Below are 72,089 nucleotides of genomic sequence, written 5' to 3'. Positions count from 1 at the left end.
CGAACCTGAATTTCACTGTACAAATATAAACATGTAACTTAACGATTATAGCATGTTTTGTTTTGGTTTGTCCGTCTCGTTTCGTGCGTTTTTCTAACAGTGTAAATTACAGTTGGATAATAAGTAAACTGTACTCAGTTTGTAAATAAGAAGAGCGTCTCTTCGCTTCATCATTACATTATCCTTTCTCTCGATTTACATTTATGTAGCATTTTATTGTATGCATATTCAAACTATGATGAGCTTCTGACATACCGCTAAGTAACGAATCATAAATAACAAATGCCCCTGATTACCTAATTATAGTTTTTTTAGCGAGGCATGCAGATTTCCCTATTAATATAGCTTTTTAGGAAGGCACACGGTAAAAAAATTATCTTATCATGAGAAACGAGATAGCAACACATCTCAATTGGGGAGGCACGCTCCATAGTAGTCTAGTTTGTAGATTAATTTCCCATTGATTGTTTTCCATATTTGGTATCATGAGCCCTGTCAATAAGCATACGATATTGTTCTCGTTTATGAGTGAATTTTAGAACCATGGGAATTTTCATGAGTGCCTTACGGTTTTTAAATGGTAGTTGAAGCTAGTGTAATAAATTTATCTTGGAGATCTCAAGACATGCAAGTTGTCGGTTCTAATTTGTTGTTGCGGACTTCTAACCAAAAAATTGTTTTGCACGTACTATTCACCTAATAAGTTTCATTCCCATAACAAAACAATAATGTGAGGGTCCAACCACTTTCTGCCATTTTGACTCGTGGATTTTCGGTTTTATCCATTGAGAGTCAAAATTTGGTGATTCGCCAGAGTCATGTACGTGTAACAATAGCTAGACATCCCCACGTTGTGCACGTTACTTCCTTATTTCACTTCGTTTCGTATGAAACTTAAAACAGTTATTTGCAGGCTAGACGTCCACTCTTGACACCGTGATTGTGGTTTCACAGGGTAAGTGGGTGTTGTTTCCACAAGCGTTTGTTTTCTAATTATGTGTATATTGTGTGGTGTGACAAAACAGAAAAAATTTAAGCAAATGCCTTCCACGGTTGTCTGGTGCGTTTCTTTCGTTTTCCCGTGCGAGAGTGTGATTTAGCAGAAAAACTAACGCGGAGAGATTTCGACGTTTCGATGACATCCTGTCATCATTATCAAGAAAATGAAGAAAATTGGATTTTGGTCAGAATTGCAAATTGAGATGTTAGTAAACGAGCTCTTCCGTCTTTCTGTAAAACACAGGGAATTTTGTTTTCCTGGGAAAAAAGGAAGCCAACTTCGTTGAACGAGAATCCCAAACCCAACTTGTTTACTCGATAGATTATTTTTCGATACTGTGCCATTTCCTTTCCGGTCAAAAAAATTGTTTAGGCAACGATAACTACAACTTTTACATAACTCACCTTAAGACCGTAGAGTAGCAATAGCTCACAGGAAATGGATTCGAGAGAAAAGCTTTTGGATTAATAACTGGATGCAAGGTACTTGACGAACAATTAAAAATGCGGTGTACCCTGACTTGTTGTTAATTGACAATAAATTGCAAGCATATTATAATGAAGACAAATGTGAGCAGTAACGATAACGGCAAACTGGAAGGTTGTAAAGCGATGAAATGCACCGTTTCCCTGCGGAACTGTGTTGCTCTAAAATCGATAATATTGTATATGAACGCTGGGTTGTATTTTCTTCCAAATACACAGCTGGGCTGGAATGTGATATGATTTGCTCAGGAAAAATCTAATCTAAAAATAAGACATTTAATTTAAAAAGGGTCCATCATAAACAACAACAAAAAAGAAAAATCATTCGGATTTGTAAAATTTTGGTCTTGCCGGATGCTAATTTTTGGTACTTTCAAGAAATTTTTAAATTTCAAGGAAGCTCGCTACAGGTTTTTGACCTTGTAGTGTAATGTTGTACATCATTGTTTTGTGTTTTGCGTTATTGATTTCTAGGCAAATTATCCGATGTAAACTTAGACTTGGGAAAACAAGGGGGCCTTTCATGCGACCAGCGGAATAGAATAGAAAGGAATTTCCGAAGTAATAATTGAAAAATTCTATTTAACTTCATCGCCACGTTGTCCGAATAACTGAGTCGGTCAAATTGAATGGTAAGCGATTTAAATGTAACAAGAAGCTACAGACAGCTTGTACTCGGGGTTCCTTTAACATTGGTATTTGTACGTTGTAATTTTTTAGCTTCTAGTAATAGGCGAAAAGCGGCTACATGATGGCAATGAATGGTATGATTTCTTACTGCGGCAGTATTGTTACGAGTTAAAACGAAGGCTTATTTAATAACTGGATATACATGTGTGAAGTTCTCTATTTTGGCTGGATGCTTTGGGGGGACTTTTATTGAAAGGTGACCAGGGGTGCTAGTCAGACATTTGGAAAGGAACCCCTTAGAGGTACCAGAATCTCGTTTGGTGGGCGTGGATGAAATTCATTTTCACACCTACAAGGTAACGATTAGCAAACAAATATTTTTGTTATATTTTTGTCTTTTTTAATACCCCCAAAAGGTATCAGGTTAGGTTCAAAGGGGTGCCATACCGCTAAATGTAACCTCTTAAACAAACGTTGAATACCAACGTCACTTTTGTAGCCCCGTGGATTTCATGAACTGAGAAATGTAAAAATTTTCCCTGGATAGAAGTATCTTCGCTTCTAAGAAAGAACGATGTTAACTGGTATAGGTGTAAAAATTGAAGGCAGATACATGTCTAGGTTCATGAGGATTCCCTTGATCTCAGGTCAACTCTATGAATAATTCTCCCTGCTGTCCACTAATAAAGACATTTTTTAAAACTATTCTCTTTTTAAACTCAACACTTAAATACAAAATATATAAACCATAAGTGGGAAATTTGAATTGTCAATTACCACACTGACTTTAAATTGTCATTTCAGCATAAATAAAGGGAACGCAACTGTGACTTGCAAAAGCAACATGTGAACCAGATGAGATTCTTTGCATCACAAGGAAATACAATGACTGATCTGGAAATAACAAACTAATCAACAAAATTTTGAATTTCTTCAGTTCTAAAATTGTTACATAATATTTGTTTAAAACGTGCAACCTTTTATCAAATTTCAAGTAGTTTTAATATGCAAAACGTAAATGTTTACTCGTCGCCTTCCCAAACGCAAGCTATGAATTATTAAAAACACACTAATTGATAAAAGCTTCTTCAGCCATTTTATTTAAATAAGCAATACATATGCTTTTAGAAGTAAAAAAATATATATTTCGATTTTATTGATTATATGCAAACACGCATGTCATTTTTGCAGACACTTCGCTTGTTCAAAGCGATCGCTCGGACGGGTTTGCGAGGCAATTAGAGAAGTTAAAAACTTTCGGCCCAAATGATAAAATCACTTACACTGCTGTTAAAGGCATGTCAACATTTGAAACAAAACAAAAATTACGGCACTGTAGCGTTTTCTCAGGTATTGCAAAATCCGTTTGAAGTCGGAGGTTTGGTTTCATGACAGGCTGCATTGGACTTATCTCATTAAGTGTTTGATTGACGGTTGCTAGCCAGCGTGTTTTATCACTCATGACCATCTTGTGTTTGTGTTGAAGAGATTTTGTATTTTCCCCCGTATTTGTTCATAATAAGTTGCGTTATCGCCCACCTTGGACTTTTAAAGCATTAATTTCGTGTTCTTATCCGCCTGTTGTTTCGCCTGAATAGAACCGGCGATCGAGTGTTTCGCCTTCGTTTTCGTGTGGAAGAGCTTATGCAATATTTGTTCAATCTCTCTCCTCTCCAAAACAAAAGACAATCGGCACATCTGGTATATATATTTCGAGAAAGCGAATGCCAATTTTGCCACATTCTTCTTATTTGCAATATAACTAGTACGAAAGTAGTTTTAAAGAAAAATATCCCTTGGCAGCAAAGACAACGGGAACGTCTGCTCTTCAGTTTTTCGTTCGATCATTCTTTTCTCCGCGCTTCCTTATTTATTAATATTCTTCTAGAAGGTAGAATTTGAGAATTTTCACGTCAAGAGACTTACTAAATAACTGAGGCAAATTTAAGCAAATTACAATGCGTGTCTTTGATTGCTTTGTGCCAAAATAAATGGCTTGGTAACATTTAATTTTTTTTTAACAAACAAAGAAACAATACAATGATTGCTTCACTCAGTCGCAGGAGTGCTCGATGCAAAAACATGCAGAGTGAAATATAAATTTAAATTTAAATTTAAATTTATAATTTTTTTTAGATATTTTCATCCAAATGTACTAATCGCGTACCTAACAGCTCATGGTGTTGTTAAAAATTCCTTACAAATTCCCGCCCATGGGCGACTTTACATTAAACGCCAAGTACACTTGAGGAAAGGCAAGTCAAGTAATGTTCTCATTACGTACTTAGCCAATCAGTAGGCAGTAAGGTCCGTTTAAACGGTTTCAACATTTGACCAACATCTGTCCAATTTTGATGTTGCGCAAATGTTGTACAAATGTTGAACGGAGTGTTCAAACCTCTTCAAAACCATTCAATATTTTCGAGAACAAAGAAAATTTTCTATAGATGTTGAACGAAAGTCTAAACGTTTTAAATTTGATTCAATACACTTTTAAAAATGTTGGACGACCTGTTCAAACGCCCCCAACATTTGGACGCATGTTGAACCAATTGCTGAGACCGTTTAAATGGCTCTTTAATTTAACTTCTGGCCTCAAGAATATATTTTTTAGACGCATACCAATGTCGTTATGAGCATACAGCAAAGATTATTGTGGCTGTCACATGACTAACCATGCAATCGGTATATTTCCGCTTTGTCTACTTTAGCCAAGCCAGGTAGATTTTCTTCTCCTACCTTTTTTTGAATAACGGCGTATGGTCATGGTCATGGTCATTTTTGCTGTTAGCCGTTTGCCGCAAACGTGGTGCTTAAGAGCGCGTGCACACAAAAATCGAACATTGTGCGGCAAACTTTCAAATTTTGAAAATAGCTGAAACTTTGGCTATTAGTAGTCCATATTGAGTTATTCATTGCTATGTGGTTCATTTGTGAAATAACTTTTTGATTCGACAGAAAATGACGAAGATTGATTTCATAGCCAGACACGACAAAATTCGGGTTGAAAAATCAGTCATTTTGAAGCAACCCACTTGCCCTACTGATAAAGCTAGAAGACATCTATTTGTTATCAGCTTGTTCTACAACCTTTTCAGGTTTTACCTTTTAATTCCCATCAAGATCGATCGAGCTTGTAATACTGAGACCGACCAGAAAAAAAGGGACCCGTTACTCTATAAAAATCGCTTGCTAAATTGAAAACATAATTTATCCTACTACCTTTATCACAAATCAAATGAAACTGTAAGAGTGAAGTAAGGAGGAAATGTGCTTTCAACTAGAATTAAAAATTTTCTGGGGAAACTTAATCGTGCTCTGTGGAACAGCGCTCAAAATCTGACAAAATCGCAAAATTAAACCGAGATTGGGTGACGCACCGTGACAGATATTGCAAACGTATTTCGGGAAACATTCAGACCTAACCGGATGAAAATACATTAATGGCCTTGTTTTTGTTGCTGATTTTTATTATTCATCATTTTGTTTGATAAATAAAATGTTTAACAGCATATTTGTTTCATTCAAGCTTTCCCTCGCTCCCTCGCCAATTTTCACGTAACCAGCAGTGCACATACTTGTCTCTTTACTTGGATGATTACGAGTTTCTTTACGAGTTAAAAAATTAAAACCGAATGCCGATGACCACAAATTATAGAAAGCTGGCAAAAGTCCCTAGTTTTTGTTTAATATTAGACTTGGAAATAATTATTTTGCTGACTCTTGAAATTAACTATCTGAACTATTTGAGCGTGTTGCTATACTAATAGCCAATTATAAACGAGTTCCACGCAAAAGTTATGAAATTTTCCCACGGAACTTTCTTACTCAGAGTGACGCGCTTTGTAAAGCTAGCTAGTTTTCTTGTATTGTGCGGCAGGTCTATTCCGGGGGTGAGGGGTGAAGGGTGGGGGTGGGGGGGTGAGGGGTGAGGGGTGGGGGGTGAGGGGTGGGGGGTGAGTTTAACAGACGTGGATCTAGACTCTCATATACTCTCATTAAGACTCTCATATATGTTGACATTTGCAACCATGTTACTCTCCAAAGTCTCACGACGTTACGGCCGTACCACGTAACTCAATTTACCTACATCGTGTATGTCAATACTTTGACATTTGCAACCCTGTTACCCTGCCAATCCGAAAACACCAGGCCTTAAATTCCCCGTATCACGAAAGTTCGAGGCGAAAATTATTTTTAGAAAATTGTAGGGGATTAAGGGCCTTCCGAACAGATAATTTACCGAAACGATCCGTTGGGTGCCCCTGACTAGAGACCCATGCCTTAATTTTCTTGAGGGGGATACAAGTCAAGATGTAATCCATGCAGGTTATTTTCACGGTATCATATTGGTGCGAGCGAAAACCGAAAAAAAATTACATAAAAATAGAAATGTCATCGTAATTGCATGCAGCAAAGGACGGAAATTTCCCCCTGCGCATCCTCGTTCAGTATAGTTCCGCTTGTAAGCACCAACATGACTACAGTGAATACCACCACTAACATGAGATTCGTTGGCTTCTGTACATTATTAAATGAATTTTTCGCGACACGTGAATTTCGAGATTTTGAAGTGTACATCGCAGCACTTGACTTTGGCCAATTTTCTAAAGGCTTGCACGGCAAGTCACTTACTTTAATTTTCGTGACTGAATTTTCCCGTTTTCACGAAATATGCAAAATTAGAAAGTGTCGCAAAAAATTTATGTGCTAAGTTTGTTTTTCGAATTGAATTAATAATTTTATCGTCAGCTGTAATTGTTTGTGCCACTGAAGTCCCAGTACACGTTACTTCAGCTTTATTTACGCACGTCCGTTAAAAATTTTAAGGACCAATCTTATCAGCGGCCAACCTCAAGCTTTAGTCAGTTGGACGATTCGACCATTGAAATGCCTTAATCGGCAACGGCAAATACACTAGAGCTTATTGTCGTGAGAGTTATCTCTCGAATATAAGTGATACCAGCATATTTTAGTTATTAAAAACATGTTTGTTGTTTATTTTTAATATTTGTTCCGTATTATATTAATGGAACTCTGATTACAAGGAAGGGAAAAACGGAAATCTGAAATTGAAAGAAATTATAAAATGAAGGCAGTGAACTTTTTTCTTTCTTTTTTCTCTGATCCTAGAGAGGATTAGAAATTAAGATTCGAAATGTAACACGCTCAAATCCCAAATACAAACGAGAAAAGGGAAAAACATTTTTTCCCTGCCCACCAAAAAAAAAAAAGGGGGGGGGGGGGTGAAGGAAGGAAACTGCTAGCTAGTTAAAGTAACGATTCAACAAAACCAGTCTAGATTCCGGTTTTTCACAAGCCACTTTGGCAAATTCATAAAAGTTAATCCAGATTATTTACAGTTACAGTTGTGTTGCAGTTTTAAGATTCCGAATTAATATGAGAGTAGAGGGTTCATATCTCAAGAGCAGAACGTTTGTTTGTGTAATGACAATAACGACATTTGTAATTGTATCATGACAATAGCGACATTTAGTAGTATTGACGCTTGCTCCACTTAGTATCATTGACAAACCAGCCTAACAACCGGTTTTTCGAAGGCCATATGGTAAATGATTAACCAGGGAAAGTTAATCTAGTTTATTTGTATATATAAAGTTACAGTTTTGTTACACTTTGAAGAATTAAAACCAATATGACGTCGGTTGTATCATTTAGTCGATCCAAGATCCAAGACCTTACGTGTCTCAAACAAAAAAGCAATACAATAAACGATAGCCACAGTTTGGATTACTTTTATGTGTTTGTCGACCTCAATAATGTTAAGGTGGATCGCAGATCCCCACAGCTCGCGCCATGAACAAATTAAACGTACCCTCACCCCCGAACTCGTGATTTCGTGTGAGATTGCAGGATGTTCATTTATCACGTATATGAGAGTCTAGATCCACGTCTGTTAAACTCACCCCCATCCCCATTCCTCACCCCTCACCCCTCACCCCCCACCCCCCACCCCTCACCCGTATGATAGTTTAGATAAAAGCAGGAGTCTTGAAATAATAAGTTTACGCAATTGCTCAAAGAATATTACGGATCATTGCTCTTACTGGTCATTTTCTGAAGTTAACACGGAGAGCGAACTGCTACTTGCTAGAGTGGGTGTTTTCAGCGAGAAAGAGACTTTGGACACTATTTGCCCATATCACAGGCGTGAACTCGGGACTGGTTGGCGGCGTAACTCTACTAAGTGCTGTGTAGCCCAAATCCTATCCAAACATGGAATAAATAGAAAAGCAGATCAGGGTATTTCCAAAGTAGTATCCGAACGAATTGTTAAGACAACGGGAAAGTTTGTCCCATTTGGACGCTCGAATAATTGCCCTCTTTTGGTGTGGAAATAAATCGCCCCGGCTATTGTTCGAGGAAATACGGCATTTATACACAACTAGCTGAAATTTTAATTTTGTTGCCAATCAAAGATGTCACAAGTAGGCAATAATAGCATTTATTGTCAGGATCAGATCTCATGCTAGATGAAACGAGTGAGTTCGTAGTTCTCACAACCAAATAGAATAACGACAAATTATCTCACACGCAACAAAGAAATGGATAAACTTCGAACGGAAACTTCAGTTAAAGGATTGAGAGGACACCTCCCGATGTCTCGCAATGTCATAACTTTTTTCCTGGGAGTTATGAATTTGTTAACACAAGGTAAGAACGAAGTTTCGTATAATACGGGAAGACCATTACATTCCCAAAAGAGAATGCTGTTGTTTTTGAACAGCATTAATATCGAGTATCCGTAAAACCGTAGTTACTAAAACAAGGAATGACCTAAAATGATCTAAAATGACCTAAAATGACCTAAAATGACCTAAAATGGTCTAAAATGACCTAAAATCATCTAAAATAAATCTGAAATATTCTTAAATGATCTAAATGAAGTGAAACCAAGATAAAATTACAGAATTACAGAGCTGAGTGCTTACCAAAGTAAAGGCTGATACCAGGAAGCTGCTGTGAACTGCCGGAAAGACAGAAGAAGACTCGAAAAGTGCCGATGGTTGCACGTAAGTCAATTCGATGACAAAGTTGCGTAAACAAACCGCAAAATGAGCGAATCTTTTTTTTTTTGGTCGGTCTGGAAGACCCAAAAATGTCGCACTGACCAATTTTTTTCGGGTTCGTTTTCCGGTCGCACATTAAAAGCCACACGACAAGGCTAAATACTTGTGTAAACACTGATAAAACGCTTTTGTAAACAATTGAAAGGCATATCTGTGCATCAATAGGCCCTATCACGGTTTTCGGTATTTTTTCCCGCGAACTATTTTTAGTAGCAGTTCACGGCTGGTTCGCTTTGTAGACAAATGTATGAAAAATTCAAAACACGGCTGGACGCTTTCTGGCACAGCTACGTTCCTCCAATTATTTTTTCTTAATCCTCTTTCTATTGCCAAAAGTTTCCAATTCATGAATTTTTGAGAAGTGATGTTTTATCAAAATTATTTGACATCGGATTTCCATACAAACACTGTTTTTTCAAGCCTGTTTGCCTACTCGTCAAAATGGCGTCGAACACCGTGATAAGGCCAATTTCCTTAAATAAACACGCAGTTAACAAGGGTAGCGCATGAATGAAAGATAACTCTCTCTGTGCCAGTTCCATATAAAATAGCTGCATCAATCAAGACTGCGTTGCTGGGCGAAACATAGAACTTCGCTTCGTACCAATCAAAACCGCGTTGCTGGGAAAAAACTAGGCACTTCGTACCAATCAAAACCCCGTTGCTGAGCGAAACTTGGAAATTCGCAACAATCAAAACCACGTTGCTGGGGAAAAACTAGACACTTTGCATCAATCAAAGCCGCGGTTGTGATACAGTAATTATCGGGAATTTCCCTGAAGAAGTCTCCGGTAGAGACGAAACGCGTCGGAAATAAACTACAAGAAGTCTTCTGTTGTGCTGCTCACTAGTCTTTGTTATAAAATTAAAAAAATAAAATCATTTTAGATCATTTTAGGTCATTGTAGGTCATTCCTTGTTTTAGTAACTACGCCGTAAAACACAATTGTAACCTCTGTCGCGATCTGTCACGCAATCTCCTATTTGCCTGTTTTTCAGTAGTTTTTAGCGCTCTGTTATAGACAACAATTTAATTTCCCCAAAACAAACGTTACATCAATTAAGAGCCCATTTCTTCCTAACGTTACTCTTAAAATCTCACCTCATTCATGATAAAGGTAGTATGGTAAATAATCTTTTAAATTTAGCTAGTCATTTCCATAGAGTAAAAGTGGGATTTCGTTTAGGTCCCTCTCGATGTCATGGTTTTTTCAAACTTCATAGAAATAATAAAATCAAATCGAGAAGAGTTGTAGAATAAGCTGATAATAAGTGGATGTCTTCTCGCTCTACAGTTAAGGCGAGTGGCTTGCTTAAAAACCGTTAATTTTCAAGTCGACATTTCTCGTGACTAGCACGGAAATTTATTATAGTAATTTTCTGCCAAAACAAAAAGTTATTTGACAAATTAATTACATTGCGATAAATAACTCGATGTGGACTACTGATAGCCAAAGTTTGAGCGATTTTGAGTTTTTACACTTTTGCCGCTATTTTCCGATTTTGTCTGATTCTTGTGGGCATTCGCTCTTAATCTCTCTAATGTTCGCTGCGATTCCCTAAGGAAATGGTAGGAGATGTTTGCGTATAACTCAGTTGACCGCCAAACGTCTTTGAATCTTGCCAAAAGGTCTGCCTACAAATTTCGGTTCAAGATGATTTGGAGATAAGGGAGTCAACTAAAGACAGTTGTGTGGTTCGTTAAAAATTGAAGTTCTTAACATTCCGCAAAGTCGGTGTTGGTGCTAAAGTAATTGTTCCGCTACTAGCTTCAGTTATTTTTTACTAATAATTTATTACTATTTGTGAAACAGGCATAAATATATCATAAATAAGTCAAGTCATAGACTCACTCCTAAAAGGAAAATTTTAAGTCTTCATTGAAGGGTCAAACACATGACCTATCAGGCACCGATTGGAATACTCTACATTACGGACTATGGGAGACCTGTGCGGTGAACGAGGTACTATAATTGGATTTTGTGAGATTGGACCAGGGACAAGACTCCCTAATCCCTCCAAATTATTGACTTGTTAAAATATTAGTTTTATATCATCCACAATAGGTACAGGCTTTTCAGCAAAGCCGGCACGTAACATTTCTTTGATATTTTTGGACTGCATCCTTTTCATATGAAAAGCTCTTAGCCTCACGTTCATAATGAGGTGCACAGCAACTCGGAAATGGCCTTTTTCACACACTGATTTCTATATAATCGTTCAAATCAGCAGTGACTGAGTTCTATGATATTTCAATGTATTACAATATAATGAACAACTCGCTGTAGTCATTGTTATCCAAGGATATGCCCAGTTTTGTTGTTGTTCTCTTGTTGTTGTTGTTGTTGTTGTTGTTGTTGTTGTTGTTGTTGTTGTTGTTGTTGTTGTTGTATATAAATTATATTGTAACTTGTACAATCGACCCGATATGCAAATTTGGTACGTGTCTTTCTTCAGACATGTTACCAGCGACATAATTTCACGATATTTGATCATCAAACAATGGATTGGAGTGACACGATTCTGTTTGCTACCCGTTTCTTAGCTTCTGGCTGTCATGCCTTGTCGTCACTGCAACCTTATCTGATCGTTGAGAATCGGTTCTTCCTGTTTCGAAGGCGGTAGAGAATTTCAAAGGCACGTGACTTTTCACGTAATTCGACAGAGCTTGCAGCATTCAAAAGTTGTTGATTTCTAGCCGCGTTCAACAAGGAAAGGCGCGCACAGAGAGGGCTGGTTGGGTAAGCTCATTTTATAGCTAGGTGATTGCTTTCTCAAAACACGTACCTTTATGGAGAATCTCAGAGAAAATGAATATCTGAAATGGGGAAAGAATAAAACAATCGCGATTACAAAGACTATTTTTCGGCCACAATCCTCTCTTTTCAAACACCAAATTTCCGATTTAAATGAAAATAATAGAAAATTAGCACTTAATGTGTATAAATATCTCGCAAACGCGAATGTCAATTTTGCAACATTCTTCGTATTTGGAACAAAAATAATACGAAAGGAGTGAAAACAGGCAGTCATTGGCAGCAAAAACAATGCGAAAGTCTTATATACTTTCCAGTTTTTCGCTAGATCATTCATTTCTCGCTACCTAAAGCAAGTTGTATTTTGACATCGCTTCATTATTTATTAATGTTCTCCTAGAAGGTAGAATTTGATAACATTTTCACGAAGAGAGACTTTCTAAATTACTGAAGGCAAATTAAAGCCAATAACAATACTAGTCTTCAATTGCCTTCCGCGTATGGCAAATTAAATGTCTTGGTAACACTGAATTTTTTAAGATATTCTCATCCAAATGTACTTACCATTGGCACATACGTGACAACTGTTTTTTTTTTAACAATTTTTATTTGCTTTACATGACACAATGTTTAACCAATAATACATGTACAGATTACTTACAATAATTACTTTTTTCTTCTATTAGAATGCAACACACAGAAACTAGTAACAATACAATTGTTTACAGTTTACACGTCTTACATCGATTACATTGTTTACAGCTACTTAAACTTAAAGAAAAGAAAATTAATTCATTGCAGTACCAGTTCATAAACTATTAGTAATATTAATATTAATATTACAAAGAAGCAAAACACGGAGATAGGCGAATTAAAAGGAGACAAAACTGAACTAGGACAAGACTGCACTATTGCTGATAAATGGTTGTAGATTGCAGAATTTGTAGATCGCAGCTGGTTATAATATGGAATTAAAGTAATCGTACTCTGGTAAAGCAAAGGAAAACAAAATGAAAATTTAAAAAAGTTATTTAAACGAGACATAGCCTACGGTGAAATCCTCCTCAGCAAAAGCGTACCCTTTCCCACCCTCCCTGCCTTCGGTCCTATTGTTTGTACATTTTAAAGGGCATCTAAATCACTTTCTGGATGGATTTTGATAGGATTCCCGTCTGGGGAAGTTTTAACATTGTCCACACACTCCTTATGCATCCGTCTCTTCGTCTTTGGTTTGCTGAGTTGACCAGACTTCTTCTATACTTGGTTTAATTGTCGTTGATGAATAGCCGGTCGTTCGATCCTACAGCCGAAGCAAACTGACTCGGGAACAAATCGGTTGGTTTGATGTTTTTTTGCTTATCCGTGCTTTGTAAAAGCTGGTTTTCACTTTATGGCTACAAAATTTTGCAATTTATGACGCTGCTGTCGCTCTTACTTTTCATTTTCGGGGACTCCATGATATTCTAGGCTGTTTTTACGAGTGTAATGTTCGAGATTATCCAGAGACTCGTTTAAATAATTTACTTCTTCGGTCTGCTGTTGTAAATCCTTCCTTGCAGACTCAAGCGAAGTGGCCGTTACATGCAATGCTTTTCTAATTTGATGTTAGCTTTGGCTGCTTCGTCAAGTTTGGTCTTCGTGTCACGGAGCTCTTTATCGCTGAGTTGAAGGGAAGCTTTTAGTTCATCTAATTCTTCCTTGAACCGTTTGTTCTCGAGCAGTATCGAAGATAGTGAAATCTGAACGTCGACTAACATCGCTTTGATTTCCTGTAGGTTTGGCTCTTTTTGTTCGCTTGAAGAGGTGTCATCCGAGTTCTTTGCTTCAATGGCGCCATTATCCGCCACGTTGTATCTCTTGGCAGTCGATTTTTCATGGGACTCTTCAGTAGATCCACGGTCACCTCTTTTGTTTTTCCTACCAGGTGGCATCCGAACACTGATTTTGAGATGCGAAATTTCCTCTTATTTGATCGGTAACCACCGAAAGAGGAAGGGTAGAAGCGCTCCGCTTAAAACACACTTCCATCCCGTTCGGGCCCGCGCATGTCTCTAATGGTTTTGTTAAAACCTGTCTATGACGCTTAGAAAACCAACAACGACTTCATCGCCAGCAAACGGGACTTGAATCAGGACTTAAAGGGCTTGGAAGCACCGAATTTCCCAAATATTGTCTTGTATTGAAACGTATGTGCGTATCATTGACGTATACGTGTCAGCTAATGGTGTTATTAGTAGTTTACCTTGCAACTTGCGGTCAATTTTTTAAGCCTAACTAATAACAAGAAAGGTTTTTTCCGAGATCTTAATTAAGCGAAAGAAAAGGGACAAAATGCGTTTGCTACATGAAGGCACGAAACGATACTATTTTCATTGCTACAACTTACACGTTGCGGCATATACATTTTTGGCAGTCATCTCACTGAAACAAGAAACCCGGATACTTAATAAGACATTAAAATGATACCTTTTTGTGAACATCTCTTAAGCCAAACAATTTTGAGCCAAACGTTATATAAAATTGCTCAATGAAATTTTCTAAAAATTTGAAAGTGATTTTCGTGGTTTTGTTGACTTCCGTGATTAGGAGCGACTTATTCAAATCGGTAAACTTAGACTTGGGCAAACCAGGGCGCCTTTTATGCGCTGAAAAATGCCGGAATTTCCCGCAGCGGCAGTTTTTTACCCTCAGTCATCACGTACGTTATCAGTCTTGTGTGTAGCGTTTATTTAGTGGGCCAATACGTGCACGTAGGACGGACTACTAGCCACTTAAAATGCCTATCACCCTTACACAGTTTTAATGAATATCGAAAATTTATGCATGTTTTAGACGCTTTGGAAATAAATAAATCGTATTCCATGTTGCGTTTTGTTTTTATGAGACGACAAAATCCCCCAAAATAGGCCATATTAAATACAAAAAGGAGCAGTTGCGAGACTGGGAACTAACAAGCTTGTGACGTCGACTCGGTATCTCAGGCACAAAGCATTTGCTCATTTGTCACTACATTCTCTATACTGAACTTGAAATGTGTCAGGAAGGTATGTGGTAGGTAAATGTGCTGTCTTCTCAGACATGTAGAAGTGTATAGTTCTGCACGCTATACTGTTCGATAATGATGAAGCCAGGAAATGCAGAAATAGATCGATTTCATGAAACAAAAGCGGGCTAACCCGGAAAATCGTCAATATGCTCCAAGCACTTCACGAACGACGATTTCATGCGTCGATTCTGATTTATTGATGAAGTGAGTAACAAGCCAATCCTCTCAAGACTGAAACGAGATGATATCGGTATAAATGTGACGCCAACTGCCCATGCTAAAGCGGTGACCTCAAGTCCAGGTGTACAGATTTAAACTAGTGCCAAACATCGCCGCAAACGAGCGGTAAGAAATGTTTCCTTTTTTAAGCTTATAGGCGCAGCTAAAACAAACCTACTGAAATAGTAAACCTATTTCAATTTTATAATTTGTCTACGACTAGACTTACAAGAATGCGAAGAAGCGAATGGGGTCTTTTACCTCTAAGACTGCTGTCTGTTGGCAAGCGGATAAGGGCCACAATGACATGATAAAGCCAGTTCTTTTTCTACAGTGCTAGAGAAAGGATAAAAAAAAAAAATAGCAATGATCAGAGACACAGCATCATTCCACTAAAACAAATGGCCGGGCCCCACAAAATAAAAACTGTAAGATAAAGTGATGTAATTACACAGTTCAAATCCTAACCTAACAACAATAGCAGTCGCTTTCAGAGGTTAAAGATTATCACACGGCTCAATCCCAACTAGAAGCTGTACTGTCACCGGACCGCGAACTGAAACGAGCCTAACTAGACCTAAATACTAGTAAAATGAAATGGCATATATAAGAATGACAGCCGCTAAACAGAAACAGCAAGAGGTAAAATAAACAGGCGCTAAACGCGAAACTGTCCCAGCAATGTCCTTTGAGAGTTAAATACAAAATATGCTCTATGGTTTTGTTTTATGATTATCATACAAATACTTAACTCGTCATGCCAACCCGCTGTAAACATACAAGAAGCTAAATTGATCAAAAGACTGAGATAGAAGCGCTAAACATGCGAGTCAGAGTTGTGTAGGCCTTCCATTCTTAATTTTACGAGCTTGATCGTCGCGTCAATCACGTACCCGGGGTTGTAGTTAAATTTTGAATCATCTGAGTTGTAGCTTAGCTCCAAATCGGTGTCAGTGTTCGGCTTTAGGGCTAAAAAAAAATCGGCCAGAAACCCAAACAGCTTGCGTAGAATTCACTCCGAGTCACTGCTGTTTTGTTGTGTGCTTGTTATCGAGACACCGGGTCGTCACAACTTACTAGTGCCAGTCACTAATGGCGCAGTTATAACTTCGGAAGTTGTAATTTCGATCGCGTTTTTAAAAATCGAGAATAACTTCAAATCTCATTATTTTGCTTGTTTTGGCTTACTTTCTACGTCTACTTTTGTACAGACTAAGGTCATAACGACACAAGGGCGAGGTAATTTTATGTCAATGTTTTATGTCACAAGTGTGAACATCACCAGATTACGAAATAGCAGGAATATAAAGACAGAGGTTGACTAGTAATAGAGTTATTTTCGTAGTGTTAGAGTTCTTTTCGTAAAGTTATGACAAAGAATTAGTTCAAAAATCCCGAATTCACGATTTTGAAACGTTAAAATCCTGAATTCACGATTTTGGAATGGCAAAATTCTGAATTCAATATTTTGGAACGCCAAATCCCGAACTCAAGATTTTGGAACGCAAAAACCTTGAATTCACAATTTTGGAAAGCCAAAATTCTGAATTCCTTCACGTTTCCAATGGAGACCTTGGTTTCATCCACTCCATTCTTCAAGTTGTCACCACAAGGTTGAGCAATGAGAAGACCATGGACATCACATGTATGTTCCCTGCATTTTCCTCCCTCTGTCGCCTCTCTCGTTCCATTCAAAACGAAGCAAAGTAAATAATGCAAATTCACAACAGGATAAAACTTGTTTCTTTGTTGCAGTGTAGAAATGTTAATGCTAATTCTTAAATTTGCTAACATTAGTTTGTTCAATTTTTTTTTAGCTAGCTTATAAAACACCACCTGAAAATCCAACTTAGCATTCAAGGCACGCGACGTTAACATAATGGAGGATACCACTTCTGGTGAAATAAGAACGAAAGATATAATAAAGAAATTCTGCAGCTACACAACTACCCATGGCGTTGGAAGGCTAGCTGAGGCCAAAACACGTTTTAGCCAGTTCATTTGGACTTGCTTCATACTAAGTGCTTTTGCCATGTTTTTCTATCAAGTTCATGGTTTATTCGTTCTCTTCTATAGTCGCCCTGTGTCTACTATCATGAGTTTGAAACAAGCAACTGTGAGTAGAAGTTTAAATTGATTGAACATGGTTTAAGGCATTTGTTTGATACGACCATTATTGTAGTATTTATTGATAAAGGTTGGTAGCAATGATCGATAAAATTATAACTGAAGGGAAGTCCTGGAAACAGTTGTGAGCCATCTTAAACAATGTCTCAACCCATTCGTTGTTCGTTTACGTGAATATTTTTTCCTGTGGTTCATTTATATTTTCACATAGGTGGTGAGATTTCCAGCCGTAACAGTTTGTAACCAGAACCCCATCAAAAAAGACCGCTTGGAAAAAGACATATTGGAAGAAATCAACTTGAAACTACAACAGTTATTGGCAGAGGATCAAGACGATAAAAAAGGTAAGCCTATCATTCATTTCATTTCAGGCTGTTTAAGATCACGTGAGGAGACTTACTGTTCATGCCTACATCAAGACGTTTCTAGTTCCAATACAACTGAGGAAGCACGTTTCACTTTCTTCGCCGGGGGGTTGGGGGGGTGGGGGGGGGGGAGCTACCTGCAAGGTAAAACAAAAACTAAAAACAAAACATTGCTTTGTCTCCCCATCTGCGCAGCTCAATGTAGCGGAATGCGATATGTATTATCCTGGAGCCGAAGGTAACATTCCTATTAACTCGTATCAAGAAGGAGACCATGTCGGCCAATGGATATGTGTTTCATGTTTCATGTTTTTTTGCAGGTATCGGGACGGCGACGCCTACCGCTGATACAGGAAATAACTCTGTAAATGCAAGAAACCAAACACATTGGCCAGCAAGAGATAATCGTTCAGATAAAATACACCAAGAACTTAGACGTGCTTATCTTTTCAAGGATTTACTCTGGAGAGAAATTGACCTAGCGAACTTCACCCAATTGCCTAGCAAGGGACATAAATTTAAGGATCTCGTGTTTGAGTGTGATTTCAGGGGCAACGATTGCAGGTGAGTGGAAACATTTTCTCACTTCGATATCGAGCAAGGCTTCCTGATTTTTTCACTTTGTCTACAAATAACAACATTACTTAAAGGAATTATTGGAACAAATACAAAACTCTTTTATTAGGGAACTGCTATTAGAACGTTCGAGCTCCTTTTTAGTTATAACCACTTAAAGTTAAAATTTCAGGTTATACTGTTGCTATGGTAATCTATTTTCTTGAGAAAATGACCATGCCGTATTCGCCAATGGCTAGGCATTTGTTTGACACCATGATTGCTTATCAGCTGATAACAGGTAGTAGTATTGGCCTATCAAGGTATAAATGATGAAAGTTAGGGAGAATGTCATGAGTCCTTTTATTTAGTTAAGATAAATAAAGTAAAAAGCGCCATGTTGGATTAGCGTACAGGGACAGACAGTACGGTAAATTAAAAAGGTGGTCTTGATGTAAATATTATCTCACGCCGGGTGGTTAATTTCATTACAATTACTCTACTTTCTTGTTCAAATGATGATGCCTCGTCATCTTAACAGGCACATATCATTTTCTAAGTAAATCAACATTTTCAGAAAACCTTAGTGTTTTTTTTCATGGACAGTTTTCATCTCTTTATTACCTTATATTTCAGAGATTATTCCAAATATTGGTCTACTTTCTGGGACGCGGAGTTTGGGAATTGCTTCAAGTTTAATAGTGGAATGGACGATAGCAATAATAATCAGACAGTCCTGAAGACACATAGTGCTGGACCCTCGGGAGGTGAAAAACTACTAAGTTTATCATTTACATAAAAATCTCAAATTCATTAATTATTCACGATGAGAAAACAAGAAATCATTACCGTAAGGGGGTTTGGAAATGCGATCTTAATTTTCATTGAATTTGGTGAACTTCTGCTTTACCAATTACTAATAGGATAAGACGCTGCATCGAAGACTTAAAGGAGCGTTTCATACGATTTCCAAACACCTGGAAGAAGGTTTAACCCTTTTAGATTTAAAAGCCCTACCAGTGATAAGCATCAAATTTCTCCTTTTAATATCAATTGTTATTCAACCCCTGAGGATGGAATTAAGAATATGATCATCCAAGGTCAATTTTCTTGATATTTTAATAACCTCTTCCCTGAACTTTTATATGAAGAGTATGAAGACAAGATAGGAGAATTTCGTCTTAAATATTAGGGGTTAAAGGGTTGAAAAAAGGCTCCGCTAGCAGCACCTCGTTGTTGAGAAATCGATTAAAAAAGTCTTCCTCGTGTTTGATATATGAAATACTGTAGAACCTCCCTAAAGGGACACTGTCACAAATATTTTGCTGTATTTTCGTCAAAACTGCTGATAAGAAATATTTGACAAACAACCATCTTGCTAACATGAAATTGCTCTTAGAACGCCAGAAAGAAAATATCAAAGGATTTCTCCGAGGAAGAACTAACTATAATCAGTTTTAAGCAACTTCTTTAAAATACGCAGCACGATCTTGAAAAAATGGCTAAGTTTTCAAGTTGCAATATATTTTTATCCAAGTCATCCGCAGCCAAACACAAATAATATATTAGTTCCTGTGCACTCGTCGTGTTTTTTTTTTTTTTTTTTAACAGAACTGAATCAAATTTTAACGATTCTTTTGATTCTAATTTACTTTTTGGTCATTCAAATTGACATCAAAATAAATGACACTGCCCTTTTAACCGACAAATTTCATCTCTAGCTGTTATGGAATTTTGATAATGACTATTTAATTGGTTCCTTTTATCTTGCTGATGACCAAAAGCTTTTATATTTTAACCTCGATTTAATGACTAGGACTCAATCGGCATCCCCAAACATTTTGCAATCATTGTTTCTTTTAACTTTCTATAAATCAAATTCCAGAGTAACTGCAGTTAAAACCTCCCAATTACAACCACATTGAGGAATATTCTCGAGTTTTCATAAAGAAGATGATAGCTTTGAGCTTAAAATGAAAAAGGAGCAAAACTTCCACTCATTTCCATTCAATTACTTGCTTAAGAAAACATTTTGTCACAAAAGCATAAACTAAATGTTTTTTTGCAAACAAAACCTGCAACTAACAATCAAAACGAACTTTGCCTTAAAGGACAGAGTTTAAAAGTGACGCCCAATTTTGACATTGTGCCATTTTCTCTGACAGGACTTAATCTCATTCTCTTCCTCGAGTCTTCCAAATATATCTATGAGCTCACGGCAAATGTTGGAGCAAGAATTGTTGTCCACGACCAAGATTTTAAGGTGCTTCCAGATGACGAAGGTTCCGATCTTCCTCCAGGGATGTCCACCTCCATAAGTGTGCAAAAGGTTAAACATTACATAAAAGTCCATTAGCTAACTTAGAAGCGATTCTGTCAAGCCGAATGACCTTGTTATCCTATTTATTTGTCATCATCTTTATGAAATAATACCACTGCCAATAAATTATCCTGTAAACTGATAGCTTAATAGCGGAGCTCCGCGCGCCGAAGCCCCAATGCTTCGAAAATATGGGAAACCCATTTTTGGTTTGGTTATGACGTCACTTTTGTCCGTCCGACCGTTCGTACGCAGTCCCACAATGCTAATGCACCCATGTTTGTTTGGCGGGAAGTTGCATGGCGAGATGCGTTTACAACAGAAATGCTAAATAACAAAAAGATACAAAGAAAATTTATACGTATTCGTTGGATATGTTGGCAAACGTGAAAAGAAGAAAAGAGAGAGAAAAAGAAAACAAAAAAGCGGAGACGAATAAGCAAAGTTCAACGTGGAAGGGAGCGACGGATAGCAAGTTAGAGCAGGCCGACTGGAAAAGAAAAGTAAGTTTAAAAGAAGCCTCACATTTGCCTAGATCATCCGTTCGTGATCAGTTATGGTAACTTTTAGAACTCTAAAATAGCTTTACACAGACACTTTAATCGCTTTCGATACCAGCAATATTCGAGAAGTTAATTTTGAAAAATTTGTTTCGTGGCCGTGTTTCGGCCGTGTGTTTTTTCATTCGCAGCGCACGGCCCTTATGTGTTTGTAAACAAACAAAAGTTTCAAAGCTCTGAAATAATTTTACCAAACACCAAAAAGTACGTTTCGGTATTCTCCTTTTCTTAACTGTGGCGTTTACTTAGAGACTAGCATTGTTAGTAATTAGGAGCAGAATTGACACAGTTTTTAATATCCAATAATTTTTCCCCGGGAGCTTACTTGCTCTCGCCAAAAATACCATGTTTACGTGATTACGACGGCCGTTTCAACAGATCAGTTGCAAACCAAACAGATTTCTTCCCGGAAAAAAATCGATAATTTTTCTTTATGTTACGAGTTTCAAGCTTTACACAGATATTTTAATTAGAGACTGGAATTATTACTATAGGACCAGAATTGACACAGTTTTGGATTTTCAAACAATTTACCCGGGGAGCTAACTTGCTCTCGCAGAATTTGTCATGTTTACGTGATTCCGACGGCCGTTTACAGATCATTTGTAAAAATGAAAATGCTTTCTTACAGGCAACAATCGATAATTTTATTTATGTTACGTCTTTAAAGCTTTACGCAGATGCTTTTGTCGTTTATTAAATTCTCGATATCATCGATACTCGATTAGAAATTAATTTTTGTACAACATTGTTTTGTGGCCGTTTTTTTTTTTTTCATTCGCACCACACGGCTCTCGTGTGTTTGTAAACAGACACAAGTTTAAAAGCTCTGAAATAATTCTACCATACGCCAAAGACTATTTTCCCGTATTTTCCATTTTTGTTAACGTTTATTTAGAGACTAGAATTATTACTATAGGAGCAAAATTGACACAGTTTTGAATTTACAAACATTTTCCCCTGGGAGCTGACTTGCTCTTTACACAAAAAATATATTATCATGGCGTGTAACCCGAGGGCCGTTTACAAATCATTTGAAAACGAAAATGCTTTTTTCCAACAATCGATATTTTTTTCCTTTATGTTACGTGTTTCAAGCTTTACACAGATACATTAAACGTTTCAATACCACTGATATTCGCAGAGAAATTGCTTTTTTAACATTTGGTTTTGAAGCCGTGTACATGCAATGCCTTTGCGCCGCTCTGCTTCCATGCGCTTACACTGTAGAAACACGCACACGTTTTAAACGCTCTAATATTTCGGGCCAAAACTAAGCGTTTAAGTCCAAATTTTTGTAAAGGCCAAAAATTTTTTAGTAGGAGCAATATTGACTGAGTTATGATTTTTCAGACATTTTTATCCGAACGCAAAATATATCAGGGGAACCCTGTTAGCAACGACGACGGCAGCAACATGGCTGAAAATAAACAAAACCAAACGCTCCGCGCGTGCATTTTAAATTTTGTTACATTTCTTTGCCGTCCTCCGAAAAACAACGAAGTAAAATGACCTAATTTAAGGTTTTACGGAGAATATGGGCAAACGACGGTGATATTTTCTTTCTCTGTTAACTTGAACGCACTTGCTAGCCGTTTACTAGTCTCATGCGTTTCCGAGCAACAATCAATAATTTTTCCTTATTTCACGTGTTTCAAGCTTTGCAATGTACTTCAATCGTTTCGATAGAAGATGTATTGGTGGAGAAACTAATTTTTGAACATTTTATTTTGGGGCTGTTTCGTTCGCACCGCACGGCTCTCATTCAGTTGTAAACATACTTAAAGATCTGTGCCAAGCAATCAAGGGTGATTTCCCCGTGTTATCCTTTTCTTGACGTTTATTTAGATTTCAGTAGGAGAAATATTGACTGAGTTGTAAATTTCACACAGTCATGTAATGAAGATAGAATGTAAGTCTAATTCAGGGGTGAACTAACAACGATAAAACTTAATGTCAGGTTATCCAATTCCTACCGCTTGAAAATCCGCGAAAATAGATCGATAAAAATAGCAAACGTTGGATCTAAAGAAGAAACTTAATTTCTTCCACAAAATTTGACCTACTCCTTCCTCCAACCAATTCTCCAAAAGGACACTGTTATGCCCAGTTATCATTCGTTGTAAGAAGAAGTAGCGAGTTGAAAGCACTAGCATGGTCGCAATGACTGATTTCAGTTTCTCAACTGAACAAACTCAATCCTATCCAAGTTTTTAGCTTTTACACAAATAATCCAGCTTTTGCTGATTCCTGTAAGAAACACAAAAACTAACGTTTAGGAATTCCCTTTCTAGCTGCAGCACTTGATTTCCATGTATTTGTGGTACAAACAACCCGGCTTAAACAGTCGAACGCCAAAGAACTTGAAAGAAGTCGTTGTTTTTGGACGCAAAATTAAGAAACCAACGGAATGTAGAACTGGCGTGTTCAGCTAATGAGGAGCGAGTATTTTCGCCGCTCGACCAATCAAGAGTAAGTAATTTTGTCCTCGGGGAAAGAAAAATTAAGTAAAATTTCCCTCCATTGCAACAAATCAGCATTCAAAAAAAATTTGCCCTCTGTATTGCACTGTTATTGTCTGGGCAGTTTGCTGCATATGCACTAAAAATATATATAACTGCAGAAAGGATGAGGAACTGGTAAAGTAATTACGTTCATACGCTTAGCAGATTTTTATAAATGCTATTAAAAAAAAATTGGAGCTCCGTTTTTAGGCTGGCTAAATATATATACAGTCAACTCTCTCGTAAGGGACCACCCTTGGTGCACGACAAAGTGGTCGCTTACGGGAGGTGGTCGCTTACGGGAAAGATCAACAAACTAACCCTAATACTGGATTGATTAATTAATTACATAAAAATATAATCTTAGCAGCTAAAATAAGGCAAATAGAAAGTAATTTATTTGATTTTTTTTTCACATCTATTCATTCTTCTGATGGTTCATTTTGGAACAAATTACTGTAACAATTAATTCCCGTTTACCTACAGATCTAATTATAGCCGTCTTCCCTGTCTGTAAACTGTCGTCATCTGTCATGATCAGCAGTCCGGGGAAGCGTCATCAAAATTGAACTTTTGTCACTTCTGAGTAATGACTTACAAGCGATCATACGTGATTATGTTGGATGGTCGCTTACCGGAAACAGAAAACAAAGAACATGTGTAATTTCTGGCCTAAAAAGTGGTCGCGGTCCCTTAAGAAATTTGAGTGGTGGTCGCTTACGAGAGAGCTCTTAAAACAGTGTTTAACTGAGAAACAAAACGGTTGTTTACGAGGTGGTCGCTTACGAGAAGAGGACGCTATGAGAGAGTTTACTGTGTTAACGGTGGAGTACTATACGCTAGCATAACACCCTTAACGCAGCCACCGGCAAGCACTTGTCTATATGACTAAAGATGACTTGAAGGTAAAAAATTGTATCTTACCACACAGCGAACAAAATACGTACTAGCGTATGGAGCAGCCACGAGGGCAATAGCCTGTGAACAGGCTCCCAAGTGGGGTATAGGGCAAAAAAAAAAAAAAAAATCGGCAAGCCGGGTGAGTGGAGGGCAGTTTTCTTCGCCTTATGTCTTACTTGGGGGCCTATTCACAGGCTTCAATGGCAAAGGACAAAGAGGGACAGGGCAAATTAATCTACAGAAATTCTAAACTCTGACTAAAATAATAAAGTAACCAAACGCCCCGTAAATTCTTTCATGCTCCATGGACCACAGGACACGCACTGGAGAGGAGATAAGTCGTAACGTCGTTGGTCCGGATTAAACACTTCAAATATATTTTGCCACATTACAAGGTGACATTGTTTTAGTCATATTTAAGGGTATGGCTTCTTGGCAGTTTGAGCATCGAAGGCATCTCAACTTAACGTGGCCTCTTAAACTCATCATCAACTCTGGTAATGTTTTTAGCTGTTTTCTTAAAGTTGGTTCAAAGAGGATGTTATTAGGTTATGAATTAAATTCTTTTAACTGCTTACACTCGAAGGAAATCATCAAGGCGGTGGATCGCTTCAATAACGGAAGCTGCAGGAAAGATAGGAATGGGAGATTTGATTACAGAGAAAAGGTACGTTTCAAAAGATCTGAATATCTTTCTTCTATGTTTATCACCTGTTGGAAAAATGGTCCGAGTGCTGTCTATATTACTTAGGTCGTCCGAAGTCCGTATATAGAGTCGTTTAACAAAAACTTATGGAAGTAGCATATATAAGCTCCTGTGTAATTAATAATTACCCCGTGGAATCACACGGAATATCGCGGCTTGATAGCCGAGTTGGCTAACATCAGGCGATATCGATAATTGTTTGATTTTTCAACCTATTCGTAGAAAAGCATCCGTTCCATTACAGAAACTGAAGCTGGTGGCAGTCTTTACTTTTTACACTCTTCTCCCCAGCTCTTAAAATTACGTATATCGCAGTATATCTGTTGTGTACAGAAGATTGAGCGCGTAATGTTCATATCTGGACAGTGTAACGTTACCATGCGTTAAATAATAAGGAATCGGTCGTACATCGATCATTACGCAGTCCTTCAGTATATCTTATTGAAATATACACCGGTATATCTCTCCGTACACGTTATTTATACGAGCTCATTATACCAACTCATGTTTGTTGTTTCATACAATGAGCTAGAAACACAAATTTACCATTTGTAACTCCTAATACCACATGTTACAAACAATACCGAATAAGAAAAGACATTATCCCACTAAACCCGAAAACCGCTGTCTTCGGAAATCACAATAGATTTGCGAAAATTCCCCAAATTACTGAGATACTCTAGTAAAAAAAAAACTATATAAATGTATAATGTAGAATCTATGGCGATTAAAGATGCATTAGTGATTGTCCGTTCTTTCCATATAAACGAAGATGCTAAAAGCTGACTGCCTTTTCTATTGTTGACAACCACAGAAATAAGTTTCCAGGTCTATTTCAGGTCGTTTTTTGATAACATGTTCAAAGTTACCATCGCAATGAGTTTGCCTTGCAATTCTAATAATTGGCCGAAAATGAAGGACAGCATGGTCACTGAAACGTACTGTGACGTCAATAACCGTGGGTATTTTTACTAGTGGCCACCGATTAAATCTGAGGCGATCTAAAATATTTTCATTCCCAAGAAAGCTTATTCTTTTCAAGACCGTTTCGTCGTCCTTGAGTAAGCTTTGGTTATCATGTCTTTATTGACAAAGGTGTCACTACAAATGTGAATTCGGACCTGTGTAACTCTGTAAAATTCACTAAGTAGTAACCCACATTCCAGTGACACTGGTTCAGCCCTCCCAAATTTTTGCTACAGCTCTGACAAAAAGTTACTACCTTTAAAGTTTCTAATTTCAATTCAAGGGTTTTTGATTGACAAGAAATATTACTTATATGTTGCAATTTATTCTGCAGGCTTGCATGAGGGAATGTATCGGTGACTCTCAAATCCAAAGCTGTGGCTGTGCGGAGAGGCGATTTGCAAAAAGATCTGGATTGGTTTGTGACACCGTAATGAACCACACGGCAGGTGTGAAAAGAACATTTTAAATTGAATGAAAATGAGTTGTCTCACAAGAAGTACAAAAGCGGGCAGGAGCAAAAGGGTCGTGATATTTGAATGCTGCCTAATGAACTGCTTGCGTATATGTGATTAAGAGCTCTTGTTAATAAGACCTTCACTCAAAAAACGAGCACTGTGATTGGTTGATTCTTGGTCACGTGCCCCTGATCAAATACAAATTCAATAGATACAATTCTTCGCGGAAAACAAAACGAACTTTTTCCTTGGGACCATACATTAAGTGTATATTGTAATTACTCTTTCCTTGCTTGGCTAATGAAAACCCCAGCATTAATGATATTTAACTGTGCTCTTTTATGAATTTCTTTAGTGGGAGTGGGAAGGGGGGGGGGGGGGGGGAGGGGGTTGGTTGGTCACAATTTTGATGCAAGCCTTTATATTCTTTACCGTGTTGGCTCGATTACCCATAATGCTCTTGATACCGTGATAAGGTCTACCCTTGCGTCAAATCTGGAAACGGAACATTCGTGGAGTATTTTGTTGTTTTTATTTAAGAAAATAAAATATAGTTTTTAACATCATCTTCTGAAGGTTATACGGGAGTTGCAGTGCTCCTTTGGATGACTGTTCGTTGTGCGTCAAACGTAAACCAAATTGTTATTGCTTTCAGTCAATAAGGAAGACACACAGGGTTGATTGTTCATTACAATCAATCCAATTTTTGCCGATGAATGTTTGCCATTTTTCTTTTCTGTGCTTGCGTTGTGTCTTAAGTTTCCTAAGAAGTCTTATATGCTTACGCTAATCCTCCTGCTTCTGGTTGGGTGAATGACACTCGGATCAGGATCTAGATGTTCGAAAAATCGATAGTTTCAATTTTCTCGATGGAAGTTGTGCAACTGAGACTAATAGCGTAATTCATATGACGATATCGTCCCCTTTTGAGATTACTAAACGAATCCGTTTTGGTCATAAAAGAATTCTCATGACTTATCAAAATTGATGCTCTTCAATTTAATTTCGTAAGAGAAAAGGCCGGACATTGTGCACCATGCACATAAAGGAAGAAAAAGCGCAGGATAAAGGTTTTAGATACTTTTGGTATCGATGAGGTAAATAAGTGATATTTTTATCTTTCCATAAGTGAACTATAACATCACAGGTTATTCACTAATTCATTTTTTTTTTTCATCGGCAGTTTTTAATATATGTATTTCATATATTCCACTTCCATCGCTTTTGTTTCTCCTTGTCTAGGAGAATGTCTGGACAACTTAATGGACATGTTCCGCCTGCAAGGCTCGAAATGTGATACCAAGTGTCCACGTCCCTGCAGGTGAAAGTTTAAGAATTATTAAAGAGGAAGTGTCATGGTGTTTTTTACCTCTTTTCGTAAAAATAGGGAAATAAGACTTTAACTCCAGAACAACGACAGGAAAGAAATCAACTCAGTTCTTGAATGGATCATATCTTGATCTGTTCTAGCGCATTTTGGAAACAAAAGTGCAAAAAATTGAAAAAAAAAATTACTTTTACATTTTGAAAGTTGCGATCTATTCCGACCTACTCTGTGTTTGACTAGAGGCACTAATCGACAGTTTTTTTGTTTCATTGGAATGATAATTTATAACAAAATTAGACAATTATTTTCTTGCTTCTGTTTATATTTACTTGGAAACAAGATGAAATAGCGAGACAGCGTTAATTAAATTTTTGTAAGCATGGCAATCATTTTTTGGCAGGCAGGTTTTTCAGGAAACAAAATATTCCCAAACAAAATTACCTTTGTACAGAACCTTTCTATTAACGTTTTAGCTCATTTTTGTATTTTGTTTTTGTTTTGTTTTGTTTTGTTTGTTTGTTTGTTTGTTTGTTTTTTGTTTTTTTTTTTCCACGGGTTTTAGTTGCATTTCGGTCCACTTCGCTGTTGTTCCTTCGAGAAATTCAGAAACTTAAGATTCCCAAGATGTCAATCATGACGTTATTTTCTCGTCATGATGCCATCGCTTTTCGAAGTGGACCTCGGAGGAAACACGTTTAATTTTACTATTTATCATCCAAGTTGCCTTTTCCCTGGGCCACGGAAGACCATAAAAATCCCGGTCTAGCTTGAAGGACTTTCACGAGGATAGAGCCCGCCTTTCCCTCTTTGATCTAAAAATGAACGATGTGTTATTTCTCCTATTTTCTAGCCAAATTAGATACCACACTAACTTGCACTTAACACAATGGCCTTCCGACTATGGACAGGTAAGTAAAGGCTTGCAATTGCCTGTAAAGTTGTTAATTTTGCTGTTTTTACTGTATTGCTGTTATTAAAATTACTATCAGTGGCACCAAACAAGACTTAAAAAAAAAGAAAAAATTAAAATGTTCTTCTTTGTCAGCCCAGATTGTTTGAGAATTCTCAAAAAAGCTTAAGTTTGTAATCTAAAGTTTGTTTTTTTTTTTTGTTGTTTTTGTTGTTGTTTTTTTTTTTTTGTTATTGTTGTTGTTTTGTTTGTTTCTTTCGCCTGAAAATCACTGTAACTCTGTATGGGTCTTAGGAAAGGAATCTTATTCTTCGAATTTCTGAACAACTGTTGGCTCTCCGAAAAAAATAGCTACCCTTATTTCGCAATTAGATCTCCCGTGCTAACGAAGTTTTATGAGACATTTTGCCCAAAGAAGTTCATTTTTAAGGTCACTATTTAGTCTGGATTTTCCCAGCGGCAAAGGCCTCCACCGAAACAAACAAATGGTGCCTTTGTTAAGATGGTGACAGTAATTAGTAATGTAGAAGGATTCTTCCTCCTTGTGAAAAGTTCAGTAACAAGAAAAAAAAAAGCCCAACGCTTTCAAATAAATCGATACCATAGATATATTTGGAGGTTATATACAACGTGACAATTCCAAAAAGGCCTGCAGAGCAATACCCCCATGAACAACGTTAGCTCATTTTTAACTGCTACCTGTTCTCACATCTGCTATCACAGCAAGCTAAGATGACTTTCTTCTGTCTTAACCCTTTCACAAGTCAAATGTTCAAGTCACGGGTGTTCGCCATTTCCACGTATTTCTTCGAAAATCTTCTGGAAGTGGTTTTCCATTTAAATTTTTAAGTGCAAACGAACTTGAAAAGGTTATAACAAATAGTTATCATTTTACGCTAACATTATGGATTTAGCTCGAACGCAACGAACTCCCACAACACATAATAAACTTAAGGATCTGTAGGTGATATGGTCATGGTTAAACAGCTTTGGCCGGAAAAGGCCCTTGCATAAGGTAGTTTACCAAAAAGGGACACGTTAATGTCAGGATAATATTGAATCCATAGGGTTTACTTTTTAATGAACTCGTTGAAGAGAATGCCGCCTATGAGAAGGAGCGAGCAAACTTGACAACCTTTTTTCAGTAAGTACTTATGCAATGGAAGGAGTTCAGGTTTATAATTAGTTAATCCATTCATTAACTTGGTTAGATGTTACATGATTTCCGTGCTAGTTGCTCTTAACGAAATAAATAATTAATTTCAAAAACCGTCCTTCGTCGTTTTACAAGGAGCAAACATTTTCACAAAGTTTAAGCCTTTATAGATAGCTGGGAAAGACTTTCAGCGTTAAAAAGTAAAGCCACCAAATTTTACAACGCAAAAAATTCACCTTGATTGCATATATTTTTCTATTTTAGATTATTCCAGTGCGCTTTTTGCATTCGTTTACTTTTTTCCTTAATTGTACGTTTTTGGCTGTTGTTTAGAAAACTAAACACGTTGGGTCCAAGACGGCCACCGTAGAGAAATTATCACGTAGTTTCCACGTCATATGGCGTTGTCAACTCATGCAAATGACCTTTGTGTGACTCCGTGCATAACCTTTTCTGCATTGTAGCACGATTTAGATCACGTTTGAACGATTTGTATTCTCTGAATCCTATTTAATATACCCTGTCAATAAAAATTTGAATTGACAGGACATTGATTTCACATCTGCAATTAATTTTTGTAGGAAAAATTTCCTTCAAGTGCGAGTAATGTACGAGAGCATAAATTACAGGGAAATAAAAGAGGAACTGGCTTATAAGGTGAGAAAATTTTTAGTTGGCTGTATTCTGAGACAGCATTCGCATTTGAGGTGCAATTTATTTTTTGTGCTTTTCTGAGAGAGGTTCGCTTGAGGTGAGAAATAGGAGGCGTCTGCTTAAATGGAACGAATTCCAATTGGCTCATAGCGTTTATGTGATTCTGAATCCATCGCGTGGAGAACCTAGACCTTTCTTTACCTATCTCCAGATCTCTCTACCCGTATAGTTTTTTTTACCTTCACAGTCTCGAAGCCAAGCAGTCGGACCTCTATTAAGCGGCCATCCAGGGGACTTTAAAAACTGGCCGCTTAATAGAGGTTGGCCGTTTTTAAAACAGAGGTACAATATAAATTGGGTATAAATGGCAATAAACGTAATTTTGTTGCCTCTATATAGCAAAACGCTTGTTGAAAGATGAACATATGTGAAGATGAATGTGAAAATCATTGAAACAGAACTTTAACTGCCCTGTATTTGCGCAGTTCAAGTCCGTGCAAAGTGCTAGCTCTAACACAGAGAGCATGTAGTCGATAACTAAAGTATCTTTTAGCGTTGAGTATGTACAGAAAAATATGCAAATATATGTAACAAAACATCAAGTTTCTTAGGCTTTTTTGCATCAACAGTCTGCAAAAAATTTTAGCTAAAAAATATTTCACGGACGATTTATTTAAAACAATCCGTCAGTGATGTTTGCCGTTGTAGAGCTGGGAGTTGTAACGAGGAGATCAAGTCATTTGCGTTGCCGATAGATAGGGCAAGGTCCTGGTAACCATGAAACTGGGCAAAGTGTCGGAGTTGATCGGTATCATTATAGTGGAGATTAAATTGCAGTTCTTATTGCTATTAGTTATCACCTTCATATTATCTGTCACCATTTCGCTTGAAAGAATAATTTGCTGGCCGCTTAATAGAGGTAAAAAAACAAATAATAAACTTGCAACAGCAAAAAGGTGGCCGCGGCCGCTTAATAGAGGTGGCCTTTGAATAGAGGTATCGAATACATCACCTTACTGACAAATAATTCGGGACTTTGGAAAGTGGCCGCTTAATGGAGGGTGGCCGCTTAATAGGTGGCAGCATAATAGAGGTCCGACTGTATATTAAAATTGACCTAGCTTTCCAACAGGTGTAACCTAACTTCATGCAAAGTTTCCAAACCTAAGTCGCATTCCTTTATTAATTTTTGGCATTAATTTGTATGAATTGACCAAGCTATAATACATGTGCTCCACAATAATTTAAGTATCTCATTTTTGAAGATCTGATATCATAAGATTTAATGAATGACAACACAGTAGAACATTATGGAAATTTTTTGAATGCCCAATTTTTTAAGAAACGCATTTCATGCATAAATGGAGGATAAGCTATTTAAATACTCTACGCTACAAAAAAATACTATATTTCACAAAAATAATAGATGTGAAAAGAGAAGGGTCATGCATGGGTAAAGTTACATATGAATTTAAACCTGGCTGGTAAACACCAATATAGATCTAGACAAATATTGAAATGAAAAGTTGTCCACCAAGCTTTGTCATGTTCGCATTTGTATTAAATTATATTTGTTTTCCTTAATATTCAGACTGTCAATTTGTTAGCTGACATTGGTGGCCAGCTGGGTTTGTGGATCGGCATATCGGTGTTAAGCTGCTGTGAAGTGCTGGAGTTAGTGTTATTACTGGTGCAACGAATGTTTAAGAAAATGAAGAACAAACGTCGAAAAATGGAAACGGCATTTTAAATGAGCCAAACACGACGTCATACTTGGAGATATGTCCACAAAACAGCACTCCTTTGAAAATTTTCAAATTTGAAGAACGTTAACGTCTGCTTGACGACATGTACAGTAGCATAAGGGGCAGGTTAAACAAAAGTTTGACAACAACTTCAAAATTCGACAAGTTTACGAAGAAGTTAAAAATGAAAGCAATAAAATGAGATTTCGACTCGACGAAATTGTGAAACCTCTCGACGCCACAATACCACATATATAAATCTAATTAAAAGGCTTCATCACGGTTTTCGACGCCATTTTGACCAGTGAGCAAACAGGCTTGAAATACCAGTGTTTGTATGGAAATTCGATGTCAAATAACGTTCATAGAACATCGCTTCTGAAAAATTCATGAATTGGGAACTTTTAACTCTAGGAAAAGGATTTTAACAAAACAAAAAATTGGAGGAATTGTAGCAGTGCTAGAAAGCGTCCAGTTGTGTTTTGAACTTTCCATACATTTGTCTGTATAACAAACCAGCCGTGGACTGCTACTAAAAATAGTTCGCGGGGAAAAAAATACAGGGAAATGCATGGAAAGTTCAAAACACGACTGGATGCTTTCTAGCGTAGCTACATCCCTCCAATTTTTTTCTTAAAATCCTTTTCCTAGTGCCAAAAGTTTCCAATTCATGAATTTTTTCAGAAGCAATGTTTTCTGAAAATTCTTTGAGATCGGATTTTCATACAAACACTGTTATTTCAACCCGATTTGCCTATTCGTCAAAATGGCGTCAAAAACCGTGATAAGACTTATTGTGTAATTCAGTCAATGTTGTTTAGTTTCTCGAATTCACCAAAATAGCATGCAATCTTCTAGACGCTAGAAAAATCACGATATCCGGAACGCAACGCCTTAACCAACGAAACACTCAACACTGAGTTGGCTATGAGTTCATTGATAACATGATTTAATTATTTTTGCGGAATGGCTTTGTTATTACATAGGTAACTACTGCAATAAATTACAAAAGGAAACTTTTCCGGTAAGAGGGCATTTTGTTCACGATATATTTCGCGTAACTCGTAGGAGACAGTAACAATCAGATTTATTGAGTGCAAAAATATGCGCTGGCATTTGCGCGAGGACATTAAATGTAACGAAAAGCGAGTAGTTGTCAGGGACAAACCTCGAGGAAAAACTATGGGCTTCGACGAACAGCCAACTAACGCGTATTTATTTTCCTTTGCATATTTTAGCTGTAAGCGTATGTTGTGTGATGATAGCAAGCGAGAGCATTCTTCTTGCCATCCTAGGGATTTCCTGGATTTCCGCAACCGTTCTCGACAAGAATGTGATGTCCTTGTCTGTTCCAACAGCGAAATGCTCTTCCATCTCGACTTTTTCCAGTAATGCCAGGCACTGAAGTGAATAACGACATAACCAGGTGGTTGTCATTTGGTGAATATGATCCAATTTAAACATTCCTGAGTTAATATTGGAAGATATTTCGTGACGCGTGACGCACTTAGCCCATCGCAGACATGCGAAATTATTTGATGGATTATAAGAGCTGATACGTATACCTTACTTGCAAAAAGTAAATAAGAGTGCGTGCTCGCTCATATGGTCATATCCATGTTTTCCATACAATATAATAGGATAATGGCTTTTCAAGAACAACATTGCATCTTAATTAAAATATTAAATTGGCGCTACTGTTTATTGCAGTCCACGGGCTAAAACGAACTCAAGAGTGTGTCAAAGTACAAACAACGAGTTAACAATAACAATAATGTTGCACAACAAACATATATATATATATATAAAAAGTTATTATCCAACTAGTGTACTTAACCTTTCATCGCACGCAACAAACAAAACTGGAGAAAACTTGTGTCAATGTACAAGACGAGTGCACCCATGGTAGTGAACCTTGTACACCTGGGGAAAATGTTAATTCAGGGCTTTGGGTAAGGTTTGCAAAAAATCATTTAAAATAAGCAATTTTAATGCGATTTAGGTCGCAGTTTTTACGGCGTTGCTACCGAAGATGTCAGGATGACTGTCTAATTTTTCAGTGATTTTACTTCTAATTTAGCAGCAGTTTCGTTGAAATTTGGTTGCAGCTAAAACAGCTTGCAATGTCGGCATAAAGGCTGCTTTGAATGACCCACTAAGGCTTCTTTGACGAGTTTATACTCACGTCTCAAGCGTTCTGCTTTGATCACAAAAGCAGTCATTGTTAAATATCATATAAATGACAACAAAAATGGCTGGTAATTTGTAATCGTCTCAAAGAAATTAATTCTTATGACATTCGAATGAAACATTGTCACCGTAAATGGCCATTACAGTAGCCTCTGAAGGATTGAGCTTAAAGTGAGCATTAACATGAAAACACTAAGAAATAACAAGAATGCATTTCAATTCTTTTCAAAGCGATCTTTAATATCTAAAGGGGTATAATTTTAGATTTGTTTTTTGAAACTGATTTTTAACAGCTCTCATAAATTAAATTAAATGAAAACGTGTCGATCTACATGTACTCACTTACACAAAAGAAGACCTCCAATTATTGCTGCGTTTTGTAAAATGTTAAATTTAAATATATCACTGGAGGCAAAGACAGCTGAATTCGTTAATAGAATCTGGTAAGTTAAAAAAAAAAAACAAGAAAAACAAAACTCAAATTACAGCATATGCGAACACCAATTTCATCTCTTCACCGTCATTGATTCACCAACCCCTATGTCTAAGAGACTGTATTGACAATGTTGGTCCAAACACAGTACAATACGTTCTCTATGGGATAGGACTGGCATAGAGTTTTATTATGGTAATATGTTTGTTCAATATTACAATTTCAAGAACTTGAGTATTATGCGCATACGTTAAGACACAGATGATTTACTGTTGACACCGTTTGAATTTATGTGGCTCGTGAACCTGTAGGAAAAGGTATGGGTTTTTATTTGATAGGGAAAAAGGTTTAAATAATTCAGTTAAGGGCAAAAACTCTTTCCACGAATGACTTAGTTAGATAGAGTACTGAGTCGTCCCATGTCATCTATGATGAACACGGAGACCAAAGGCGTTTATGATGCAGACGGCTAAATGAGCTTCAGGAAAACAAAACTGGCACAGATATAGCTCTTGTAGTTAAGGCAAAGGAATACGTTTACTTTAAATCAATTTTATAGTACTCTCCAAAACATTTGAGCGATTTTCAGGAAAAAAATAGAAACAAATGGAAGCCGTGAACTTAAACTGGACGTTTTAATCTTGGTAGTCGTTGTAATTATTGATGTGGTATTTTGAATTCTCTCAGATAAAAATTAGCTTTCAAAGGCTTTAAAATTCACAAGGAAATGTGTGACGCGGTGCCAAGAGTTACCACCCAGCCATGCATTAATTGTATGCTAAATCGTTTTTGTTTTTTTTTTTTTTTTGTTTTTGTTGTTTTTTTTTTTTTTCAGTTTCAAAACAATTAAGCACATCACGCTTAAATTTTCAGAAAAATTTAACCTTCCCAAGCCTCTTTAATTGTAGCTATGATAATGAAACTAATAAGCACGTAAACTAAAGATCCGCCTATTTCCTTGACTGAGTTCCCAACATTGGCCCCAAACAAGAGAGAAAACGGCCAGTCAATACATACAATTTCGTTGAATCTATAAACAGTTTACGAAACTAAGAAAATTTTGAGAAATATTTCTGCACAGCCGCATTCTTTTTTTTCTACATACATCGATCGCTGTAATATTAACCCTCTTGCACAAAGAACGAGCATAAATAGCTATGTTATTCCAAAAGGATTACACACACACCAGCCAGGCGGCTAATATTGGTAGTTGCTTTTGTGGTTTTGTGTAAAAATGGAGTCACATTTTATCTAGGGCTCTAGTAGAAATGAGAACTTTGATCACCGAAGAATTTACGAGCTTTAGACACTGTTACACAAGGCACTGTTAACTAGAAACAGCGATTTTACACCATTTTGGTGTTGTTGTTTTTGGCGGCAAGCAGTTTGCGTCACAGGCGCGGATTTAAATGGCGGCCACATCGAATGAAAGAGTAAGTGGGACATTTTACAAGGCTTTAATTTTGTGAGTGTTGCTGAATTTTTAAAGAATCGTCCAGCAACAAAAAAAGGCCCTTTTTATGAGGTAGAAAGGGTACTGAGCGCAGAATGTAAAAGGAAATTTGAATATTGTGATTAAAGTCTTTATCGGCTTGTTGACGTACGTTCGTTCCCGCTTCTTTTCGAAATTAGGCGAGTCCTAATGTTCAGCGGCTTCGCTATTATAACAGGGAATACAACTGACTAAGAAAACGAGATAAACCAAAATGGCTGCCAAAGCTGAACAAAATCAAACCGGTTTTAGAGCATGTTTGCCTCACCAATGGCTTCAACCTGCCGTATGTCTCCTTTACAAAAAATTCTCCTTTTCGGATTGAATAGACACTGCCTTAGTGGATGTATTTTTTACGCCAATTAGCATGCGTTTTGCTAGCTTAACATCATATCCTTGAATGGGAAGCTGGGAAAACGACTCGGAGAAACGATTTTCTCTCTGCAAATGAAGGAAGGTATGAAGGTAAACACCATTTTAAGGTTACCCTATACCTTCAGAGGTTTCTTCAGAGGTGTCTCGCGTCTAAGCGATATAGCGCGTCTGGTTTAAACTGTAGATAGCTGAACCCTTATATCAAATTAAAGCTTATAGAGCTGGCTATCAAACTAAACCAAGGATTTTGAAATAAAATGAATTGGCTGAATTTTTAGCGCTGTTTTCTCGACTCAAATTTTTCACTTGGAGGAGCCACTTCAAAGAGCTAAAACTCAAAAGAAATTTGTTCGTTTGCCTTCAAATTTGAACAGTAGCTAGTTTAACATATAAACAACAAAAACGTGTCTGCGAATTTTTTCTTTCGAAATATTTTTTTCTCCGACAGCGAGTTTTGTACGATCACTCCACAATTTTATCATCCTATTTCGAAAATGTTCTATAACTTTTCATTGCGTTTAAATATGGCACAGACAGCTTTTTTTTTAGCGCTTTGGTTCCGGAAGCTGAGAAGAAAATTAAATTAAATTAGCCAAAAATAAAATTCGCTTTGACTTGTAGCTTGAAAACGGTAATTCAGACACTCGCATTCGGAGGTCGTTGAAAATTCGACAATTCATTTTATTTCAAAATTCTTGATATAGTTTGATATCCAGCTCTATAAGCTTTAATTTGATATAGGAGTTTAGGTATCTACAGTTTAAACTAGACGCGCTACATCGCTTAAACGCAAGACACCTCTGAAGGTATAGGCTAACCTTAAGAAGTTAGTAAGAGAGGATTGTGTTCATTTCTGAGTTTTTGATTTTGACCAAAAAAGGCACTGGCTAGAATGATTTTACCCTGGAGTTTTACTCGATTGAAGCACAGTTCGATCATGGCTTTATCAATTTTTGAGCTGAAGAAAGTAGCATTTTCGGCGGCAAGGACAAACAATGCCATAGTTTTATTACCACATTCTCTACATGGTCTTCCGCCTTATTCAATCCGTATATGCGGCCATTGCGCATGCTTGCAGCTTAGTTGTCAGCCATGTTGTATAGCATTTCTTGTGAGAAGGAGTGAGAGGGAGGTGGGGGGTAATATCGACACCGTTTGAATTTATCTGCTATAGGAAGTACTGGTACTTAGTCGTCCCAAGTTGTCAATCAATTTTTTTCTGAACGCTGAGAGTTAAGACGTTTATGATTTTTAAGCCATTTCTGATTAGATAACTGAGCTTCAGTAAAAGGACACAGTTGATGGGTTCTAGAGGAATGCGTTCTATGTTGTTGATTGAATGGCCAGGGAGAGTGAAGTGATCTAACGGCGGTTGGTTGAACAATGTGACGTTGTTTAAGGGTTTTTTCGATTGCGCGTGATGTGTTGCTTAGATGTCGTTTGGTCTCTCGTATATGTTGTACCTTGCATCTGGATCACTGTATCATGTATATGAGTTTTGAAGATGAGCACGTGATGTGATGTCGAATGGATTTGTGTTCGTTTGTAGAGGAAAAGGTGTAAAACGTGGTTCTCTCCATCATAGTTAATAAATGGACACGTTTTACATTTATTTCTGTTACAACGGAAAGCTCCCGAAGTCTTATTCCCCTAAAAATTCATAAACTCCAACGGAGACGACATTTGGAAAGCTAAAGAAGCATTTTTAATTTCCAAGGGCAAGACTCTTGTACCATATGGAATGAACAGACACGATGAATCTTAATCTGTCTACTGTATATCTCTATTTCAATAATCACTTCTGTACACGTTTTAGCTTCCTTTGTTCATCAACAATCACATCTCAACTTCTCATTGTATCATCTTTAAATATTGTAACCGTTTATTTCCAATTTTCACTTAGCAGTGGATAGAAGCAGAGCCACTCTGTGGAAACCACTGAAATTCCCATTAATTTGTTATTATTCATTTACAAAGCCCCGAACTGACAACCAGATTAAAACGGCCGAGCCGCCTTTAATTTATACCTGAATTTCTTTTGCATGAGGTTTGAGAGCTTTATTCCCTATTGAAATCGATATCCATAGACAAGTAAAGATAAACGAAAAAAACCGTACAACGTTTCGGGATCGTCATGACGCCATTACTATTAACGTGCTATTACATATTCAGACATTATGTTAATTTTTTTTTGTGAACTATTTCTGACATTGACTTCATTAATTTCTATCACTTCGAACTAGATAATGGCGTCATGACGACCCCAAAACGTTGTTCAGTTTTATGCGTTTATTCTTACTTGTCTTTGTATAACTAAACCTTTAGTTATAAGGAAATCGATATCGGCACGTCTATAAAAAGGTAACCAATCGTGGCTAACAAGCTGTCGTCACCTTTGGCGCCATATTTAGCAGGTGGTTTATTCAGGGATACAAAAAGGTTGGACCCATTCTTAACTTTACTTTATCTCCCGCTGTTTGGATAAGTGCTATAAAGAACTGAAGTAACGCATTCAAAAATCTCTGGCGTTTTTCTACCGTAGCATTAGTGAACGTTATTATTGTTAATTTTCCTTCTAAAATGTTTATCGAAATGGATCCTTATTAATAATTAACAGTTCCTTACTTAAAGTAATACAAAACCAAAAAGGGGGAATTTGCCACGTCATTACTTTGGATAATTTTTAAGCTCGTTCTTAAAACCATGAAAATCATCAGCAGTCAAGCCCAAGACGCTTTATGACGCAACTTTGATGTGAGAAAAAGGTACGAGTTTATCATTTGTGAACAAGCCTATTTGTCTTTAGTTGTTTGCTCTCTTGTTTAAAAGATTAACGTATTGGAATAATCGTTATGTAACGGAAATCTATCTAAATAGAGTGTACCTGAGCTTAAGTGAAAGAACACCGGTTGGTAAAATTACTTTTTCCAGCCTTATCAAGTTATGAACTACTTTTGAGCAAATGCTCAGATTAGTGAACTCGAGTTTGTTTCGGTTGGGTCTCAGGGTTGGGGTTTTAAACTTTAGCCAAGGCAAATAATCGCACGAGTAAGTCAGTAAATTATTACTTTACGCAAATGATTTAAATGCTGAAACTCTACGACTCCATAATCTTCTGACAACAAAACGCTTATGATAAGCATGTAACATAAATTTTGCATGCACGCAAGATATTTCTTCAGTTTCTTGCCGGTCAACTTCAACACGTTTATTTTTCTCGTGAACTATTCAAGACAGTCGCTGAAAAATAATGACAGTAATGATCATTATCGGTGCGCTATCTTGTTTTAAAAAATATTTTTAGCTTGTTTGAACAAAAAAAAGATGAATTTAGATTTCAAAAATGTTCAACAACGTAGTTAAGGAAGGACCAGTTAGTTTGAACACATGTACACTTAAGGAAAATGTCACCACTAGAGTTCAGGGCTTTGGGTAAAGTTTGCAAAAAATCATTTAAAATAAGCAATTTTAATGCGACTTAGGTCGCTGTTTTTACGGCGTTGCTACCGAAGATGTCAGGATGACTGTGTAATTTTTCAATGATTTTACCTCTAATTTAGCAGCAGTTTCGTTGACATTTGGTTGCAGTTAAAACAGCTTGCAATGTCGGCATAAAGGCTGCTTTGAATGACCCACTAAGGCTTCTTTGACGAGTTTATGCTCACGTCTCAAGCGTTCTGCTCTGATCACAAAAGCAGTCACTGTTAAATATCATATAAATGACAACGAAAATGGCTGGTAATTTGTAATGGTCTCAAAGAAATTAATTCTTATGACATTCGAATGAAAATCGTCAGCGTAAAGGGCTTTTGCAGTAGCCTCTGAAGGATTGAGCTTAAAGTGAGCATTAACAAGAAAGCACTAAGAAATAACAAGAATGTCACTTGAAACGTGCTAGCTACGATAACATTGTTTTCAATTTAAAATAATTCTGTTCAAAGTGATCTTTAATATCTAAAGGGGTATAATTTTAGATTTGTTTTTTGAAACTGATTTTTAACAGCTCTCATAACTTAAAAAATTAAATTAAATGAAAACGTGTCGATCTACATGTAGTCACTTACACAAAAGAAGACCTCGAATTATTGCAGCGTTTTGTAAAATGTTAAATTTAAATATATCGCTGAATGCAAAGGCAGCTGAATACGTTAATAGAATCTGGTAAGTTAAAAAAAAAAAAAAACAAACAAACTCAAATTACAGCATATGCGAACACCAATTTCATTTCTTCACCGTCATTGCTTTACCAATCCTTATGTCTAAGACGCTGTATTGACAATATGGGTCCAAACGCAGTACAATACGTTCTCTATGGGAAACGACTGGCATATTACAATTTCAAGAACTTGAGTATTATGCGCATTCGTTAAGACAAAAATGATTTACTGTTGACACCGTTTGAATTTATGTGGCTCGTGAACCTGTAGGAAAAGCTATGGGTTTTTATTTGATAGGGAAAAAGGTTTAAATAATTCAGTTAAGGGCAAAAACTCTTTCCACGAATCACTTAGTTAGATAGAGTACTGAGTCGCCCCATGTCATCTATGATGAACACGAAGACCAAAGGCGTTTATGATGCAGACGGCTAAATGAGCTTCAGGAAAACAAAACCGGCACAGATATAGCTCTTGTAGTTAAGGCAAAGGAATACGTTTACTTTAAATCAATTTTATAGTACTCTCCAACGCATTTGAGCGATTTTCAGGAAAAAAAATGGAAAAAAATGGAAGCCGTGAACTTAAAGAACGTTTTAATCTTGGTAGTCGTTGTATTTCTCTCAGATGAAAATTAGCTTTCAAAAGCTGTAAAATTCACAAAGCAATGTGTGACGCGGTGTCAAGAGTTACCGCCCCGCCATGCATTAATTGTATGCTAAATCGTGTTTTCTTTTTTTTCAAAACAATTGAGGACATCACGCTTAAATTTTCAGAAAAAATTAACCTTCCCAAGCCTCTTTAATTGTAGCTATGATAATGAAACTAAAATTGGCCCTAAACAAAAGAGTAAACGGCCAGTCAATACATACAATTTCGTTGAATCTATAAACAGTTTACGAAACTAAGAAAATTTTGGGAAATATTTCCGCACAGCCTCATACATTTTTTTTTTTTTGACATGCATCACTGTCATATTAACCCTCTTGCACAAAGAACGAGCATGAATAGAGTTTAAGTCGCAAAATGTATCCATAATTAATGTGTGGGACTGTGCGGAAATATTGCCCAATTTTGTCAATCATTCTGGCTACAGAACCAAAAGAGCTATTTGGCAGAATATTAACTTTATGCATTACCTCTCACTTTTCGTCTGCGACGGTGCGACGGTCTAATTCCTTCACGTTACCAATGGAAACCTTGGTTTCATTCACTCTATTCTTCAAAGAGGCACCATAAGCCGTTGAGCAATGAGAAGACCATGGACATCACATGTATGCTCCCTGCATTTTCCTCCCTCTGTCGCCTCTGTCGTTCCATTCGGAAAGAAGCAAAGTGTATAATGCAAATTTACAATAGGAGAAAACATGTTTACCACTCTAGCTATGCGGAATGACGTTGGTAATTCATCACATACATGGAATGTTACTAACGTGAAAACAGTTTTTCTTGCTCCAAACCTTACCAAGTGTTGCAAAGCATAGCAAGCTCCTGGTCAACAACAATGTGGTAAAAAACGTTCTCTCGTTCAACAGCTTGACGTTAAATTGTTGGGAATAAAGTCATATTTTCTAAGCATTTCTGTGTTCTAAAAATTCCCAACGATTTCACGTCAATTTGTTGAAAGAGTGAAATTTTCCTTCAAATGAACCCATCATTATTTCTTTGTTGCAGTGTAGAAATGTTAATGCTAATTCTTAAATTTGCTAACATTAGTCGTGTGACTAGCATAACATTTTAAGGGTGTATCAATGCGAAGTTTACTGTTACTATTCAGTTGTAATTAGCAGTGTATTTTGCTTTAGTATTGTAACTAGCATTGCAATTTGTTTCAGTATGGTAGTCTGTAGTTTAATTTGTTTCATGATTGTATCTTAATTTGCAGTAAGTGATCGTAATCGTTGCATCTATTAATTATAAAAGTCTTTAAATTGCAAAAAAAAAAACACTACTTTCTTCAATTTTTTTAGCTAGCTTTTACAACACCACCTGGAAATCCAACTTAGCATTCAAGGGACGCCACGTTAACATAATGGGGGATACCACTTCTGATGAAATAAGAACGAAAGATATAATAAAGGAATTCTGCAGCTACACAACTACCCATGGCGTTGGAAGGCTAGCTGAGGCCAAAACACGTTTTAGCCAGTTCATTTGGACTTGCTTCATACTAAGTGCTTTTGGCATGTTTTTCTATCAAGTTCATGGTTTATTCATTCACTACTTTAGTCGCCCTGTGTCCACTGTGACGAGTTTGAAACAAGCAACTGTGAGTAGAAGTTTAAATTGATTGAAAAGGTTTTAAGGTATTTGTTTCATACCATTGTTGTAGTATCTATTGATAAAGGCTGGTAATAGTGGTCGACAAAACTATGACAGAAGGGAAATGCTGGAAACCGTTGTGAGCCATCCTAGACAATGTGTCAACGCATTCGTTGTTCATGTCATGAATATCTTTTTCTTTGGTTCATTGATATTCTCACATAGGTGGTGAGATTTCCAGCCGTAACAGTTTGTAATCAGAACCCCATTAAAAGAGACCACTTGGAAAAAGAGATATTGGTGAAATTTAACTTGACACTACAACAGTTATTGGTAGAGGAACAAGACGATAAAAAAGGTACGCTTATCATTCAATTCATTTTAGACTATTTAAGATCATATGAGAAAACTTACTGTTCATGCCTACATCAAGACGTTTCTAGTTTCCAATTACAACTGAAGAACCTCTTTTCACCTTTTTCGCCGGAGGGGAGGGGGGGGGCGGGGTAGTCGTTAGAACTTGGCTTTCACCGTAATGGTGTTCTTCCCTTCTCTGACCGCTTTGTCCCCATGTCCCCTTGGTTGCAAGGTGAGACAAAACTAAAAGCAAAACATTGCTATGTCTCCCCGTCTGCGCAACTCAATGTGGTGGAATGCAATGTATATTACCCTGGAGCCAAACGTAAGATTTCTTTTAACTTTTATCAAGAATAAGAACATGTCAGCCAATGGATGTGTGTTTGATACTTCTAAAATAAGTATTTAATTTTTTTTTTTTAGGTGGCGCGACCGCGACGCCTACCAGTGCTGTCCAAACTCCTATAGGAAATACCTCTGTAACTGCACGGAACCAATCACATTGGCCAACAAGAGATAATCATTCAGATAAAATACATCAAGAATTAAGACGTGCATATCTTTTCCGGGAATTAATTTGGAGGCAAATTGCACTAGCGAACTTCACCCAATTGCCTAGCAGGGGACATCAATTTAAGGATTTCGTGTTTGGGTGTGATTTCAGGGGTATCGATTGCAGGTGAGGGGAAACATTTTCTCACTTCGATGTCGAGCAAGGCTTCCTGATTTTTTCAGTTTGTCTACAAATAACAACATTATTTAAAGGAATTATTGGAACAAATACAAAACTCTTTTATTAGGGAACTGCTATTAGCATGTTCGAACTTCTTTTTAGTTAAAACCACTTAAAGTTAAAATTTCAGGTTATACTGTTGCTATGGTAATCTATTTTTTTTTTTGAGAAAATGACAATTACGTGTTCGCCAATGGCTAGGCATATGGTTGCTTATTAACTGATAACAGGTGGTAGTTTTGGCCCATCAAGGAATAAATGATGGAACTTTAGGGAAAATGTCGTGAGTCCCTTTATTTAGTTAAGATAAATAAAGTAAAAAGCGCCATGTTGGATTAGCGTACTGGGACAGATGGCACGGTAAATTGAAAATGTAGACTTGATATAAATATTTTGTCACACCGGGTGGTTAATTTCATTATAGTTACTCTACTTTCTTGTTCAAATGATGATGTCTCATCATCTTTACGGGAACAAATCGTTTTCTAAGTAAATCAACACATTCAGTATTTTTATTTATTGACAGATATCATCTCTTTATTCTTTTATATTTCAGAAATTATTCCAAATATTGGTCTACTTTCTGGGACTTGCAGTTTGGAAATTGCTTTAAGTTTAATGGTGGAGTAGACGATAGCAATAATAATCAGACAGTCCTGAAGACTCATAGTGCTGGACCCTCGGGAGGTGAGAAACTACTAAAAATCACAAATTTATTAATTATTCACGATGAGAAAATAAGAAATCATTACCTCAAGGGGGTTTGGAAATGCGATCTTAATTTTCATAGAATTTAGTGAGCTGCTTAACTAATTACTGATAGGTTAAGAAGCTGCATCAAAGACTTAAAGAAGCGTTTCATACGATATCAAAACAGCTGGAAGAAGGTTTAGCTCTTTGAAATTTAAAAGCCCTACCAGTGATAAGCATCAAATTTCTCCTTGTAATATTAATGCTTATTCAACCCTTGAGGATAGAATTAAGGATATGGTCACCCAAGATCAATTTTCTTGATATTTTAATAACTTCTTTCCTGAAATTTTATATAAAAAGTGTGAAGACAAGATAGGAGAATATCAGTTAGGGGTTAAAGGGTTAGAAAAGACTCCTCGTTTTTGCAACCCACTTCTCTTTGTTGGGAAATCGATTAAAACAGTCTTTCTCGTGCTGATATATTATTTAAATGCCTCAAGTGTTTCAAATTGCCAAGTAGCGTTTATTCGTCTGCAGAAAATACTATAGAACCTCCTTAAAGGGACACTGTCACAAAGATTTTGCTGTATTTTCGTCAAAACTGCTCAAGTATTAGACAAGAACCATCTTGCTAACATGAAATTGCTCTTAGAGCGTCAGAAAGAAAATATCAAAGAATTTATCCGAGGAAGAACTAACTATAATCAGTTTTAAGCAACTTCTCTAAAATACGCAGCACGAACTTGAAAAAATGGCTAAGTTTTCAAGTTGCAATATATTTCCATCCAAGTCATCCGAAACCAATCATAAATAATGTACTATTTCCTGTGCACCAGTCGTGTTTTTGTTAACAGAACTGAATCATTGTTTTAACAATTCTTTGGATTTCAATGTACTTTTTGGTCATTCAAATTGACACCAAAATAGGTGACACTGCCCCTTTAACCGACGAGTCTTATCACTAGCTTTTATGGAATTTTGATAATGACTATTTGGTTGGTTCTTTTTATCTTGCTGACGACTAAAAACTTTAATATTTTTGCCTCGATTTAATGACCGAGACTCAAACGTGATCCCTATACATTTTGCAATCATTGTTTCTTTTAACTTTCTATAAATCAAATTTCAGAGTATCTGCAGTTAAAAACTCCCAATTACAACCACATTGAGGAATATTATTGAGTTTTCATGGAGAAGTTGATAGCTTTGAGTTCAAAATAATAAAGTAGCAAAAATTACACTCATTTTCTCTCAATTACTTGCTCAAGAAAACGTTTTGTCACGATACAAGAGACTAAATGTTTTGCAGACAAAACCTGCAACTAACAATCAAAACGAACTTTACCTTAAAGGATACAATTAAAAAGTGAGGCGCAATTTTGACATCGTGCCATTTTCCCTGACAGGACTTGATCTCATTCTCTTTCTCGAGTCTTCCAAATATATCCATAAGCTCACGGCAACTGTTGGAGCAAGAATTGTTGTTCATGACCAAGATTTTAAGGTGTTTCCAGAGGACGAAGGTTCCGGTCTGTCTCCAGGGATGTCCACTTCCATAAGTGTGCAAAAGGTAACATTAAATAAAAGTACATTAGCTAACTTAGAAGCGATTCTGACAAGCCGAATAACCTGCTAGTTATTTGTCATCATCGTAATGAAATAATACCACTGCCAATAAATTATCCTGTAATCTGAAAGCTTAAAATTTGTGGAGAGCCTGATGAAATCCTATGCAAATAGGAAGATGTACTATGCGCTAGCACCACACCCTTAAGCACCCGCCGACAAGCAATTCTCTATATGACTAGAGATGACTTGAATGTAAAAAAAAAATGTGTCTTACCACACAGCGACCAAATACGTACTGGCGTACGGAGCAGCCACTAGGGCAATAGCCCGTGAACAGGCTCCCAAGTGGGGTATAGGGCGAAAAGGAAAATCGGCAAGCCGGGCGGGTGGAGCGCGGTTTTCTTCGCCTTATGTCCCAATTGAGAGCCTATTCACAGGCTACGAGGGCAAAGGGCAAAGAGGGACAGTGCAAACGAATCTACAGTGATTCTAAACTTTGACTGAAATACTAAATCTTTTAGCTGTTTTCTTAAAGTTGTTTAAAAGAGGATGGTATTAGGTTATGAATTAAGTTCTTTTAACTGCTCACACTCGTAGGAAATCATCAAGGTGGTGGATCGTTTCAATAACGGAAGCTGCAGGAAAGATGGGAATGGGAGATTTGATTACAGAGAAAAGGTACGTTTCAAAAGATCTGAATATCTTTCTTCTATGTTTATCATCTGTTGGAAAAATGGTCTGAGTGCTATCTATATTTTTTACGTCGTCCGAAGTCAGTATATAGAGTCGACGTTTAACAAAAACTTAAGGAAGCAGCATATATAAGCTCCTGTATAATCAATAATTACCCCGTGGAATCACACGGAATATCGCGACTTGATAGCTGAGTTAACTAACATCAGGCAATATCGATAATTGTTTGATTTTTCAACCTATTCATAACAAAGCATCATATCTATTACAGAAACTGAAGCTAGTGGTGGTCTCTTTTTTTTCTTTTTTTACACTTTTCTCCCCAGCACTTGAAATTACGTATATCGCAAAATATATTTTCTGTACAGACGATTGAGCGCGTAATGTCCATATCTGGACGGTGTTACGTTACCATGCGTTAAATAATAAGGAATCGGTCGTACATCGATCATTACGCAGTCCTTCAGTATATCTTGTTAAAATATACACCAGGCTAGTATATCTCTCCGCACACGTTATTTATACGAGCCCATTATACCAACTCATGTTTGTTGTTTCGTACAATGACATAGAAACACAAATTTACCATTAGTAACTCCTAACCCCACATGTTACAAACAATACCGAATAAGAAAAGACATCTACAGGGCATTATACAAAATAACTAAATTATTATGCCACTAAACCCGAAAACCGCTGTCTTCGGAAATCACAATAAATTGTGCAAAAATAGCCAAAATGACTGAGATACTCTAGTAAAAAGAAAGCTATATAAATGTACAATGCAGAATCTATGGCGATTAAAGATGAATTAGTGATTAACCGTTCTTTCCATTTAAACGAAGATGCTAAAAGCTGCCTGCCTTTTCTTTTGTTGATAACCACAGAAATAAGTTTCCAGGTCTATTTCAGGTCGTTTTACATAAAATGTTCAAAGTTACCATCGCAATAAGTTTGCCTTGCAATTTTGATCATTGGCAGAAACAAAGGACAGCATGGTCGCTGAAACGTACTGTGACGTCAATAACCGTGGGTATTTTTACTAGTGGCCACCGATTAAATCTAAGGCGATGTGAAATATTTTCATTCCCAAGAAAGCTTATTCTTGTCAAGACCATTTCGTCGTACTCAAGTAGGCTTTGGTTATCACGTCTTTATTGACAAAGGTGTCACTACAGATGTGAATTTGGACCTGTGGAACTCTGTAAATTCTGCTAAGCAGTGACCCACATTCCAGTGACACAGGTCCCAAATTTTTGCTACAGCTCTGCTAGAAAGTTACGATCTTTAAAGTTTCTAACTTCCCTTCAAGGGTTTTTCATTGATAGGAAATATTAATTATATGTTAAAATTTATTTCGCAGGATTGCATGAGGAAATGTATCGGTGATTCTCAAATCCAAAGCTGTGGTTGTGCAGAGAGGCGATTTGCAAAAAGATCTGGATTGGTTTGTGACACCTTGATGAACCGCACGCAAGGTGTGAAAAGAACATTTTTAAATTAAATGAAAATGAGTTGTTTCACAAGAAGTACAGAGGCGGGTGGAAGCAAAAGCTTCATGGTATTTCAATGCTTCCGAATGAACTGCTTGCGTATGTGCGATGAAGGGCTCTTGTTATATACCTAGACTTTCACACAACAAAACGAGCACTGTGAGTGGTTGATTCTTGGTCACGCGCCCTTGATCAAATACAAATGTATACCGACCGGGATACAATTCATCGCATAAAACAAAACGAACTGTTTCCTCGGGACAATGCATTAAGTGTATATTGTAATTACTCTTTCCATGCTTGGTTAATGTTAACTCCAGCATTAATGATATTTAACTGTGTTCTTGCATTATTTTTTTTTTGAGCAGGGGGCGGGGGAGGGTTGGTCACAATTTTGATGTAAACCTTTATAATCTTTACCATGTTGGCTCGATTACCCATAATACTCTTGATACCGTGATAAGGTCTACCCTTGCGTCAAATGTGGAAACGGAACCTTCGGGGAGTATTTAGCTGTTTTTATTTAAGAAAATAAAAGATAGTACTCTATATCATCTTCTAAAGGTTATAAGGGAGTTGCAGTGCTCATTTGGATAACTGTTCGTTTTGCGTCAAACGTAAACCAAATTGTTATGGCTTTCAGTCAATAAGTAAGACACACAGGGTTGATTGTTCATCACAGTCAATCCGATTTCTGCTGATGAATGTTTTACCATTTGTCTTTTCTGTGCTTGCGTTGTGTCCAGATTCCTAAGAAGTCTTGTATGGTTATGCTAATCCTTCAGCTTTTGGTTGAGTGAATGACACTCGGATCAGGATTGCACATTACCAACTTGAAAGTGAAAGGCTTTACTAGATTTTCGAAAAATCGAGAATTTCAATTTTCAAGATGGAAGTTGTGCAACTGAGATTAATGGCGTAATTCATATGAAAATATCGTCCCCTTTTGAGATTACTAAAGGAATCCGTTTTGGTCATAAAAGAATTTTCATGGCTTAAAATTGATGCTCTTGAAGTTAATTCAGTAAGAGTGAATGCCGGACATTGTGCACTATGCACACGAAGGACGAAAAAGCCCAGGATAAAGGGTTTAGATATTTTTGATATCGATTAGATAAATAAGTGATATTTTTATCTCTCAATTAGTGAATAAACATCATGGGTTATTCAATTATTCATTTTTTTTTTTCATCAGCAGTTCCAATATATGTATTTCATATATTCCACTTCCATCGCTTTTGTTTCTGCTTGTCTAGAAAAATGTCTGGACGACTTAATGGACATGTTCGACCTGCAAGGCTCGAAATGTGATACCAAGTGTCCACGTCCCTGCAGGTGAAAGTTTAAGAAATATTAAAGGGGAAGTGTCATGGTGGTTTTTACCTCTTTTCTTAATAATAGGGAAATAAGATTTGAACTCAGCTACAAAATAATTCCAGAACAATGAGAGGAAAGAAATCAATTCTTTGAATAGAACATATCTTGATCTGTTCAAGTGCATTTTGGTTTCCAAAGGTTTTAGTTGCATTTCGGTCAACTTTGCTTGTGTTCTGAAGTTTTCGAGAAATCCAGAAACCCAAGATTTCCAAGATGTCAATCATGACGTAATTCTCTCGTCATGACGCCATCGCTGTCCGTAGCGGACCTCAAAGGAAACACCTTTAAACGTACTATTTATCATCCAAGTTTCCTTTTCCCTAGTTAGAAGGACTTTGATCTTTAACTAACGATGTGTTCTTTCTCTCATTTTTTAGCCAAATTAGATACCACACCAACATGGACTTAACAAAATGGCCCTCCAACTATCAACAGGTAAGTAAAGGCTTGCAACTGCCTGTAAAATTGTTAATTTTATTGTTTTTACTGTATTGCTGTTATTAAAATTACTATCAGTGGCACCCAACAAGACTTTTAAAAAAGAAAAGTTAAAATGTTTTTCTTTGTCAGCCCAGATTGTTTGCGAATTCTCAAAAAAGCTTAAGTTTGTAATCTAAAGTTTGTTTTGGTTTTGGTTTTGGTTTTGGTTTTGGTTTTGTTTTGTTTTGTTTCTTTCGCAAAATCAGTGTAACTCTGTAAGGGTCTTAGGAAAGGAATCTTATTCTTCGAATTTCTGAACTATTGTTAGCTTTCCGAAAAAAACAAAATAGCTACCCTTATTTTGCAATTAGATCTCCCGCGCTAGGGAAGTTTGACGAGACATTTTACCTGAGAAAATTCATTTTTTAGGTCACTATTTAGTCTGAATTTTCCCGGCGACCAAGGTCTCCACCGAAACGAACGAATAGTGCCTTTGTTAAGGTGGTGACAGTCACCAGTAATGTAAAAGAATTCTTCCTCCTTGTCAAAGTTTTAGTGACAAAGAAAAAAAGCCCAACGCTTTCAAATAAATCGATACCATAGATATATTTGGAGGTTATATACAACGTGACAATTCCAAAAAGGTCTGCATACCAATACCCCCATGAACCACTTTGGCTCATTTTTAACTGCTAGCTATTATCACATCTGCTATCACAGCAGGCTAAGATGACTTTCTCCGGCCTTTTTACAAGTGACTAGAAAGTAATGTTCTACTCACAAGTATTCATTTACAGGTTCGCCATTTCCACACATTTATTCTAAAATCTTCTGGAAGTTGTTTTGCACTTACATTTTTAAGTCCAAGCGAGTTTAAAAAGGTTATTAATAGTTATCATTTTACCTTAATACTTTGGATTTAGCTCGAACGAAACGAACTTTCACAACACATAATAAACTTAAAGATCTGTTGGTGATATGGTCATGGTTAAACAGCTTTGGCAGGAAAAGGCTCTTGCATAAGGTAGTTTACCAAAAAGGGACACGTTAATGTCAGGATAACATTGTATCCATAGGGTTTACTTTTCAATGAACTCGTTGAAGAGAATGCCGCCGATGAGAAGGAACGAGCAAACTTGACAACCTTTGTTGAGTAAGTACTTATGCAATGGAAGGAGTTCAGGTTTATAATTAGTTAATCCATTGATTAACTTAGTTAGATGTTACATTATTTTCGAGCTAGTTGCTCTTAACAAAATAAATAATTAATTTCAAAACACTGCGTGAAAGCAAAAATATTCTAGTGTATTCCAGACTCGAATACGTGATTGTGACGCAATAGAATCCTAGAGTATTCAAGACGCACACAATACGTGACGTACACCTGGAATATTCGTATTGAATATGGTGGAATACGCTCCGTTCATAATCGTTCGTGGATTTTCGTTTAAATATACCTCACATTTGTCGTACTCCTAGAGTATGATGGCAAACCCTTAAATAAAAGAATTTTATGACAGAAGGTCGGGTGTATAGCATTCTCTTGGAAGCAAAATTTGGACTGAATTCAAAGTATGTGCGATATGCGTGCGATTGTATACGTTTCACGCCAAAGCAAAAGATTTCTAGAGTGTTCATGGCGTGCACAGCCGTGACGTACACCTGGAAAATTCTTATCGAATATGGGCATATTGCAGTCCTAAGCACGACCGTGTATTCGTTTGTCGACCATAAGAGTTATTGTACTTTTTTGGTTATGTTGTCGGCCCAGCGTATGAGCATGCTTTGTCAAGAGTTACATAAATTCCAATTCCCGTCATTCGGTTTTGACCGACGTTTACAGGGTAAGCACTACTCAAGCCAAATCAACCGATCGAAAGCTGTAGAAAGGCATTTTTAAGTACCTTAAGGTGTTTGAAGTCTGTTAAAAGTGATGTTTTCGTTAGGTAGAAGAATTTGATGTATTCGGATTCCGTTGCTGAGATTTTAATTACCCGAAAATTCAAGGCATTAAAATCTTCATTTGATAAAATGATAGCTGGAATGAACTTTTAAGGAACTTTTTTCTTTCCGAAAATGCTAGATGTTGTTTTTGTTGCATTTGACTGACAAAAACAGCAAATACGACCTTTCCGAAAACGTCAGGGGCTATGATCATGATTTCCCCATTGCGAACCTTTTTTGCGGTTGTACCTAAAAGTGGGACGGATACTCGGGCCGGGGGTGCATGCAGAGACGCGAGATCTGGGGCTCGGGGGCGTGACATTGGGTGCCCCTGACCACAAGGCAATTTCTCTTTAATTTGCGTTACCCGTCTCATCTGAAATGGTTAATTAAGTGCTGTAAAGACGCCGTTAGGATGTAACATACTTTTTACCCCTTGGTGTAACGCTGACAAAAAAAATGAATTTACGCCACTTTTTAACGCTAGCGTAAATATAAGCTTATATGAACACTTCTCGTATCGCTGTGGCTATATGACCGGCAGCCGGTTAAGATTTTAATAGACAAATTGACCGTAAGTCAGAAGTACAGCTGAATCCAATCTGAATTAAAAGTCATCTTAAACACGATTTTGCTGATTTTCTCTTTAAAGTAGTCTCGTTTGGATGACCTACTTGGCTCATATTACATTAGTTGAGTTAGCTCAACTAAACCATTACTCTTTTGCAAGTCCCACTTGGCTCAAAATAATTCATTCCATGTAATCAATGCATTAATTTAGAAACTGACTGTTGGGAGGGCTACATGTACATGTAGGTTAGGACCAAATGAACTTACAAGGATTGTTTCAATTTTTTAAATTTTACCTTTCTCTCTTTGAGAAATTTATCAGTCCTCATAACTTCACTAAATATTCTGACCTCACATGTACTTATTGTTATAACAAAGAGATGGTGTACTAAAAGTTAAATACAATCAGTGAAATGAATAACAATTATACAATGTAAGTGCCACTTTATTTGTTAATGTATATCAATGTACAGTGTACTCTCCTTTAAACTGTCTGTGACATCATGGACAATTATATAAACCCTACAACTGAACACAAAATATGATGAAAAAAACAAAACAAAAAAAACTACTAACAAGTATTAGTACATTCAAAAAACATGCCTAAAAAGGAAAGTCTTAACCTTAGCTTTTTGCGATATTCTCCCAATAATTATAGTTTCAGTTCCTTTCAGTATTTGCTCCACTCAATTTTTGACTGTAATCCATTAAGTTCCTAAAATTCTCAAGAAGATTAAGCCTGTGTTTAATTCATTAGATAAATCTTCCAATCAATGGAATGGTAATAACAACCTTTTCTCTTCCATAATTAAATTTAACTTTGTACTGAACAGTCAAACATTGACTGTGAATTCTTTGAGCTGGAATGAAAGACATTTCAGAATGACTTTCAAAATCTGTACACCATACTTCAAGGGGGTCCGGAAACCAGTTCCTTTCGGGATGGGTCTTGAACCAATCAACCTCAGCGAGCACAAAAGTAAGTTTCTGCCTTTTGCCTAGGCCTTGCTTTACAACCACATCATGGGTAAGGAATCTGCAAACTCTTCCTGGTCTACACTCCTGATTAAACCATTTAGCTAAAATACCATAGTTCCTTGAACATCTGTATATTGCACCACTGATTTGAACTCTTGAAAAGCTGTCACAGAGTCTTTGAGTAGAAACTACCTCACAGTTGGGAAGCAAAGTTTTATACATTTCTGTAAGTTTGGAATGGTCATCATCATTTAAAGCAATCCTCTTGACTGGTGGCAAAGGAACAATTGTTTCACTCTGTTCTTCATTCAGCATTTCTCCAAGAGTGCCATTTTGAGTACCAGTGGCAGAAAGTAAACACTGGAATTGTTTATGTTCATCAGGGAAGTCCATCATGCGTAGCTCAATATCCCGAAGAAATCTGCGCATCAGTTGAATACCTACAAGAAATATATAAATATTTATTTAAAACTGTATCATTGTATAATGCAATTCCAGGGAATTGATTGGCTTAGCGGCCATGGTATATGAGGCATTAAACCATGCAGAATGGCAACCATTAAATTGTATTCTGGTCGTTGGCAAAGCCGCACACTTGTTGCACAAACTATATAAGCATATATTTTTTAGGTAAGAGGTGGCCTCAACTATAAGCCTGGTGGTTTCTAGAGGTCACCTCGCCATACATTAACCACTCAATTAATTGTAAATATATTAGAAAGAAAGGCAAATAAACTTCAAACTTCAAACTTTTTTCAAAGCAAAATCATCAAGATCTAGAAATAATTCTTGATTGTCTTTTGAGATGATTATAGCCAACTTGGTGCTCGCCTCGTTGGCTATCTATCATCTCATATTCAACTTGCCCTCATGGAATAATAATATTGTTTAATATATATTTCTGTGAACAATTTAGAAATTAGGGTAAAATTTCAATTATTCAGAATTAAAATTAAATGTTGCCGGTGTAATTAACTGTAACTGCAATGGTTGATGAAAAAAGCTTTTGAGAACTCTGTTTAAGGTTACCCGGTACCTTCAGAGGTGTCTTCAGAGGTGTCTCCTTCTTCTCCTTCGTCGTTATCCAAGGAGCAAACATTTTCACATAGTTTAACCCTTTATAGAGAGCTGGGAAAGGCTTCCAGCGTTAAAAAGTAAAGCTACCAAATTTTACCACGCAACAAATTCACCTTGATTACATATATTTCTCTATTTTAGATTATTCCAGTGCTCGTTTTGCATTCGTTTACTTTTTTCCTTAATTGTACGTTTTTGGCTGTTGTTTAGAAAACTGAACAAGGTGGGTCCGAGACGGCACCGTAGAGAAATTATCAGGTAGTTCCCACTTCATATGGCGTTGTCAACTCATGCAAATGACCTTTGTGTGACTCCGTGCATAACCTTTTCTGCATTGTAGCACGATTTAGATCACGTTTGAACGGTTCGTTTTCTCTGTATCCCATTTATAAACTGTCAATAAAAATTTGAATTAACAGAACATTGATTCCACATATGCAATTAATTTTTGTAGGAAAAATTTCCTCCAAGTGCGAGTAATGTACGAGAGCATAAACTACAGGGAAATAGAAGAGGAACTGACTTATAAGGTGAGAAAATTTTTAGTTGGCTGTATTCTGAGACAGCATTCGCATCTGAGGTGCCATTTATTTTTTGTGCTTGTATGAGAGAGGTTCGCTTGAGGTGAGAAATAGGAGGCGTCTCCTTAAATGGAACGAATTCCGATTGGCTCATCGCGTGGAGAACCTTGACCTTTCTTTAAAATTGACCTATTGCTTTCCAACCGGTGTAACCTAACTTCGTGTAAAGGTTCCAAACCTAAATTGCATTATTATATTTATTAATTTTTCGCATTAATTTGAATGAATTGACCAAGCTATAATACATATGCTCCACAATAATTCAAGTATCTCATTTTTGAGGATTTAGAATCATAACATTCAATGAATGACAACATAGTAGAACATTATGAAAATATTTTCATTGCCCAATTTTTTTTAAGAAACGCATTTTATTCATAAATGGAGGATAAGCTATTGAAATACTCTACCCTTCACAAAAATACTATATTTCACAAACATAATAAGACATGTGAAAAGAGAAGGGTCATGTATGGGTAAAGCTACATATGAATTTAAAACTGGCTGGTGAACACCAATATAGATCTAGACAAATATTGAAATTAAAAGTTGTCCACCAAGCTTTGTCATGTTCGCATTTGTATTAAATTATATATATTTTTTCTTAATATTCAGACTGTCAATTTGTTAGCTGACATTGGTGGCCAGCTGGGTTTGTGGATCGGCATATCGGTGTTAACCTGCTGTGAAGTGCTAGAGTTAGTGTTATTACTGGCGCAACGAATGTTTAAGAAAATGAAGAACAAACGTCGAAAAATGGAAACGGCATTTTAAATGGGACAAACACGAAGTCATACTTGGAGATATGTCCAGAAACAGCACTCCTTTGAATTTTTTCAAATTTGAAGAACGTTAACATCTGTTTGACGACAAGTACAGTGGCATAAGGCGCAGGTTTAACAAAATTTTGACAACAATTGTAAAATTCGACAAATTTATGAAGAAGTGAAAAGTGAAAGAATTAAAACGAGATTTCGACTCGACGAAATTGTGAAACCTTTCGACGCCACAATGCCACATATATAAATCTAATTAATTGTGTAATTTAGTCAATGTTGTTTAGTTTTTCGAATTCGTCAAAATCGCATGCACTCCTTTAGACGCTAGAAAAATCACGTTATCCGGGACGCAACGTCGTAGCTAACGAAACACTTAACACTGAGTTGGCTATGAGTTCATGGATTACAGGATTTAATTATTTTTGCGGAATAGCTTTGTTATTGCATTGGTAACTCCGGTAAAAGAGCATTTTGTTCACGATATATTTCGCGTAACTCGTAGGAGACAGCAACAGTCACATTTATTAGTGTAAAAGTATGGGCCGGCATTTGCCTTAGGACATTCCAGGTAACAAAAAGTGAGTAGTTGTCTGGGACAAACCTCGAGGAAAACTATGGGCTTCGACGAACAGCCAACGTACGCTGTTTATTTTCCTTTGCACATTTTAGCTGTAAGCGTATGTTGTGTGATGGTAGAAAGCGAGAGCATTCTTCTTGCCATCCTAGGGATTTCCGCAACCATTTTCGACAAGAATGTTTTGTCCTTGTCAGTTTCAACAGCGAAATGCTCTTCCATCTCGACATTTTCCAGTAATTTCTGGCACTGAAGTGAATAACGACATAACCAGGTGGTTGTCACTTGGTAAATATGATCCCATAACCATCTTTGAGTTAATATTGGAAGACATTTCGTGACGCGTTACGCCCTTAGCCCATCGCAGACATGCGAGATTCATCTGATGTATTATATTAGAGCTGATACGTATACCTCACTATTAAAAAAAAAATAATAGTGCGCGTTCGCTCATCCATGTTTTCCGTACGATATAATAAGATAATGGCTTTTTAAGAACTACATTGCATCTTTAAATTGGCGCTACTATTAATTACAGTCCACTGGCTAAAACCAACCAAAGGGCGGGTCAAAGTACAAACAACTAGTTAACAGTAACAATGATGTTGCACACCTAACATATTTAAATAAGAAATTTATTATCCAATCAGTGTACTTAACCTTTCATCGCACGCAACAAACAAAACTGAGAGAAAACATGTATCAATGTACAAGACGAGTGCACGCATGGTAGCGAACCTGAATTTCACGGAACAAATATAAACATGTCACTTGACGAATATCGCATGTTTTGTTTTGTTTTGTTCCTCTCGTGCGTTGTTCTAACAGTGCAACTGGCAGCTGATAAATAAATAAACTGTACTCAGTTTGTAAATTAGAAGATAACTCTTCTCTTCATCATTACATTATCCTTTCTGTCGCTTTATATTTATGTAGCATTTTATTAGATGCATATTCAAACTATGATGAGCTTCCGACACCGCGCTAAAGTAACAAGTTATCTTGCCATGAGAAACGAGATGGCAATTCATCTCAACCTTTATTGCAATTGGGGAGGAACCCTCCGAAATAGTCTAGTTTGTATATCAGTATAATTTCCCATTGATTATGTTGTCAATATGTCAATGTTGTCAATAAACGTGGGATCTTGTTCTCATTTGTGTGTAAAATTTGTAGAACCATACGAATTTTCATGAGTGCCTTACGGTTTTAAGTGATAGTTGAAGCTAGTGTAATAAATTTCTCTTGGAGATCTCAAGACATGCAAGTTGGCGGTTTTAATTTGTTGTTGCGGGCTTCAAACAAAAAAAAATCTTTGCACGTACTCTTCAACTACTAAGTTTAATTTCCATAACAAAGTGGGGGAATTCCTTTCCCTACTCCACCCCTCCCCTCACCCGCCCCTTAACCCGGACAGGGCCCAATAAAGACCCAAAAATGCCCGGTCGAGATAGGATTATTGTTTGTTTACGAATTCTTTGGCTTCCAGCTTTTCACAGATTTGAAAGACTGTGGTTTCCAGCTTGTCAACGTGTTCTTGTACTTGTCGGAGAAGTTTTCTTGTTAGTTCAAGGTCGCTTCGGACAGCATCTCTTTGAATTGAAAATCCATTATTCAAGTCACCCATATGAACTGTCAAACAACAAAAGCAGTCCAGTCAGCTTTCCCATATAATGAAACACCTTTTCAAAATATATACCTGGGCCCAGTTGTTCAAAGCCCGATTCAGTTAATCCTGGGTTAACGTGAACTTTGATTCGGGTTTAATTATTGAGGAACGACGTTTTGCCAAAAGATTTTTGTTCCTCAGTTTTGACGAAAACTTTTTTTATCATTAGTTTACAATTACTTTTGAGAACCTTCTTAGCGAGCGTGCTGAAAACCTCGATCAACTTGTAATCGTGGATTAGCGTTAATCTGCTTTCGAACAACCGGGCCCAGGCGGGTATGAAGGTAGGTAGCGTCGAAGGGTCGGAAATGTTTCTTATCTTTAGTAGACCTCATTCGTATTCCCGCTTTTAAACTTTCCACAAAAAGACTTTGTGATGGGTTTGCTTCTATGAGGCCCTCTGTAGCGTGAAGCGAGGGTAGGGTGTCGTTAGGCAAGAAGAAGTAGAACAGTAGTTTACACTCGCCTAACTCGACGTCATCTTTAATTTTAGCCTTCCCTTTGATACCAATGTCGCACACTGTTCCAATGAGAAGCAAGCCAGCCAGTACTCCAAGCAATACGTACAGGAACGTTTTGACAAAGGGTGCAGAATCATCAAAGAAGCTGACACTTTTGGTAGGCTTCTGTTGTGTAAACGGAGGGGAAAACATTGAGTACGCTTTTCAAAGACTACGTTATGATCAATTTCAGCCCTCATTAATGGCCCACAAGTTTTACGTGTCGAACTAAGCTGGTATCGAGATCTTCAATGTGCACACTATTAACGAGCAATGCAATTTCACAATAAATCACTTTTTTCCCTTAACTTGACAAGGAAAAACTTTTATTTTTCCAATAATATGGGTCATCAATACCTCGTTTCTTGGCGCGTTCCATTTTTTTTTTTTTTTTTTTGGCCTCGAATGTCCAGCACAGTCTCGGACTAACAGGAAAATGACACAGCCAATCACATCAATGAACAGTCTATGGTAATTATCCCCTCGAACTGCGAGTGAAAAGTATGTCTGTTGTATTTGACGACCACATAGATTCGTGTAAAATACGCAAAACAGTGATGCTTTTGGCGCGTTGGTATCAAAACGGAGCGAAAAGCATTGACTACCCTTTGAAGGACTACGCTAGAATCAATTTCAGCCCTCATTAATGGCCGGTTATTTTAAGCAATTTTCTTTCTTCCTCGATCCTCATCTTTAAATAGAGATAATGCACGTCCAACCACTTCCTGCCATTTTGACCCTTGGATTTCAGGTTTTAGCCATTGAGAGTCAAAATATGGCGATTCGCCCGAATCATGTAACCACCCGTTGAGATAATCACGGGAGCAGTCTTCCTGGGCGCTTTCCATTCGACCAAAAATTCCGGAATGAAATTTCGAGTATTCCATGTGACGAATGGAACAGTATTTTCCGGTTGGTTTGAACCGAGCCGTCCCAGTCCATCACGTACCAATTTTCGCGCGAAAATACCAAATAAACAGGGGAATCAAAAAATGGCGGACTCTTTGTCTATTTTACTTGCTTTAGACTGTTGCTCGACGACTATGAAGTCGAAATAAGCGAAGTATTGGACGAGAACGACGACATAATGCTGTTCAGTGTGGGTATCTCCTACATGCGTAGGAATTTAAACCGAGCGCGCGACTACTTTGAGGGCACGATACCTCTCTATTTTCCTGACGAGTTTAAGGGGCACATCAGAATGACAAGAGAAACTCGCGAGCTGTTCACTCGCACCGTCATGCCCACAAGTAGGATACCACTTGGGAATGGATCTGGGCGAGCTGCCATCCCACCCCCAAAACAAGTTTTAGCTTTCCTCTGGTGTATGGCTATCCAAGAGCCTGCTCGAGCAGTGACAGACAGGTTCGACATTACACTGAGTAGCGTGGACCGGGTTCTGAAGCGAGTATCACAAGCGGCAATTGATCTTTCAGGTCAATTTATCAGATGGCCTAATGGTGAGTTTCTGTAGTCAGGTACAGAGCAAAAGAAGTAAAAGATAAATTTGCAGACTAGTTACTTTGACAAAAGTTTTACAGCAAATGAAAAGCTCGCCATACGAACCAGCTTTGAAGACGAAGGGGGGATTCCCTGGCGTCATTGGTTTGATTGACGGTACTCACATCCGGATCCGGGCCCCAGAAGATGACCCAGATGCATATATAAAACAGAAAAAAGTTCTTCTCGTTGAATGTGCAGGTAACAGAAAAGCAGGTATTCATAAATATAATTTAATTGAAATTGATAATACAATGAATTCCTCTCACGGGACCATTTATTTACTTCCTCAGCTTGTTTGCGATAACAATATGATTTTCACTGATGTCCTGGCTGGGTGGCCTGGATCAGTCCATGACTCCAGGGTGCTTTGTAATTCTGAGCTCTTCCACACGGCAGTAAATAAGTTTCCTGGAGATGGAGGATATCCATTATTGAGGTGTGCATCAGTAAAAACCACTGCCGAATTACCAGACCTATTGATAGTAGCCCTCTCCACTCCCTACTTAACTGTTTTTGGAGTACATTTAATGTTGATGAAACTACCATACACTGTATGCTATGCTTTTGCCAGTAAAAGACTTTTACTCTTTGAATTTCAAATTTAGAGCTATTACTTAATGGCTGTGATCTGAGCAGCCTCCTTAGCTATAAAATTTCCCGGGAGGGGGGGGGGGGGGGATACTTGGGTTCAGTTTTGCTGGGTATGTGCCGCTGGCCGCGATTCCAACTAAGTCACTTTCTATTTATTCATCTACTTTCAATAACGGAATGTAATGCGAGGTGATTGTTACATTTAATAAACAACAGCTTTTTGAAATTTTTAACTGAGACCATTTTGAAGCCCTACTTAATAGAATTTTCTTACCCCAAAAATCCGAAAATGTGCGACCCCATTCTAGTAACTCTATTGAAAATGCAACCCCATTCTAGTCCATCCAGGCGTGAAAATGCGACCCCATCCAGCGGCACATCCCCATAAGCCTATTATAAGGAAGTACCCCCCCCCCCAACCCCCGGGCAAAATTGCGATGGCATAAAGCATGAGTTTTGTTTCTAGATGGCTCATCACTCCTTACAGGGATAACGGTCATTTGACTCTGCAACAGAGAAGGTTCAATAGAGTCCTTTCATCACTGAGGCAGAAAGTGGAAATTAAGAGCAATTGGACTTTTGAAAGGGCGATGGAAGAAACTCCTTTTCTTGGATCATATGGATCTACAACTGACAGTTCATCTGATAATATCGGCTTGTGTACTTGACAATTTTTGCATTATCCATGATGATTTTTATGATGGCTTTATTGATGATGGCGACTTTGGTGATGATGATCCTCATGACAATGGGAACCAACCAGATGAAAGAGCTGAACAAAAAAGGACCCATCTGATGAACAGTATTTGTTCATAAGTAACAGTAGTTTAATAACTCAAGCAGAATAATTATCAACATCAACATTATTATTAGTATTTCCACTATGTTGTGATGAACGTCAAACCCTGGTTTAATTTTTCTTTCAGCAGGAATGCTTTAGAATAAGCAACAAACAAATTGTACAGTTCATTTCCATCCAAGTAAGGGGAATAGACTCAAATACAAGCCCAGCCTATTGTGTATATTTGACTGTCCTCAGCAACATTGACTATTTATGGCGTGGTGGAAGACATTTGGCTGTGAAAATGGGCCATAAGTGAGAAATGACACATTTGAATGTCTGAGATTTTTTCAGGGCTGGGAAGGCTAAAATAGGGAACAGACCATTATGAATTTAATCATAACACAACACTGCAAAGAAAAATGTCCAGATGCAGTAGAATCATGACAACTTTAAGCAAAAAATAATGTTCAACATATTGAGGTTCTACACGGCAGAACAAGGCTTAACTCAGCTATTTCTTTTTTAGAACATCCAAAAGTTGGCCAAAACGTTCTTTTTTTTTTCTTTCTGCATCTCTCTTAGTAAGGAGATTTTTTCTTCTTCTACCTTCTCTCTCTTCTCTGAGTAGGACTGCAAAAATGTAAGCTTCTCAGCCGCTGATGTGTGGCTTTTTCTTTTTCTTACTCTTTTATTTCCATTCTTTGGTCCCTCCAGACTATTGCCACTTTCATCATCTTCAAGCTCATCACCATTATCATCACATTCTGCAGTTTAATCACTTTGGCTTGACGAAGAAGAGGCCACACGTGCAACACCAAAGGTGTAGCTTGGATTAACCTTGCGGCTCTCCCCAATAAATTCTTGTAGACTGTCATAAAATTGACACGTTTGTCTTGCTTTTCATGTTTGCTCATTGTTATCTTCAACTTGTTTAAACTTTGCAACAAAGTTATCCCACTTTCTTATACACTGATCAACAGTTACTTTATACTCCGAAGTTTCATTAAAGTGGTTACAGATTTTCTGGAAGACATCCTTTTTTGTTGTCTTTCCTTTCTTTAATAGATGTTTGAATTGACCATAGCATTCAATGAGCAAGCGGACATGCTTATCGTCCCACTTTTGTAGGCTCTCTGGTGAGTCTGTTTCAGTTGCTGCATCTACAGAAAGCAAAGTCAGTTAAAGAAGCAAGAAATTAATTAATTAGTTCACTTATTTTAAGTAAATAGGTATGTCAAAGAATGAAAAATCATTTGTTTACAGCATGTATTGGATAATTAAGTTATCTGTTTAGGCATGCTTTAAAACAATGGTATGTGATTCAGGAGATCCGAGTTGACCTTAGACGTAATATAAAGTTCATTGTGTGTTTTGAAAGGAAACCTAAAATGCAGCAGGTATAGATCAGTTGAAATTAAAATACAATAACAGCTTGTAAGTAAGCTAGCGACTTGAAATTTGAATTTCTAACATATTAAATATACATTTCAAAGTTAGCAGAGCATTCATCTCATTTTTCGCTCGCCCTAAGCATTGCTAGTACTAGTAGGGAAAATATTACTTCAAGCTTAATAAATAACCTTAGCAAATTGAAGCTTCTCATGCTTTCTAGTTGTGAATCCATCTACTCTTTAATATTGTCCGTTTCACTTAGCTCGGGAACAGTACATGCACTGTTATAATTATAGGCATAAAGAATGCGAAAAGAAAACGTTGACGCTACAAAATATATGCAATCACTCCTAACCCAGTAATGGCGGGAATATTTGCCTTGCAATAGAAAGTGTGCTCGTCACTTATCACATTAATTTAAGACATTGCACGTAGCTTATATGAATTTTCGCAGTACTTACGAAAGTTTGCCGTGGCTCCCGTGCAGACGTGGCTCAAAAGAACATTTAAGTCATCTGTAGATTGCATGCAAGCGGAACACTGATATCGAGCAGCCATATTGGCAGCCATGTTGAGTTCGATTTCCGGACTCTGAGAAACTGGGTGCGAGCAGGAATGGTCGAATGGAACGGAATTTTCCGGTTATTCCGATTTTCCAGAATTTTAGGCCAACCTCGCGAGGTACACCCAAAATTTCGGAATGAAATTCCGGAAAAAGTCTGTTCCATTCGGAATTCCGTAATTTTTGGTCGAATGGAAAGCGCCCCCTATAAGTCTTGAATCACTCGCGTTCCCGCACTTCGAATATCCTGTATTTAGTGGAAGAACTTGCGTTTGCTCGAGTACGAAACTAAGATAAAAGAACACAATAGCTTTAAGGTACACTTTAAATTAGGTTTTTATAGTAGTGTTTTCAAAAAGACTTACTGTATTAGTGTAATTTCCAAAGCGTTAAACGAAGTCAACTCTGCTTCCGTTTAAACTTTTTCTTTCAAGCGTCAAACGGATACTTGTTTTCTATTTGCAGCATTATAAACGGTTTGGAACTTTCATACAGGAGAGAATTCTCACCAGAACTATCGAAAAGCAATCTCGAAACTTCGCTGTTGTCAACAATACGGTGATAGGCCTTACCACGGTTTTCGACGCCATTTTGACGAGTAGGCAAACAGGCTTGAAATAACAGTGTTTGTATGGAAATCCGTCGTGAACTGCTGCTAAAAATAGTTCGCGGGAAAAAATACAGAGAAATGTATGGAAAGTTCAAAACACGACTGGACACTTTCTGACACAGCCACATCCCTCCAATTTTTGTCTTAAAATCCTTTTCCTAGAAAAAAAGTTTCCAATTCATGAATTTTTCAGAAGCGATGTTTTATGAAAATATTTTGACATCGGATTTCCATACAAACGCTGTTATTTCAAGCCTGTTTGCCTACTCGTCAAAATGGCGTCGAAAACCGTGATAAGGCCTATCACCGTAACTGCATATATTGTCTCAGTCAAAACAAAAATTCTTGCTACTCTTTGAAAAGCCAGCGAATACATCTATTCAAGCGAAGTATTGTTGAGAATAGCGAAGTTTCGAGATTGCTTATCGAAAGTTCTGGTGAGAATTCTCTCTTGTATGAAAGTTCCAAAACGTTTATAATGCTGCAAATAGAAAACAAGTATCCGTTTGACGCTTGAAAGAAAAAGTTTAAACGGAAGAAGAGTTGACTTCGTTTAACGCTTTGAAAATTACACTAATACAGTAACTCTTTGTGAAAACACTACTATAAAAACCTACTTTACAATGGAACAGCTTGGCTTAGGGTAGCAGTGTTTTTGACACACGCGAATTTGGTCAGGGTGGGTGGGTTGGCCATTCCTTCCTTCACTGCTCCGCTGGCTGAGACTAAGCACGAAAGGAGTGTTATTCTGCTTCGACTCAGTATTTATACCCTTGGAACACCCTTGTGCACATGCCTGCGTGCACGTGTTATGAATAGTAATCTATTTCATAACACTCTATTCCTGCTCAGTTGAAAAAAGATATGGGAAATATTATTGTTCAGCGCCACTCACGCCATACTGTTCATCTTTAATTTCATGACAAGCTCCTTTCTTTACTTCTTACTTACAACAAACATCAATCTTATCCATAAATACCCCCAAACCTTCCCAAACCTTACAATTCCCAAACCCACCCAAAACTAAAAGAAAAGACAGTATGTTGGTAGATCACAAAAACGTCTAGTACATAGCTAGACATCGATTTGAGCCGCCATTTTAAGGCATCGTTCCGCGACTTTCTCCCAAAACGAGTAGTGAGCGTATCTATATCTTCAACAAATATACCCGGCAGGTTCGCGGTTCGTGCCTAGACAGAGCGTATAAATCCTGATGAGAAAACTCACCCCCGGGACTACACCCGGCGTATAAATCCTGGTGAGAAAACTCACCCCCGGGACTACACCCGGCGTATAAATCCTGCTGAGAGAAAACTCACCCCCGGGACTACACCAATTGTATAAATCCTGGTGAGAGAAAACTCACCCCCGGGACTACACCCGGCGTATAAATCCTGCTGAGAAAACTCACCCCCGGGACTACACCCGGCGTATAAATCCTGGTGAGAGAAAACTCACCCACGGGACTACACCCAGCGTATAAATCCTGGTGAGAAAACTCACGCTCGGGACTACACCCGGCGTATAAATCCTGGTGAGAAAACTCACCCCCGGGACTACACCCGGCGTATAAATCCTGGTGAGAAAACTCACCCCCGCGACCGCACGTGGTTAAAAATACGAAATCTCGAGTTCGTTTTTACCGCCGGCAGCAACATTTTGGGCAGCGTTTTGACCCGCCGCTTGTGTAGCCTGTGGCACTGGTACAACTTGTGCGGCTGGTAGAACTTGAGCAGCTTGGGCAACTTGCACGGCTTGTGGAACTTGAGCAGCTTGTGCGATTTGTGGAACTTGTGGGCCTTGTGCTGGAGGGTTTACTAGCGGTTGAGGAAATTGTACTCCCGGCGCTGGAGCTTCAGCCATAATCCTAGAGAATTCGCGTGGGTCAAAAACTGAAGAGACGTCGTTCACTGCTCCGCTGGCTGAGACTAAGCACGAAATGAGTGTTATTCTGCTTCGACTCAGTGTTTATACCCTTGGAACACCCTTGTGCACATGCCTGCGTGCATTGAATCGCAAGGGATATGTTAATTTAAAGTATTTCAGTTTCGCATATCATTAGGAGTGTTATGCATAGCATGTTATTGCGTCCCCAGGCGCATTGCGTGCGGTGAATATAATTGTTGGCTTCACACTAGAGCTTGTAAGTATAATCTAAGTGCACTTGAAACCTACTTTGAGTGTGAAGGGGTAAAACCTACCAACTTGAACTTTACTTAGTGACCATGGAAACGTTCGTTGTTCAAAGAAGCCGAAGTACGCCGCCAAGTATGGCCAACACCACACTTGAGAAAGTACTTGACCAATAGGAAAAGGGAAACCAACTAAAAGCCACGTGCTGCGATGCCAGGACAGCTATTAAACCTTTTGCCGTGAACTAAAATTAATCCAAAAAAAAATCAAAATGGATGGCTGGAGATACGCCTTGCAGTTTGAGGACTCCATGGAACAGTCTTTTACGTAATTAAACATAAAAAAAAAGAAGGAAAAGCCGATGCAAATAGTTAAACTTACGATCTTATTAAAATATTGATTGAGTGACGATTTCTTTGCCGAAAACCACGTTGCTGAACCATTCTCGACATATACAGATGTCGCCTGTTCTTTTGTGTTGTCGCCAAGTACTCGCAAACAATGAAGTACCTATGCATTTCTTGTAATGTTGAAACTCTCTGAGTTAAAATTAAAGACAAAATAAAAAGTATACAACAAAAAACGTTTTTCCGTTGCAAAGGCTCCATGATTTTCTGGCGAGCAATCGCATTTCTGATTTTACCGCGAAAGATGATTGACAGCTTGTGCTTCAAGTGTATACTTTGTCACCAGGTGTGAAGCCAAGTTTTCCAAAGTGCGACTTGAGATTTCTAAGTGCACTTGAATCAAGTGCTTTCTTGAAACTAACTTAGCTTGTAGTGTGAAGCCAGCAAATATATATCACACATTTCCCCGCTCCTGGTCAAAAACCTTCACATAATAGTGTTCGCGGTCGTACACAAAACGAAGCGTTTCCTTCGGTTTTGTTTGGGACCCAATGCATAACGTAACTTAATCGTAGCATGATTTAGATAATATTTTAATTCACGAACATCACGATTCTCTTTCACTGACAGTAGCAAGATAGGGTTTAGCATCGTATTACACACGATTTTTTTCCCAGTATCTCATTTATAAACCGTCACTGGAAATTTGAATTGCAGAGACATTGATTCCACAACCGCTCTTAATTTTTGTAGGGAAAATTTCCTTCAAGTGCGAGTTATGTACGAGAGACTGATCTACAAGGAAATACAAGAGGAAATGACTTATAAGGTGTGAAAATGTTATTCTTTGGCTGTATTCTGTGATAGCATACGCATCAGGTACTTTTTTCTACCGCACAAGAAAGGCTCTCTCGATGGTGGAAAAAGGAGGCGACTGCTTGAATAGCGTTTCTGTAGTCGTTCTATTTTAGTCGTTTGAGATAAAGAAATAATTCCGATTGGTTATGAATGATTATTGCGGTGCTGAATCCGTGGTGTCGAGGAAAAAGACGTTTTAGATCTCTGGTGAACTTGATCCTTACTCTTAAGTAAGCTGAAAAATTTGGATCTTGGTGCATGGGGACGTTATGGACTAAGCCTCGTCATGATTGCATTTGCAATAAGTGATATTCCTTTTTTCTCTTCTTTATATTCAGGCTGTCAATTTGTTAGCTGACATTGGTGGCCAGCTAGGTTTGTGGATCGGCATATCAGTGCTAACCTGCTGTGAAGTGCTGGAGTTAGTGGTGATGCTGGCAAAACAAATGTTTTAAAAAATGGACAAAAAAAGAGGCACAATGGAAGCGACTTTTTAAATTGGAAAGACAAGACATCAAACTTGGAGATATGTTCAGAAACGGCACGCGTCTACAAAAGAAAATTAAATTTGACGAAATTTAACATTTGTTTGATGAAACGCACAGTGTCAAAAGGGAATATGTGCACAGTTTCGACAATGGCGCTGAAAAAAATTCTACGAGTTTATGTAGGGAAGATATTATATCTAAACCGCACCCTGGTAGCCATTATTCTAGTTGGGTTTTTTTTTAAAGAACCAGGGAGCTATTTATTGACTTTTAATTGGGCAAAATTAAAACTCCTAACGTTGCTTGAAGTCCTGGCTACAAAGAATATTAGTATTTTAGTTCATTCACATTTGATTAATGGGAATTTGAGAAGCAGTAAAAGTAATGAGAATATAAATTGTAAGGAACGGAATATGAAGAGGAATAACGCCCTTGCTACACGCTTGAGAAGGCTTCAGTGCTCAACCATTATACATTATAACAATAGAGTTGATGTTCGCGGCCGTAAATATGTTTTTGGCCCGACTCAGCGGCGAGGACTAAAATGAGTTCTGAGAAGGGCCAAAAACATATTTACGCCCAAGAACATCAACTCTATTACTATTATAATAATTTCAGAGGGCATTCACAAAAGCACAAAAGGAATCAAAGACATTACAGTAAGCGATCGCGATACGCTGCCGGAATCGCCTCGGCGTTTATTTTATTGTACAAAAGCTTTCGTTGTCACAAAAACTTAAAACTTTGGCATCAGACCGCAAATTTTGTCAAAAAAATCTTTGCTTCTAAGTTTTCTAAAGGAAAATAACAGAATTTTGTAAACAGCGAAGAAATAGTCTCTTACGACTGTTAAAATTAATTGTGCAACTGCAGCTGGTTTTGCTCAAAGATGACAAGTTACATTCACCTCGCCTCCGGCCGTGGATCTACTACAGGCATTATTTCCACTATCGCCCATGAGTTTCTGTATTAAAGTCCTCTTCATCTAGCTCAGACGACTGAGAATTTGCTTCTTGGTTAGGTTTTCCATCGATTTTGTAGCTCAAAACGATCTCTTTGCAGATGGCAGCGCTTCCAGTCAAACAAACAGGAAAACGGCGCGAACAGTTGAATGGCTTCCAGTTCTGATTGGCTGGCTACATTATTTTCTTCTTTCTTATTGGCTCAGAGCAGCGGACTAAAATATATTTTAGCCCGCTGAATTCTTCAATTTAGCTCGCAAAATACGCCGCAATTCCCGATGAAATTATGATAATAGACTCTTTTATGCTTGGCAGTTTGGGATGGGAGTTAATACCCCCTAGCTATTGTTATTCGTCTAACTAATAAGAAAGTTATTCATAGTGCGAGAAAGCATCCTCCTAAGCTAGATAGAGTCAGACCTTAATAATATTAGACTGAAAAACGTTGGAAATCTCCAGGAACGCCCTTGTGTACGCACGATTACAGTTTTATGCCCTACAGTTCTTCATTGTTGGTGTCAAAGGCCATTCTAAATATTGTTGTATGTTTTTTGAACTTGTATATTACCTATTTTTTAATAAATAAGGAAACCGTAAAAAGTTTTAAATAACTTTACAGTATTATGGCAGTAGGCTTGTAAAATGTTTATGAACGTATACTGCTATATTAAAAGAGCAACAAGAAGCTGTCCTCTAGAGTATACTTTAAGTTTTCATTTTAACTTTCCCTTCACTGGGACTAAAAAACTGATCCTGGTCAAAAAATGAAAGAAAGGGTCCTTTTTCTCTTTAACATGTTACATGTGCAAGATATGTAGCCATTTAATGGTCATCTTGCAATTCTTTGGGTTCCGGACAGTCATATTCTTCAAAGATTATAGCTTCCAGCTTGTCAAACCGCTCTTTCACTTCTCGAAGGAGTTGTCTGGTAACTTCAGTGTCACTTTGCTTAGCACCTCTTTCGATTGCCGTCTCGTCCAGTTTCTCTACATGTACTGAGACTGTAAAGCAGAGTTATGGTGACAGAGTGTTCTGTCTGTGCTCCTAAATTATGGAACTGTAATTCAGTTGATATTTTTTTAAATAAGTTAAAGACGTTTCTATTTAAACGAACATTTAATTAATATGTAGTTAATTTTTACGTTTGAACAATTTTTGTACATATTTTTGGGGCCTTTGTTTCTGTAATGAATTTTTCTCACTTTTGTGAAGTGCCACCTTAGAACTTTTGGATTTTGGCGCTATATAAATTGCCATTGTAACTGTAATTGTAACATTAAACAGCTTTTCAACAGAATATAGACAAAGGAAACACTATGCAAATGTGAGGGTGGAAGTCTTGAGATACGAAAAATGCTATTAAAACACTTTCAGCCAAAGATGAGTGTTTCAATGTTGTTTTTGGTTCGTTCAGTCGTTCACCTTCCCTAATAACCCGTAAAGTGGGTATAGACAGGCGATCAGGGAAAAGGACGTACATGTTATAAATCGCTCACCTAACTCAACATTGTTTTTATTTTTAGCCTTTCTTCTTTTTGTAAAAATGTCCCACACCATTCCCATGAGAAGTAATCCGCCCAGTACTCCAAGCGATCGGTAAAGAAGCCACTTAACAAAGGGCGCGGAAACATCAAACAGGCTTGTGCCAGGTGTAGAAGGTTTCTGTTGTATCAAATGCAACGAAAACAGTCAATATTCTACATCAGCATTAAACCGTGTTCATTTATATGATAGATGGTTTGTCCATTGTGATTTCTTTTTCTGACTTGTAAGCTTCTGACATGGAGCTCTTGATCGCTTTTGTATAAAATGGTTCAATACAGTTGTAAAACATGTACAAATGTCACATATTTCTGTAGGAAAAGATTGTTGGAAGAACTGCACTTACTACGACTAGGGGCTTCTAAAAACTTGTCAATAAATCTGTAAAAGGTGTTGGATATCGATATTTTTAACTTTGCCTTTGTGCCGCACTTAAAATTGTAAATCTCAGCGAATTTGAAAAGATATTCCAGACCTGTAATATTTTTGATCAACGACGATGATTGGCCGTGTTCAGTTATTTTCCAGTGGTCAATAAAAAATAAACAGAAGGAGGCTCTGTCTAGATTTATTTCCTGATACAGCTTACTGATTTTAATGGGATGACATAACTTTTGATCTCGGCAGTCATTTGTATAAGAAAACTATATTATACATAACTCTTTTTGGTCAAAACGATTTAACAAGAAATACGCTACCTAGAAAATCCCGAAAATGCCCTTATTCGTCTACCCAAACGATCCCAAAATCCGTTATTCGTACCAGCCACAGTTTCTGGAGTGGGGAATTAGAGTTGCGTGATATCATGGAACCTAGATATGACCGCTATGCTTCTAACCTTATGCCAAAATGGCCTCTATTGAACATCAAGTTTTTCTTTACAAGTTTTTTTTTTTTTATTATTATTATTACAAACTTCATTTG

At 37.4% G+C, this 72,089-nt stretch overlaps 2 protein-coding genes and 1 pseudogene across 4 annotated transcripts in view; 1 reads left to right on the top strand and 2 right to left on the bottom strand.

Moving 5' to 3' along the window:
* Positions 1-17,045: 17,045 nt before the first annotated feature.
* LOC146469422 (epithelial sodium channel subunit alpha-like) lies at positions 17,046-57,106 on the top strand. Of its 3 annotated transcripts, none has more exons than XM_085123471.1 (12): positions 17,046-17,343; positions 17,566-17,698; positions 44,167-44,422; positions 45,033-45,163; positions 46,576-46,739; positions 47,336-47,416; positions 48,795-48,909; positions 50,181-50,259; positions 50,679-50,736; positions 51,798-51,874; positions 55,745-55,820; positions 56,487-57,106. In XM_085123471.1, exons 1-12 carry the CDS (start codon positions 17,107-17,109, stop codon positions 56,643-56,645), a joined length of 1,566 nt encoding a protein of 521 aa, XP_084979597.1. In that variant the 5' UTR covers positions 17,046-17,106; the 3' UTR covers positions 56,646-57,106. The 3 variants fall into 3 exon arrangements, with proteins under 3 accessions (XP_084979597.1, XP_084979599.1, XP_084979598.1); XM_085123473.1 differs by lacking the exons at positions 44,167-44,422; positions 45,033-45,163; positions 46,576-46,739; ... (3 more) ...; positions 50,679-50,736; positions 51,798-51,874 and adding exons at positions 18,040-18,283; positions 18,911-19,041; positions 20,440-20,603; ... (3 more) ...; positions 28,866-28,923; positions 29,993-30,069; XM_085123472.1 differs by lacking the exons at positions 44,167-44,422; positions 45,033-45,163; positions 46,576-46,739; ... (5 more) ...; positions 55,745-55,820; positions 56,487-57,106 and adding exons at positions 18,040-18,283; positions 18,911-19,041; positions 20,440-20,603; ... (5 more) ...; positions 30,663-30,738; positions 32,327-34,277.
* Positions 57,107-62,782: 5,676 nt separating this feature from the next.
* LOC146469421 (uncharacterized) lies at positions 62,783-64,233 on the bottom strand (annotated as a pseudogene).
* A 5,113-nt stretch (positions 64,234-69,346) lies between these two features.
* LOC146469420 (uncharacterized) overlaps positions 69,347-72,089 on the bottom strand; it is a 10,635-nt gene continuing 7,892 nt past the window's right edge. Inside the window, exons 7-8 of the mRNA XM_085123463.1 lie at positions 71,120-71,285; positions 69,347-70,624 (exon numbers count right to left, since the gene is read on the bottom strand). Coding sequence (XP_084979589.1) covers positions 70,446-70,624; positions 71,120-71,285 — 345 coding nt within the window. The 3' untranslated portion in view covers positions 69,347-70,445. The remainder of the gene's footprint in view (positions 70,625-71,119; positions 71,286-72,089) is intronic.

The sequence above is a fragment of the Pavona decussata genome, unplaced genomic scaffold (genome assembly GCF_977016875.1).
Source record: "Pavona decussata unplaced genomic scaffold, jaPavDecu1.1 SCAFFOLD_124, whole genome shotgun sequence".
NCBI classification, from domain to species: Eukaryota; Metazoa; Cnidaria; class Anthozoa; order Scleractinia; family Agariciidae; genus Pavona; species Pavona decussata.
This window is presented reverse-complemented; position numbering and strand designations above follow the sequence as displayed.

Bases quoted from the DNA above. Each gene is read 5' to 3' on its own strand.
- LOC146469422 (XM_085123471.1), top strand. From the start codon at position 17,107: ATGGAGGATACCACTTCTGGTGAAATAAGAACGAAAGATATAATAAAG. The intron at 46,740-47,335 runs GTAACATTAAAT...TCACACTCGTAG, and splicing joins CTTCCATAAGTGTGCAAAAG to GAAATCATCAAGGTGGTGGA. The intron at 48,910-50,180 runs GTGTGAAAAGAA...CTGCTTGTCTAG, and splicing joins CTTGATGAACCGCACGCAAG to AAAAATGTCTGGACGACTTA.